The sequence below is a fragment of the Diadema antillarum genome, unplaced genomic scaffold (genome assembly GCF_040938485.1).
Source record: "Diadema antillarum isolate AM-2024a unplaced genomic scaffold, OU_Dant_1.0 scf00000018, whole genome shotgun sequence".
Taxonomy (NCBI): Eukaryota; Metazoa; Echinodermata; class Echinoidea; order Diadematoida; family Diadematidae; genus Diadema; species Diadema antillarum.
In genome coordinates, this window is record NW_027270907.1 from 731,251 (window position 1) to 803,339 (window position 72,089).

Here is a 72,089-nt window from a genome sequence, read left to right on the forward strand (position 1 = left end):
ATTCTGAAGCAAATAATTTTCACACAACAATAGATATATAATGTACCCTTAAATGAATCCCACAAGGATTGTAACAATTCTCCCCCATCATTCCCACTGATTCCCACTGATCAGTTGCTAGCCATCCCCTTTAAACCTTTTAAAACACAAATCTATTTGGTCATCTGTGAATCAAACTTAATTTTGATCAGTTCAAAAAGTATATGAGAGGAGGCAGGTTGAAATGTGCGATTTAGAATTGATTAATCGCTGAATTGTCTGTTGTTATCATAATAAATGATAGCCATGAATTAACGCCATTCTTATCAGCCGCCTGTACCATTACCCTCCATCTGCCTTTCTCAGCGGTATTTAATCGTTTCTGAAGAACTGTCACGCTCTTTGACAGAAACCACCATCAAAGTGTCCTTCCCGGTAATGTTAATGAAGATCTGATCGATGAGAGCCCGGCTTAGTCATGATCCACCGACATTAGTTGACACGTTAAAATTTCGCAATTAAAGATTACTCATTCGAAATGTGTTTCTGCTTTGAGTGATGGACCTCACACACACACACACCGTCATTATTGGTCTCTATATGTATAAATATTATATTTATACATATTATATTCATACACATGACGTATATTGGGAAAGTATGCATATATACATATACATATATATATATATATATATATATATATATATATATATATATACATATATATAATATATATACAGACTTTCCCAATGTGTGTGTGTGTGTGTATGTGTGTGTGTATACAAACTTATTCATTGTGTGGACGAAACATGACTCAAAACGGACTATTCACTGGAAATAAAACTGATGGTACTCATGCATTTTAAATCAAATTTACATCAACGAACATTTACTGGTTAAATGACTTCGCGAGGGGAAAAGGGCCTACCGCCGACTGCAACCGTCATTTTATAAATCATATTAATTTTAGATGAAAGGACTCCACCGTCAGATAAAACACGCAGCATTAACCTCCTCTGACGTGAGAGCTATAGATGGGATGCCTATAAAACGGCAAAGTGTTTGCACACTGAGACGAACTGAACATTAATAGTCACGCAACGAAACGCTCAATTATTCAGTTCAAAGCACACTCCTCGAACCCCCCCCCACCCCCCCAAAAAACAAAAACATGTCGAGTCCTTGTATTTACCTAAATGTACTCGAAAGTTGTCAGTCCCTGCCAGTTGAAATTGGCATCTCCATTCAAATTGACGGTTACAGCTCGTTATTCCGAAGGTCCGTTATTCCGAAGGCTCTTTCGTCCGAAGATTCGTTATTCCGAAGGTTCATTATTCCGAATTTCATATTTGGATTAACGAACTTCTAGGTATAGGGAATTTGTGTCATTCGGATTAACGACCCTTAGGAATAACAAACCTTCGGAATAGCGAACCTTCGAAATAACGAATAGCACCCCAAATGGATTTACTTGTTATATAGAATGTACCGTTGCTTGGCAACGGTTGAACGTTCAAGCATTTTGTTGAGCACATTCCAGGGACTATAGATTCCTTGAGTCGCTGACTTGTGAAAAGAAAAGATTTCTTTGTTGTTGTTTCTGTTTTGTTATACCTTTAACTGCATTGCAACAAAATTTCAAAAGTGATTTCGAACGTCTGCTCATTTATGTAAGTGCGCGCGCAAACACACGTATCTGAATATATCACCGACAATTTGTTTGTCTGTCTGTTTGTTTGTTTGTTTGTTTATTTGTTTCATTTTCCATCTAAGAAAATGGCTGGATAGCCCACTTTCAGCTGCAATGGCTGGTCTTCCATTTGTCCATGGGGTCCAGTTGGATGTAAGGTGGCACCACTTCACCGGCTTAAACACCCTTCTCTTTGCGATGAATGAATGAAGCGGAATCTTTTACGTGCATGAGTTGTGACTCACACGGGACCTCCATTTTTTGTCATAATGCGAGGGACAGAGCGTCTTGCCTCTTGCTAGAAGGAACGGTATGATTACACATAACGTTGCTCAGTGGGACCCGGGAATCGAACCGGGGACCAGGATCATAAGGTTCGCGTGCTACCGACTGAGCTATCTCACGGTAAACATTAGAGTCCTTTTACATCTGTTTTTTTTTTTTTCACGCCGAGCCACCGATCTAGCATAATTTGGGATGATGAACATGCAAGAATGAAGTGGCATATTCAAGTTTTACACTAATTGTACGTTAAATATGGAAACTTTGATCCAGGAATATTTCTTCGTTTCTCTGCTGAACCCGCCATACATGTATTTTCTTTTGTTTGTTTTTGTTTCAATTTCTCACTGTGCACTTTTTCAAGAACGCAAAGTTGGCAGAGTGACATGATATTTTCCTTTTGATATGTATTATCAACGTTAACATTATTTTGTGGATGATTAAGGAGATAAGAGAATGATGGTTCATAAACATTTGCGCTGGCTTTACAAAAGAACCATTTACCTATTCAACTAGGTCATTGAAAAAAAGTAGTCCTGTTCAATAATGCATTTTACAATGAACAGAATGGGCGGTATAGATTGCTCTTACCATGGTGGTCATCTATTATAGTTAGCGTTTCGACAGGGGGTTTCGGTATCTTCTGTGGTACCTGTAAAACCGTACTGATAAAATCCTACTTCATTTGCTAGAAGCGACTGCAAACGCCTTCGAATACACACCATATTACTGTGCATCTTCTTTGATTATAATCATGCAATCTAATTCAAAAAGCCATAATAAACCGTCTGTCAAAAACACATAATACACCGGATGCAATCTCTCTGAATGCTTAACATGAATTTCCATCTCATTTTAGCTGAGAAGTATATCTTTGAAATTATGCGCTTTCAAAACGGTCATTTTTAATTTCAATTTCAGTTTATTTCTGCAACCCATTTCCCCTTTTTTGTTCCCTAACACACAAACACACACACACACACACACACACACACACACACACACACACACACACACACACACACGGACACACACAAAAAGTATATACTTTTGTTTTTGTTTTAGTAACGCATGGAATAACTGTGGAAGGTGTGCCGATAGGTGCGCCGAACAATGTTATAGAAGGCATACATGCTGCTTGATTTTGTGCTTCTCGCTGTCTAAGGCTCGAAAGAGCATCTACATTATCTCACAACTCATTTCGTATTCATTGAATTGGTAGCGTGATTTCTCCGCCATTATAAGATGTACATCATTATACGCATTGTAACCACGGACCTATCTCTTACTTCCGTCACTTAGGTAGGGTAGACTGCATAAGCATAAATAAAGAATGCGGACACAAAATAGGTTAATGGATTATACGCGCAAGGGCAATGTTCATTAATGCAACGGTTGTTCAAGATCAGCGGTCGATTCGTATTATGTTATAGGGCGTTATGTCATGGCATTGGACGAGCAAGCGCTTAGCACGTAGGTGATTAATTTGATAGTTTCCGATCCTCTTGGTTTTTTTTTATATCATAGATGTTTGATTGAAAGTTTACCAGTTAGCCACCCCCTGTTTATTTCATGACTCGAGATAGATCACGCATAGATTTCTCCCGATGTCCTCTGACAGGTAAATTGCCTTTCGGGAGATCGGAAATAAAATTCAGCCATCGATATCTATCAAAAAAGAGCAAGATATTAAATTGACCAGTCAGGATTGCACATATTTGCACTTCAAATTGATAGCGGTGTCTGACTGACAGCAATGATAAGCCATAGATAGCTTGACGTAAGTATATCCGGACCCGGGTTCTATATCACATCGGTTATTAAACATTAAAAGAAAAAAAAATCGTCCTGCTAAATATCCACCAATCACTCTTTGAGATAATCATAATAAGCAAAACGTGGACGGCGTCCGTCTACTCTCTATCGGTAAATCTTGTCACTGCTTACCCTGTCTGATCTGACTATCTTTTTTTTCTTTGTCGGTCTAATTTGGCGCCAGAACCATGATAATGTCTGATTATTACACCAGTGCTTGCCCCCCCCCTCTGTCCGTTCGACCCTTCTCCTCCTTTCATACTGTGTGAATCACAAACACGCACACACTTGAAGTCAGGCATTAATAAAAGTTGAAATCATGATTGACAGCATGAATCTCATCATTCACAAGAACAAAACACAGAGAGGGATCCAGCCAGGAATTCAGTAAAGGGGAGCGCCTTTACAAAATTAAAGGGGGCGCACGCCCCCCCCCCCCATTTTTTCGTTTTATTTCTTGCGTTTTAACAACACACAAAAAACAAATAAATAAAGAGGGGGCGGGCGCCCGATGCCCCCCCCCCCCCCCCCCGGATCCGCCACTGAAATGTAACAACCAAAGCTAGCACAAGGACAACAGCCGGTTGCATTCTCTTTTTTTTTTTTCTGTATGTCTGTGTCAAAGGTCTTGTGGTGAAAAACGTATTGGGTGACGTAATTGCAGCTGACGTCCTTTACTTTGAACGTACACTTTCTGCGGCGCCACTGGACGTATACTCGTCGCCAAATGAAACTCGCAACCCAGTGGACTAAGAAGCATAAACTTGATATCACAAGTTGTCAGGTCAAACTTACATGTACCTGGTCATGGCGGCAAGTGCATTGTCTTGGACTTTTGTTCTTTTGTTTGCTACCAGCCTTTACTCTGCTGCTCGAGGTGGTAAGATCATCTGATACGGGCAAACCCTAATGCGAATAATTATTGTGAAATCGATCCAATATTGGCATACTGCTGACTTGGTGAAATATTTCTTCTATTCGCATTGACCACTACTTCGTTCTGATGAGAATTCTAAAACGCGATGTCATTTTCAAGATCTTGCTATTTTGGCAGGCTGATTTCAAGCCATCATCATCAAATCTGACAAAAGCTATCAGCACTTCAGAAAGATCATTTCAGATGATTGTTTGATAGATTTTGAAAAAAAAAAAGTGATTCTAGGGCTTTTAATCAAACGGACATTGCAAGTTCTGAAAGATGTTACAGAAAACAGTCCGATAGATGCAGCTGGTAGACATATTTGTTACAGAATATTGATATAACAAGGTTTGATCTGGCGATAATGGGCATTGACGGGAGCAGCAATGTTTGGACACTTCTTCCCATATGTCAGTTGTTTTTACAGGGATTATAGTGTAGAGCTTCAGTGTGCTCAAATAGATTCTTGCTCTTATTTTGTAATACCCTGGTGGAACATGCAACATTACGTTTTGTTCAAGATGAATAACACAATTTGTTTGCCTCAAAGACATGTCATTTCTTTTCATTTCTTGAACAGAGAGTGAATCGCACCAGCATTTCTCATCGCCACAAAAGAAGCTGCTGGACAGTCTTCTCGAGAACTATGGCGAGCCCTCCCTTCGCCCGGTCAGAAACCAATCCGACGTGGTCGAAATCGATCTGAGACTCAACTTCAAGCGCATGGTGTCATTCGTGAGTCAGTTTTTCTCATATACCATCAGTATGTAAAAGATTTTCTACCTATACCCATCTTCAGCCGCGTATTTCAACGTATTATAAAGTGCATATCACCAAGTTATCATTCATCAAAATGTTTTTGTTTTTATATCCATGAAGCAATTCAGCAACGACGATAGCTTTACCTGATTGAGGCAAACTTTTCTTAAAACTTCAAGTCTCCAGAAATAGATGTTCTCCAGACTTCATGCGGATGACAGTAATAATTCCTTTCATATAGATAGATTATAGATTCATTGTGTTTTGCCGCTCAAAGCATGTAGTTCATCAAAAATATGTTGTGCTTACGAAGATTGTCCTCTGCGTTCGTTATTTTCTGCAAATGTTGCTGTAAAGTGTTCGCTCTTTTAGAGTAGGCCTATACATTCCATGTAACAGTGCTCTTTATCTTTACTTTACACATTTTCTTGTGTGGGCGTATGCATTTAATGACATAGTGCATTTTAACTTTGTACATAATTTGGCTATAGCTTTTGTATCATTTTATCTAAATGCAAACAAATAACGAGCTTAGCGTCATTGGGAATTTCCGTTAAAACTAAGATAACATGGAAATAATTTTATCAATCAATAAATCAATGTGACTTTCAGTCAAGTTACTATTGATTTCGGCGTAGCTCGACTCTATATGTTACCCACACATCCACAATTTAAGTTCAAACACGTGTTCTGAATCGACAGATTTCTCGAAACTCCGTGTTATGTCATGTTGTATGGAAATTACAATTATGAACACTGATGGGCATTTTTAGCAGAAACAGAACATCAATTTCACCTGTGATTACCAGTGATGATTAATGAGCAACTAATCTTACAATGATGACCTAAATCAACTTCAAATGTAGGAAACATGCCCGTCATCTAGGTATTTCAGAAATGCATATTCATTTTGATTTTGCCAACTTTTTGGAAATATTTATGGACGACAATGATAAGAACTGATATGCAAAAAAAAAAAAACATGATGGACTGTAAAGGCAGACTTTAAGGCATGTTATAAAGAAAGAAAGAAAGAAAGTGAGGATAAGGTTCCTAATTCACTAAGCAATCTGGAATAATCTTGCAAAGTATGATATTAGTTGAAACGATGATTATTCATAATTCAGTTCAAGAAGATATATCTTTCGTTCTATACTATATGTCAAGGTGTAGGTCTATTTATCATTTTCTTTCTTTCTTTCTTTCTTTTTAATTTCACGTCCCAATATGACAAGGCACAGAATGATCAACAGCTGACGGTCATTGCAAATCTAGAATTGGTGAGTAGCTAATCATTAAATTTTGCGTATTGTAGAGTGGTTATACCTGCTAAAGTTATAACACTTTTTATGTAAAAAGCTTGCTTCCTATCTATTTGACATAACGCAAACAGGATATCTATTTGTTGTTGTTCTTGTTGTTGTTTATCTGCTGCAGTCAACGTTTAGCTATCAGACTTTGGATGCAACAAAATATAACAGAATCGTATTCTCATCTGTATAGAGTATGATACTGTGCAACATTTAGCTTTAAAGTAGAAGTTTAGCGTGCAGCATGTCACAACATAGCCTAATTGAAATAATGTATCTTTTCTTTTTTAATGTTTCAAATAATGTTTGAAAGCAACATGAAAAATGATATTTTGTCAAACATTCCTTTCATTTTGTCTGAATTTCCACAGATATAAACATGATTGATGCTGATTTCAAAAGTATCAGTTTCATTTCATGTTTTAATCATGTATTGAAAATCTCAAATACCATTTGATATGGAGCAGTTCTATGTGGACATTTTCATGCATTTCACAGCATCATTATCGGTTATACAGAGCCAATTCCCATCGAAACCTTAAATGAATGCATGTTGTCATTGCTGTTTTATTCTCTGCAGAATTGGAAAGACGAATATTTGTCTTGGGAACCAGCGCTTCATGGTGACGTCAACATTCTCCATGTTCCCGTAAAGAAGATTTGGAAATTAGACTTGACACTGTATTCGTCGTGAGTATCAAATGTTAATTAGGCATTGTATATTTAAGTGGTTATGCACATAAGTAGCAGTCATTACACTGAATTTAGAAGTAAGCAGGTGCTGAAATTAAGAGCCTTAAAAAGGTATAAAGCACTTACGGAATATATCTCCCTACCGTTTTCTCATGTACGAATAGACTACCTCTATCGCGCCCTTTCCAAATTGAACCTTTGCTTGAAATTAATTCCCTAGGATAGACAAGACGGTTGTGAATATGGACCACCAGATCGCATCTGTCAAGCCGAACGGGATGGTCACGTGGTTCTCTAGCTCCACCTTCGTGTCGTCGTGTCTTGTTCGCGTGCGCTACTTTCCGTTCGACAAACAGTACTGCCGCCTCATCATCGCTTCGTGGGCATTCGACAACTCTTCGGTACGTTGTCTAGTCCTCGTTCATGTTTTTTTTTAATAGCAAATGCATGCACCCATACACTGAATCATTGATTAAAATACTAAATGGCATTTTGCCATTCTTTTGTTACCTACGTAAAACAAAAGGCGTTCGGAAATGATGGAGAGAAATTGGCCCAACTGAAGAAAACCTTTTTATGTGAGCATGCACGTGAATAATGATTATGCATGCGAGTGTGTGTATGTGCGTTTGTGTGTGTGTGTGTGTGTTCGTGGATTACTTTGACATCTAAAAATGACTGTAAATACTATTAAATTGCAATTGGTTTTGGGTATTGGCTGGGAGTGTAATCACTGTCAATGCACAAAGAGCATGCATTGACATGGATTACAGCATAAATCATTTTCGTCTTTAAATTATCATTGTATTTTTTGATAGCCCCATGTGCAAAATGCACTCCGTCTCCATCGCCGAAATGTAGTGATTCCTATGAAAGCACGGATACAGCTGTGAATTTATGTTCATCTGTATCTTGCAACAGCATAGGCCTATTGTTTAGTTTTTAGTTTGAATAGAATACAACTCTGTCGGAATCCGAAGGCACATATCTCATTTTATTTCTCTCCCTCTCTCATATTATTCTTTGTAAACAATGAGCAATATTAAAAATATCATATATCATATTGCTGTTATAATTATATTACATAATTTAATCAACAATATTATTATTTTCAAGTAGGAATCAACGTATTTTTCTAGCATTCGACTTAAATTCAAATTTTCATAGATTAATCGCCAGGCAGTATTTATTCTATTTTGCATCCAATTAGTGTCATTCTGTGTTGTCATACATGATGCATTTTTTTACAGCGAGAAATATGAAAATGAATTGAAATGAAATAAGAAATGAAGTTCTCTCTTCTTCATTTTTTTTTGGTGTCTTACCACACTTATTACAGATTCGTCTGAAAGCATCCGGATATGGCGGTCTGACCGCTGGGTTCATAGAGAACGGGGTGTGGGACCTCACGAGCGCTGAGCAAGAAATGCAGAGGATCAAATGGGACTGCTGCGAGCATGGCTATGAAGAGATTCACTACCTCCTCATCTTTTCAGTAAGACACGAGATATTCCTCTTGTGGTTAATCAAAGAGAACTATCCCTGTGATTTCAGCGATCAAAGCAAAAAACAAAAACAAAACAAAACAAACAAATAAACAAACATACAAACATACAAACAAATGAACAAACGAACAACTCCCGAAACGTGCAAAACAAGATGTTATTCAGTTTTCCAGCCGCGTATCCTCTCTTTCTAACGTCACAACATGGGGCATGGGGCACTAAGACGTGATCATCGAAAGCAATCTCCTTCAGCAAATATTATCGACCTATAGTATAAACACATAGATATCCTCTTAAGTAAATTTCACTGTTTAAAGTTGAGTAGAATGTATTGTGCAATTGAATTTTTCTTAACAATGGGAAGAATCGACGCAGTTTGACCAAAAAGAAAACACCCCCCCCCCCCCAAAAAAAAAAAAGCGAGTGATAAATGACATCGAATATTTTATTAAACTTTTGCCGGAAAATACTTTATAACGCTTAAATAATAATAATGATAATAATGATATTGATGATAATAATAATAATGATAATATTGATAATAATAATAATAACAAAAATAATGATAACAAATTGTACATTTTTTTTTCGTGACAGCGCCAGTCCCGTTATTACGTCATCACAGTGATCGTGCCCAGCGCCACCCTGTCAATGGTTTCACTCCTCGTCTTCTTCATGCCCCCCTACTCGGAGGAAAAAGTCTCCCTGGCTTCCAGTAATCTCCTAGCAATGCTCCTCTTCCAGGAGCTGGTGTCCACGTCCATGCCGCCCATAGGAACGGAGTTTCCTCTGATAGGTGAATAATGCACTAATTAAGTTTCTTCATCAATAGCCATCTGGATGCACATGGGGAAGGGTTAATTGTTTGGGGGGGGGGGGAACCTGTAAAATTGGTCTCATTTATTTTTTTCCCTCCCTGTGAGGCTTGTTGACCTTATTTTTTTGTTCTTATGTTTTTCCTCACCTTTTGTGTGCTGTTATTGCCGATTTGAAACATGAAAATCCACATCATTGTACAAACTGTCAAAAGCCCCTGATACAGAAAGGGTGAAATTAATAGTGAACCAAGTTATATCCATGTCTGTGTCGTTCCTTTTTCAATATTGGATGCAAGCAACCAGGTTTAAATGTCTTGCCCATCAGTGGATCTGTAATTGATCTGTCTGATGTATCAACACGTATGCGGGCAATTCTTATGATAGCATAGGTCATTATGCCTTACATCGCTCTATCTTCCACAAGCATGTGCAATAGCGTAAGAAAAGTAATCTTACGTGACCGAAAAAATGAAAACGGAAATATAGGAAATGTGAATGTGTGTTGTTATTGGTGTTTTAAATGTAAAGCGAATGGCAACGTTCACTGGAGAATGAAATTATCCACTGCTTTAATTTCAAAGGGAGTTTCTTCGTAGCCTCGATCGTCATCAACACCATTTCCATATTCACATCCATCCTGACCATGTACATCCACAAGAAGCACAGCAAACCCGTGCCCATGTGGCTGAAGAGGCTGGCTCTGCTCCAAACCAGCTCGAAGCAGTATGAACCATCCACCACCGGAAACTGGGTTGTGCGACGCTTGTCCGGTCTCAACTGGGCCGCGGGTTCGATATCGGGCGCTGTAACCACTCAACAGACGAAGGTGCAGAGGAAGGGTTCAAATCTCCTCTCGTATATTTATCACGAACCGACCCCACCCATAGGCAGAATAGACGAGAAAGAAGAGGCGAAACTCGGAGAAACTGCAGTTACTGACAGAGCAGCGGTCAAAAACAGAAAGGGGCACGACAAAACAGAATACAGCAAGGATTGGCAGGCAGTGGCTCTGAAATTGAATCGTCTGGTGGCGTTCCTGCTTACTGCAGGGATGGTTGTCACAGCGTCTGTCATTGTGTTTCTCTACATAAATCAAAGGGAAGAAGACTTTCCTGCTCGCACCTAGGTATCACGCACCGTTTGCGATTGCGTTCTCAATATGCAGATGACACGCCAGGTTGGGCTGCAGCCCAATACACGCTATTTTAACTCTCTCTATCTCTATAAAAAACACAAAAAGTCCCCCCAAAATTCTGAGAAAATGGTAAAAACACAAAACAAAACAAAACTAAACTAAACAAAACAAAACAAAATAAATCAAAACAAAACAAAATACCCTCCCAAAAAATGACTTTTTAAGGCTGAATTCCACAAAGATTTTCTCATGAAGGTGTGTTTGTGTGGAGGGGGGGGGGTGGGGATATCTAAATAGGCCTATGTAGGTCTAATCCGTATTTTCGAAGATGATACCAATACTTTGAATTTGTAACTCTTTTTTTTTGCGAATACGAGAGAGAAGAAGAAGAAGAAGAACAAAAAAAAAAAAAAGGTTAGATCCATCCTGATCGAGTTAAGCCAGTCGTACCTATACCTACCCATGTCTTTCAAAAGAGAATGGTGTATGTATTTAAAGCTTTCTATGCTTTAAAAAATGAATGAACCTAGTATCCTTTAAATATTGTTGAAAAATTCTTGAATTAGTTAATGTACATTGAATTTTTCAATATGCCTTCGAGCACTGCAAGGAAGAATGTTTTCGTCGTACAAGTACAATTATGGGTCTAGGGCAATCACCCACGATTATAGTACAGCATTATCACAGCAGGCCTGTTCTTTTGGGTGCACGTCACGAGACCGACACCCACGAGTCATATAGCCCGCGAGTCATACAGCTCACAAGTCATACAGCTCATAAGTCATACAGCCCATGAGTTATACAGCTCACGAGTCATACAGCCCATTAGGTCGACACTGAGCTAACAAGGCCCAAGAGACCGACACATTAAGCCCCGTGTTGTATCTGTCGAACTCGTGGGCTGTTTCTACCTACTGTCGAACTCATGGGCTTTATTTGCCAAGTGTCGAACTCGTGGGCTGTATGACTCGTGGGCTGTATGACTCGTGGACCTGTTTTCACTTCGAACTCGTGAGCTGTATGACTCGTGGGTGTCGGTCTAGTAGGATGACCCCGTTCTTTTGATGTCACTACGGTAGATTACGGAAAATAGATTTAAAGCGTAATTGCAAAACGAATTAACTTCATTCGACTTGTAGATATGAAATATTTACGAATAAATTTGCCAAGAAACAAGCAATATCATAAGAAAATATGGGATATTTTATAATCATAACTTCAAGAATGTTTACTGTTATGGGAAAAGTTAGTAAGGTATTATCGAAAATGTTTTATTTTGCTCTATCTGATTATGTACTTACTTTAAAATGTTTAAAAATGCGCTTTGCTCGTTTGCAATCAAACACCGTTCAATATGACTAGTTATGAACAACACAGATTACTGTTAGCAACTTATTACACAAGTGTTGATAGTGCAGTGAAATTCAAAAATGTATTCTACTTGTACATACTATACAATTGTATTCTACATTAGATATAAATATCATATTATCATATATTTTTGTGTGTATTGAGTATGTCTTTATTGTTTTCTTCCACTTTCTATATTTACGCAGAGCAATCGTAACAGGTACAGACAGTGGGGTTTGATTTTAGTGCTCAATCATGCAGTTTGGAATGATCTTTAAAATGAGAGAGAGAGAAAGAGAGAGAGAGAGGGAGAGAGAGAGAGAGAGAGAGAGAGGGGGGGGGGGGATAGAGGGGGGGGGGGGAGAGATAAATCGTCAGGGCGCCTGTGTTGAATATCCTGAATCCCAGTGTGCAAGGAAAGGGGAATCTGATGTGAAGACTAAATATGATATTTTGACATGTAGGCAAATATGCAGTGCAAACATTATCTTCAGCTGTACGCCTTATATCACTAGTGTAAAGATGAAACGCTGTATAATTCCGGTTTTGACGTTTGTCATAAGCAATTCTTATCGTTTGTTTGCAATGTATAAGTAGAAATTGAATCAATTTCCACTGTGTCATTCTCTGTCAATGCGAATAAATATTTTGTGACATGTCTTGTAACACCTCTTTTACACAATGTTTGTGATGTTGAAGTTGCTTTCGCAATATTGATACACAGCATAAATGTCGGTTGTCTGTCTAAAATGAACGTCGAAAAATTAACGGCAAACTTTCAGGAAAGCTGACTCTGACGTCAATCAACACGTGCTTAATAGTAACTGCTCCTGAAACAGACCGGAAAATATCAGTGTGCAAAGATAGTCTCATTAAAAAAAAAAAGCAAGAAAAGAAAAAGCAAGGAAGAAGAGATAATAATGAGTGGCTGTCTTCATGCCTTGAGTAGCTCGTACACTGATAAAATTTGCCGAAGTAATCTCCATTTCGTATTAGACTTCACTATCACGGCGATCAAGTAATAGTATCAAGCAAACACAGTGGGGATATACAGTTTTAGTCAGATGAATGATAAATTAGATATAAAATTTTAAAGTTGTAGATGTTTTCGTGAAAGTACTAAGCATTGGTCACAATCCCGTTCATATGCCAACTACATGAGGCGAAGATATGTCATTGGACCTCTGACTATATGATATATAGTTATATATATTATAGTTTTACTGTCAAGTCCACACAATGAATGCAAGGCGGTCACAGTGAATTGAAATGAACAAATCGTCCGGAGCTTTATTAGGAATGTACTTAATAATCAGTTTCCAACCGGAATAATGATAATTGTTCAAAACATTACAGCGAAATTAACCATAACAATTGAATGTTAGATCGGATCGTTTCAACAAAAGATAACTCAAAGACAGATTATGTGATACCTGGCCAGGGTTTTACCCTAACAGAACCAACGTCGGGGCCCAACTCATCTGCGACGTGACGGGGAGGCGACACCAGACGCTATCATATCACGTGGAGAACGCGTCGATGCACGGGGACGTCGTCGAATCAGCAGGCGACGCTATCTCACTCAGGTCAGCTTGCAGCTCCGCGACTACGCCGGGCAGAAGGGCGTTGGCCGCCAGGTGCGCGTTGCCACTCAGTCTCGACGCCCTGGATCGACCTCGGCGTGGCTCCCACTAGTTGCCGTGTAGCAATCACATGAATCACGGGTGGGCGTTGGCTCCAGACCGCCTAGTGGTTCGTCTGGCCAAGTAAACGAAAACCTATCGACGCCGTCGTCGTCGAAGGGAAACGGGCTAGAAGCAGGTTGACATCTCCTGGATTACCCTGCTGTTTAGCACTTTAACTCAGTCCGCAGGATACTTGTCACAGGGCAATGACGGGACGTTGAGAAAGTTATAACGGTCCTCTCTAACCGGAGTCTAATTGTCGACTGACACGACCAATGCATTTTTAACATGAGCAATATTACATACATGGAAAATTCCGTCAGGCACGCCCAGCTTAAAGGGTGTGTACAGTTCTGGTCAAGGTGAAGATTTAGCTTTTAACGTTTTGTGAGATATTCAGAAACCACTCTATGAGATATCAAAAAGCATGCGATTCTAAGGGGTATCAAAAGTTTATTCGGTGAAAATCAGTTTTGAAATGGCTGAGATATCCAAAAACAAGGTAAAACAAAGAGATACTAATAAAGTTGGGGCATGTCACCTTTTATTATTAGCACTTTTTTGGATATCTCAGCCATTTGAAAACCAATTTTCATCAAATAAACGTTGAATCCTTCTTAGAATTACATGCTCTTTCATATTTATTAGAGGCTTTTCATTATCTCACTTAGGAATGTTCAAAACATGAATCCCTATCTCAACCAGTACTGTACAGTCCCTTTAATATATTCACAACATTAAACTCGACCTGGGCGAAATGTGTGGGGCTGCGGTTCAAAACAAATGACTCAACATTAAGATTACGTAACCGGCGGTGTTTACAAACATTCGCGATCGAGCACGTGTGATCGCATACACATGATCATAAAACATGAAACCACATTCTAACGTGATTAGATGGGCAAATTCGTAACAATATATATATATATATATATATATATATATATATATATATATATATATATATATATCACTGTATCAAATATCATATATATATATATATATATCATATATATATATATGTATATATATCATATATATATATATATATATATTATATAAAAAAAATCTTCACGTGATTGTTTTGGATATAGAATATTGAAGAAAGAGAAGATATTATATGAAACCGACTGTCGTCATAGTGATTTGTGTACAAACTAACCCTGATGGAAAAATGCACATCGATATGTACATCTACAGTGTCAAGGGAGTGTGCGTGTGTGCGCGTGTGTGCAATAAAGTATTTCTTCTGTAGCATGCTACAGTAGATGAAGTAGATGTCAGTGATGAAGTAGATGTCAGTGATTTTAATATACCTTTAAAGTTTTTTGGCCAAATTACAGATTCAAAAAAGATACAATCCAGGAAGATTTATTCACATTTCGTGTCTCTTTTAAAGCAGTCTTACTGTTTAGAAATTAGAGATGGACACCAAAAATTTGTTTTCGCTGATAAAAGTATGAGAGATATTTTTATAAGGCCCAGAAGTTCAACTCTAATTGGAGACTTAAGAGAATTTCAATATAAGTTATTACACGGGGCGATTTATACTAAGGAACAGCTCCTAAAATTTGGTTTTGTGGCTGATAATTTATGTTCCTTTTGTGGAAAAAGCTCTGAAACTTACTCGCATTTATTTTGGAACTGTGAAAAAGTTAAATCTTTATGGCATGATTTCATTGAGTACTTTCAGTTAGAAGAGTTACGTAATTTAGCTTGGCGGGATATACATATTGGTTTAGAAGGAACTTCTCACAGAATCAAACTGTACAACACTCTTATTCTTATAGTTAAACATATGTTATATAAAGCGAGGTCACAGTTAATAACACCGACATTGGTAGAATTAAAAAAAGGCATTAATGATATGTCGAAAGGAAGAGAATGATATTGCCATAAGAAGAAATAAACCGGGTTTGCATTTGCTGAAATGGGAATGTTTAAAAAATTTGTAAAGGATTAGTTTATTTATGCACCCGTACTTCTCCCTTTTGTGTGTGTTTGATTACTGACTTCTTTTCTTTAGATATTTTTGAGTTCAGAGATAAGTATTGTGTATATAAAATATATATGCAGGTATGTGGATATGTATATTGTGTGTATGATAATGTGTATGTGCATGCATGTATTGTGTGTATGCAGCATATATCCTAAGCATAATTAGCATAATTATTATGTTCTGAATGCGAGCAGAAATAATTGTGTGTTGTGGTGAGTGAATGTGTGTGCAGGGGGTGTGGAAGTGTGTTTAAGTGGATGTGTGTGTGTGTGTGTGTGTGTGTGTGTGTGTGTGTGTGTGTGTGTGTGTGTGTGTGTGTGTTAAGCGGATGTGTGTGCAGGGTGGGTGTGTAAATGGGTGGGTGGATGAAAGGTGGATGAGATGAGAGGTGGATGAGAGGGAGTGTGTCTGTCTCGGGTAAGGAGGTGGATGTGGTGTAGAGGGTGGGGAGGTGGTTTAGAGATGAGAAGGACGTGTTTTTTTTTTTTTTTTTTGGGGGGGGGGGTTAAAGTTTAAAGTTATGAGTAGTTGAGGGTTGGGTATGGTGGAAAGGTGGGAATGAAGGTGGTTTATGTTGTTGTTGTTGTCATCGTTCTTTTGATATAATAGAAATTTCATTTCCTGTTTTTTTGAGTGTTTGGCTAAATTGCTCACAATTGCATATATGAATTCTGCTTGTTTGTTTTGTAGTTAAAAAGGAATGATCGGATAATTCATTCTATTTCCTCTCTTCTGTTTGATATCTGCCTTAAAATGAATTGAATGATTATTCTTGTTTTATGGATTATGGATTATGTCTCATAACTGTAGGAATATCTACATGATTTATGACAGATGTTATGTAGAATGTGTGTAATTTTTCTTTGAATTGTTATATTCTCAAAGGAAATGGAATTAATAAAAAGATCACTGAAAACAAAAAATGCTAAATAGTCACATTCATTGAACATTGATATATTACAGTATTATGGTTAATTGCTCACTTTGCTGCGCATCAGTCAAGCTCTGACAAAGTGCAGAGTGATGTATGAAAGTTGATAATGCAGTGTGCAGATTGACAGCTCCGTTTTGAACAGCGCACTGCTATATTATTCATGAAGAGATACAAGCTTTCTCGATAGTATCACGGTATAGGGCAACAGGGTTTATAGACATAGATAGGGGGAGAGAAAAAAACATAGACATGATGGGTATAAACTTGTAAATATGTACACAATTATGTATAGGCTACATATAATATATAACATCATGTATTATGCACAGAGAGAGACGGGGGTGGGGGGGGGGGGGTGGGGGCACTGACGCGATGCATGTTGTCAAGCACCAACACCAGGCAACATTACTATACGCGTTTTGATCTTACCATCACTTTATCCATGTTTACACTGTGCGACTATGTGAAAACGTTCGAATTTAACAGTGTGAAAATGATTGCACACTGTGGTGTGGTTTTTCACAGTGATTTCTCGGATCATATCTTCTGCTTCATACTGTGAATTGATGACTCACAATGTGTTCACAATGTCAAAACTGTCGATTTAACAATGTAAAGAGATTTCGCACTGCGTTCACATTGTGTTTCACACTGTGGGACACTGTGAGAGCAAAAACTCCAGTCTATGAAGCTGCTGTAAATCACGTCTTAATACTAATGATTATGTTAATAGTTTGTGACTTGTCCGATTAGATCATTCCCTGAATAATCACAAAATAGCTTAGAAGTAATCTAAAAAGCTTTTAAAGATGATTATATCTAGTGGAGCTGAAAAAGCCGTCTTTGAAGGACAATCTGCCATAACACCACAGAACTAGTTTAATTGTTGCCTTTAAACACGTTTAATGAAAATCCAATTCGTCGCAGTGATAAGAAGGACACAATTTTCTCTGCATCGTGATTACAGACAAAATACTAAACCTCAGCCTGTGTCCCATATCTACATGTACATGATGTAATTTAAGTCATTTACGATGATTAAAATAAATAAGGAAAATGAAAAAAAAAACAACAACTTGTCGGTCAAGCCTGATCGCCTAATGGAGGATAATGTCGACTCTTATCAAGTCAGCTCTTAAACACGAATTGATTAAGGAATTGAGCCAGAACTGTTAATTTACGACGGATATTGGGGGAGGGGTATGTAATGAAAGTGGAAAGAATCGAACTTTACCTGAGCAACCTTCCGAAAAATAATGAACATCAATTACTCGGAATGGAGGAATGCTAACCTCGACCTCTCAAGCAGGACTATTAATCAAGGAAAGCTAGAAGCAGAAAAATTGCACAGTCCTTGGATATCAAATTGGATGCGATATATATATAAGGATGATTAGGGGTGCTGTTGGGCTGTAGCAACGAGGACATCGCACAGTTAGTCAGATTCCGATCAAGGCAATGAGAAGAATTAAAAGAAAAAGAAGTCCCCTTGTCTATAGAATTAACGTGCGTGGATACGGAGAAAGGATGATTCGTTTCGCTCACACAGTCCATCGCCTTGATGGCTACTGATGGAACTCTGATTTATCATTGTTCATAGGGATACTTCTTTGTAGCGAGGGTTACCAAAAAACAATAGTTCCGTTTTGTTTTGCCCGATATTTAGGATAAATGTGGGCCCATCTTAAATGAGATACTATTTTGTGTTTATTCAAATGCATAGTATTCTGTCATTGAATAAGAAGACACGTAATATGTAAATAGAGATATCACGATATATATATATATATATATATATATATATATATATATATATATATATATATATATATATATATAGAGAGAGAGAGAGAGAGAGAGAGAGAGAGAGGTGAATCAATCAAGCAGTCGATGGTACTCTGGCGTTTACATAATTATAGCTATCAAAAATGAAACTGCACATGACACAAATTTTACATCTTTGATCGTTTACACTCTAAGAAAAATTGGTTTCACCTTGCACCTTTACCAGTGTCACACTGGAAACGCCTTTACAGGTCGACACTGGTTTGAAAGGTGCAAAAATGCACCCGCAAAGGTGTTCCAGTGTGACACAGGTAAATTATTATTATTAATATTATTAATATTAGTATTATTATTATTATGATTATGATTATGATTATGATGATGATGATGATTATTATTATTATTATTATTATTATTATTATCATCATCATTATTATCATCATTATCATTATTGTTATCATCATTTATTTGGCATTTGCAGGACAATAGTGAATGAATGATCAAACAACAGATAAACAACCAAAGCAAGCGAAATATAAGGGTACAATATTTCAGACTTATACCCTGGTGAGCTGCCCTAAGTTGCCGGGTTGGGAAAAAAGCGATCAAAATCACTATGGCCCTTGAGCCTCTCCAACCAACTTAAGGAAGCACATCAGAGAATACCCATTCAATTCAATTCAATTCAATTCAATTCAATTCAATTCAATTCAATTCAATTCCAAATTATCTTATTTCCATATAAAGTAATACAACATACAAGGTTGAGCCTATTTTTCTGTATAGATCCAAAGTGTACACATTCACGGGCAATTTGTTAACGCGCAGTATTTATTATGTCGCTGGGTTTTTTTTCAGAGTGGCAATGTGCAGAGCATCTCAATAACACGCCAACAAAACGTTGTGTCGAATTTTTACTCGACTCGAAACTGTCCCATGACAAAGAAATCATGCCTATGCCCAACCTCCGAATCTTAGCCGAGAAGGTCCACTCTCCTACTCCCTCCCCCACTGGTTGATTAGGCCATATTAATTCCATTGTCGATTTCATACCCCCTGCACGAAGAGGCCGTTGAGAGTCCCCCCCCCCCCCCCCCCCAAAAAAAAAAAAAAAAAAAAAAAAACACCACAAACACAAACAAACAAACAAAAACAAAAACAAAACAAAACAAAACAAAAAAAAATCGTTATAGAAAACTTGGTTACAAATATTACAATCATAAACAGAATAGGTGTCCATGCATGCAGATTCCTTTTTATGCACTATCATCATCAAATTCTCATTCATTTGTTCATTCATTCATTTATTTTTCCATTAGTATTTTACTAAAATTGAATACATGAATTTCATCTTAATACATAATAAAGGATAAGTTAAAAAAAATATTGTGTGTATGCGGAAATGCTGGAAATGGGGAGAAATGCTAAAAAGCAGTGCTTGTAGGGTGCATTCCCCCCACATGTGATACAACAAATTATATGATTAATAGACTGATATAAATAAAAAGTGGAAAAACAAAAGAAACTAAGATATGATGGAGACCTATCTAACCTAACCAACCCGAAACAAATACCCTGGACAAATCCCTACACTAAGTCGCTGTCATGCAGGAAGAGAGAGGAAAGAGAGAAATTTGTAACACAATATTATGTAAAATGATTAGGGAATATATTCTTGATCTAGGCCATTAATAATTTGGGTGATGATTTGCTTTCTCATAATTGTCTTCATTTTATTATTGGTATCATAAATCATTTTATTAACTTTTTTTCCAGAGTGCTGTCATTCTGATCGAAATGAAGAATGCGGACTTTCTGGGTTTTTTTTTTGTTTTTTGTTTTTTGTTTTGGTGTGTTTTTGTTTTGTTTTGTTGTTATTGTTGTTGTTGTTGATGTTGTTGTTGTTGTTTTGTGAACAAGTTCTACAGCGTCCACCCCTGCTTCTTTCATCTTTCATTCTCGAGTATTAAAGAGACTGGTACTATGTAGTTTATTCACGAATGAAGTACAAAAAGTTGAGTGCCGTGCACGTACATTGTCGAGATGAAAATGTTTGGGCAGCGCGCGCTGAGGCGAAAATAAGCGCGCGCTAATCAACAGTGTGGTGCGGTACCGTCACCGGCACCACACAGACTGCATTCAAAGATCGTATACTTCACTGCACTGCACTGCACTGTGTATGATCGACAAAATCACGAGAGTTCTGTCTGGCAAGCAAATTGACGGAAATTCATGATTTCTTTGTCAAAACATTAGTCCCTTAGACACACTGATATACGTTACAATGTCAGATAAACTAGACTGCAAATACGGAACTAAGTGTTATCGTACTAGGGAGGATCATTTGCAGAAGTACCGACATCCAGATCCCGGAATGAGAGAAACGTCCGATGATGATCAAGTGAGTCCAGAATATTGACTTTATTTGCTGAAATCCCGGTCCCTCGGCTGAAATTTGACAGTAAAAACGGGTATAACGGTAAAATACATGTTATCATATCGTAGTAAACTTCTTCAACAAAGGACCGATATATCCATGAAATAGGAACTAAGGAGAAAACCAAGTACAGTAGGGCGAGGGTAAATTTGCGTTTTCATTTCTTCGCACTAAGTTTTACTCCAACTAACAGTTAGACTAGAATAGAGCTAACTTATCTGTTAGTGTTACTAACTTAGTATCTGACGATAGTGCGCATACGAAGATTCGGTTCAGTACGTGAGACAATGAAACAAAAAAGTGATTTTGGAAGCTACTCGCACTGGCAATCAATGCCTTGTTGGAGTGAGAGACAAGCAAGTGGTGAATCGACGTAATCCGGAGATACAGTAGATAAATAATCCACCACTCGATAGAAAGTACTAACATGGATGTGAGTATGTGGGACCGTTTAAAAACATTACAATACTCGACGGTGCACGGTCGGTGGTGCGGTATACCGTATAGTGCGCCGACTGAGCTGAAATACACGAGCAGGTTGGAAAATATTGTGAAACATGCTAAATTAGTTGACTAACAATAAAATATTGAGTGAGAAGACTTTGTGCAGAATACAGTTGCAGCACTAAAGTCACCCAAACCTGGGAATATAACCATAACCTACAATGTACCTAACCTGGGGATGCTAATTCATAAGCTTTTTCCTGTCTTTCTGAACTTTGTCTCTGACTGCTTATTTCTATTTTGCATTGCGATTATTCATAGGCGGACGAAGGGCGGTCGTCAAAGCGACAGAAAGTACATGAAACTTTACAAGAAGAAGGAGACGCTCCGACCACAAACGACGGGGCTGAGCCAACGGACACGGCTAAAGGTTTGGAGGAAAAGATACAAGCATTTGAAAGTCTAATTAATTCAACTCCATTTTCAAGTTACCTGTAGTAGATGGAGTAAAGTCAGACAGACTGAATGGTACAGATTTCATCAAATTGAACCCAAGTCTAAGATAAGGAAGTTGCAGCAACCATGTGTATGCATGCCAGTCTAGAGGAGGTGATAATATCAGGAAGCCTTTCATTGACCTGTGCACAATTTTCCCTAAATATTTGCTTTTAAAAAAAAAAACAACAACAACAACAAAACACTACTATAAAATGATTGCTTTGATTGTCTGTTTGTTTGTTTTTTATAAGGACAATGATTTCTGAATGATCACTATGATTCAGTACGTATTTCATTTCTGGCCTTGGGCAGGTGGTAGCGTGGACAGCGAGGCAAGTCCGTCCACTCCTGGCCTTGACATCAAAGAGGAACTGAGGTTAAAGTTCAAGGTTGAGATGCCCCAGGATTTCTTTGATTTCTGGGAATACTGCAAGAGTGTCAACCCAGCAGAGCCATGTGGTGAGTACACTTTACTGTGGAGACTCCCTGCATCAGAGCAAAATGGAATAGTTGTGATTTTTTTTGCTGTTTGTTTATCTGATAGTTGCCTTTTGCTCAGCACTTTGAAGCTTGTCTTGCTGGAGTGTTAATCTGTGTATCCACCTTAGATACTGTTGCCATGATATCTTACAATTTTTGTGGCCTGCAGGACATTTAATCTTCTAATTTGATTGTTTATTTCCCGAGAAGTAGGATCTATGACTAATGGTTTACAATTGTATCTGTTATACAATGTAACACTCACCTGAATAATAGTAGACAATATGTAGATTCCAGTCTACAAGAACTGCATATTGTGTGACAACTTCAAAGTTTGATATGTGCTGCTTTTTTGTGCTTTGCCTTTGCTCATCCATGGGAATATTATCTTGGACAAGTACAAGAAACTAAAAATAGTTTGTGACATGTAAATTCCAATTGGAAATTTGAATGTTTTATTAGACCGGGGTTCATATCACATACATGTAGGTATGTTGACTTTGCAACAGGATGGTTTATAAATTGTCTTTGCCGTCACGTGATTACCAGGTGCCTTAGAGACAGTTGCTGGATTAAGACTAGGGGGACCTTTTGATGTTATGGCTGGAAATCTTAAGCCCGCCGAGGGTCAAAAGCCGGACTATTTCCTGCACCACCGCCACTTCTACGACCCACCAGAATTCCAAACAGTCCTCTCGGAGACGCCAAGACCCAGCATCACTTGGGCTATTACAGGTTAGAAGCTTAACCTGTTGAGGACGGACTGATTTTGCTACAACACGCATTTCCCGTAGACACTTGCCCGAGTATACTCGGGACTTGTCCTCAACAGGTTAAATTTATTCTCTCCCCACCTGGAGTCTGTTTCATGAGGTCATCACATGAATGTCTTTACATTAATGTTGGAATGGCCAAAGTTGCTCATATGTAGCTGTGTAGAGAAGTAAAATCTGTTTCATGAAGTCTCTCATAAGCGTGTCTCATGAGCAAAAAGCCTCTCATAAGACTTTCACGAAATGGACCCCTGGTGACTGTATGATACTAGTATTGTTCTGTGAGTTCATTCTCCAATGTGATGGATCTCTTTCAACAGCAGAAAACTGTGAAGAACTTGAGTAAAAATGTATCAGCAGTTGGTCAAAATGATTTCAGATTTTATGAGGTAGAAAACAAGAATTTAGAAAAAGAAAAAAAAAGGACGAAAACAAGATTTCGCTTTTCAATCATATTAGGTGTCTTTTTCGTTCAGCCTGTGAATAATGCTGTGACTCTTTTTGAAACCCGTGTAATGTTATGCCACATCAAGCCTGTATGAACAGGTTTTAGACCCTCAAAGTACTTACAAAAGTATGCTGGTGTTGAAGAATGTATGTATTGATGGTATGTCTTCTCATAGGCCCTTGATTTGAGGCTGTTCTTTCCCAGCATAATAGCTTTCCTTCAGTGAAAATAAAGAAAACAAATCTACCAAAAATCTAACACGTTGTATATATTCCAGTTTTATGACCTAGCACGTCAAAAGTGCATTGGTTATGGATTTCAAAAAAATTCAGTGTATGCCCTTCCATGTAGACATAATGCTATTACTTACATGACAAAGTAAGCTTTTTGTTGGAATCGTAGTGACAAAGAATAATAATCTATATGATCATAATACAGCAAGATACTTGAGCTACGTCAAGAATAAAAACCAAAGCAGTCAAAAATATGATAAAAACCATTCAAGGAGAAGGTTTTTGATGAACATGCATGTTTCCTTTCTTTCTTTATGTGTTTGTTTCCAGGGATGAACCACAGAAGGTTCCTGTCTTTGTAGCCGCAAACTCTGCCAAGGAAGGCTGTGTCATCTCGCCTCAGGGAGAAAATCTCTTTGGAGCTGTTAAGTGAGTTTTCCCTTTAAGTTTGTCTTCACCACCATCCTTCTATCATCCTTGTTCATAGCAGCCAACCATTTTTGAGCTGTGAGATATATCACCATGTCTGATGATAATGATCACAGGTGGTTGTGAAAATTGAATAAATCAGAAATTCATATTAATATATGTTTTTAAATTTTCTTGTTTAGGTGTTGTAATCATCAGTTCATTCCTGTAAAAAAAAAAAGAAAGTAAATGAGAGATAGTAGCAATATTATCCATTATTCTATAGTTCTGACCAAAATCTTGATTTGGATTCCGATTGGTGATAATTATCTTCAACATGACGACCATCACCACCATCATAATGACCATTAAACTCATTTCAGTGTCATTATGGTTGTTACACTTTTGTAAGTGCATACTGTTCTGTGCTCTTTCTACATATAGGCCAAATTTCCCTCTCATCATGAAAGAAATTAAACACAATTGAAGTCCATCATTCTCTCTCAAAATCTCTTGAATACCACCCCCCCCCCCCAGCCCCTCTTGACATGTACCCATACCTTGCAGGTCTCTCCTTAATTGTTAACAAATTCTTTACATATATGGCATTCTTCATTCTCTCATTTCTTCAATGATTCCGTGGATGCACTTCCTGGCAGGTCTCACATCGACAAACTCACCCGACAGACCAAGGACAAGGGACGGCTGGAGGCCCTGAAGAAGACCGAGAAGTCGCTGACGGAGTGGGCCAAGAAGTGCGGCCACCCCCTGGAAGCCCGCACAAAGGCCATGAAGGAGCGCGACAAGAACGTGGTAACCAAGACGTTCCACAAGGCGGGTATCGTCGTGCCCCTCGACAGCATGGGGGTCGGGTACAGGGAACTCCCCGAGACCGATGGTGAGCAACCCCCTGACTAAGTTTTGTTTTCAAGCATGTTGGGTTGCTCCTTGTCCAAAGACAATTCCCCTCATAGTGAGGAATACGTAACAAAATTATTCACAGCCCTATCTAAAGATGGGGAAATAAACTTATCTTAGCACAGGCCAGATTTGCCATGTTTCCTACATCTTGAGCATAAATGTTAACATGTTTGAAAGTGATGCTTTCTTTTTAGCATGTGAAATAAATATGTATTTGAATTTGAATTTGAAAAAAAAAAAACATTTTAATCTCATTGAATAAAGTAGGAAGCTGCCTTCTCTCAGCAATAGAGAACCCCCCCCCCCAAAAAAAAAAAACAACAACAACAACAAACAAACAAACACACAAAAAACCAACAACAACAACACACACAAAAAAAATCTATTTATATATCCTCTGGATATTCATGTATGGCATTATGATAATCCCAATCATTTCAAAATCTCTTTGCTGTTTTATCAGTATTCCATGTTATTGGGGATATCTTAGTATGTGTCAGAATGTGTATTTTAGGTCCCATGTAGCTCATTGTAATGAGGTTCCACTGTACACATTTTTTTATAGTAGGCAAATTTAAAGTTAACTTAAAAAAATAAAACTGTTACAAGTGATGGCTAAATGCAATGGCACATGCAGGTATTCATCATAACAGCATCATCATCAATACACTAACAGTGTGTACTACATATGTATAGGTTTAGTCATTAACTCTTATTTTCCCTTTCTGTGACAGCCACTTTGAAGAAGATCTTAAAGAAAATTGTGGAGACGGACAACGAGCAGGAGAAGGCCCGATATTCTGACAGCCTGCAGGAGATAATCACCCTCGTGCAGTTCGCCAACGACGAGTGCGACTACGGGCAGGGCTACGAGCTCGGCATCGACCTGTTCTCGTTCGGCCACAAGAGCTTCCACCCCACCGTCAGCATGCTTCTCTCTGTCGCCTACCTGTTGCTCGGAAGAGGAGAGTTTGGTGAAATCTTGGAGGCACATTTGAAGCAAAGAGAGGAGGACAAAGTGTGCACTGCCTCATAGTACAGAGATGGATTCTCTTTAAGGACCACCTATCTAACTTGAGCAGACTTCACAGCGGCTGCCATGAATCTAAAGACCAAGAAACAGCTTGCACTCTCAACAAGAAGGTGACTCCATAGTGATGTCTGAGACGTCTCCAAACAAGGTGCCAGTGTATTCGCCTGGAAGTCGCTGAGACATCCCCTCGGTCCTGGAGACATCTCCATGACGTCTCCAGTAGGTCGCCAATGGGTCTCTGCAAGGTTGCAGAGATGTCTTAAGCCCCGTTTTAAGAGAGCCTTTCAAACCAGTGTCAGTGGGCAATCTTTTTCTACCCTGCTTTTTAAAACGGTCCCTGCAAAATGTTGATTGGACGTTGTCGGAGTAACTTTTGCCAAATTCTACCGTAGCCAGCTAGGGTAATTGCTCCGACATTACCCCCAAAACCCTTCTGTAAACTGCTCTCGCAGTAACATTCGGAATGCAACTCCTGGAAATCCAGGCTAGTTTCTTTGATGCCTCTACACCCACTCTTCAACCAGTGACACTTGTGTTTTGCTGCCAGGTCACCACCTAGTCTCCAAGCCAATGAAATACCCACTTTAGTATTTGCTGTGACATGTGTAATGATCTCTGTAAACAAAACTCCTCTGTGAAACCAGATGCATCCTGATATAAGGGGAAGAAATTATCATTTTGTCAAAAAAAAAACAACTGTTCCGTCATTTTCAAAAATGATGAGGACTGCTTCCAATCACTGTATTAGCGTTCATGTGAATTCTGGGAAAATACACTGAAAAGAACGATAAAAAAAACAATAAGAGATGTGTTATCTTTTTGTCATATACAGTGCACTCCCGTTACAACGAACACGGTTCGAAATTTCGTTATAACGAAGTAAATCTTCTGGTCCCAAAATTATCACCATTAAAGTCTATGGTGCAAAATTCGCTTATAACGAACACGGTTAGAGCGAAATTTCCGTTATAACGAAGTCTTTTCCGAGCGCCACAGACTAAGAAAAACAAAAGAAATGTGCTCCGTTCTAACGAAATGCGAATTGCTTTCGAAAATACGTAGCGGAACAAGCATTTATAGCATCTCTGCATGGGTGAACGCTCCACACCACTGTGTTCGCTCCTTGTGTCACGCACAGTTTCTGTAGGGAACTTGCGTTTATTATTGTAATACAGTTATCCCATCACATTTCACATAGCTTTCCAGTGTATGATGAGTATTCAGCAAACAGAATATGATATATATACGTGGTTTCCTTGTATTCGTTATATATTGTATTTGTTCAGTTATAACAAAATTTTGTTATAACGAAAGAAAACTGCCGGTCCCGAGCATTTCGTTATAACGGGAGTGTACTGTATAGTGCTCTATGATTCCTGTGGTTGTAATTTTTGTTGGTATGTGTTTTCTCCAATAAGTTCAATCATGGCCATTGGATGTTTGCTCTTACACCAGAAGGTGAAAGATGCACAGTTTCTATTATGCTATTGTTCTAAAAATGTTCTAAAAAAGCAGTAACGCACTTTCACAGAGTGAAACAAGCTATTACAAGAGGTTATGAGCCAGTAAATGCCATGTCTGTGTATGTTTATGTGTATGTGTATGTGTATGTGTATGTGTGTTTGTTTGTTTGTTTTCTGTTTGTTTTGTTCATGATCTTTTGCCAGTAGGAATATTCCTTCTCAAGTCTTTACATAATGCCTTTGTATTTTCATGAATGATACATATTCCATGATGTGTTTGTCGACATATCTTCAGTGGTAGAGAATTTGATCATGTTATCTATACATAAAATCACTGTAGTAGAGTGCCAGACGAATGCATTATGTCGCAAATTTCAGCAACTCTTATTCTTTTGAAACAGATTGAAATGCAAAACAGTTTCTCAGCCAACAAGTTTGAGACACGAACAGAGACTGCCAGAAAGGTAATGATCAAATCTCTTGTAATTGTGTCACTTGAGGAGTTTACTATGAACAGCATGAAACAATGTGTCACGAATGGCAATCTGCTACCTCACTTTCTCTCATTTTCTCTAATTCCTTCTTATTCTTGGTTTAAAATATAAAGTGGGGGCACTGTGGCATAATGGATAAGACTCCCGACTCCCGATCGAAGGACCCGAGTTCGAATCCCACCCAGTGCTTACTCTGTCCCTCTCGACCCAGGTGTATAAATGGGTACATGGCAACGCTGGAGTAACAAACATAGCAGGGCCCTCTGGTAGAGCAGTGGTAACACTGAAGAGGCTACCCTGGGTAAATAAGACCTTATCATATATCATTAACACATGTGCAGTGAAAAAGTAACATCTAAAAACTGTGAACAGTTCAGGATGTATCCGATGAAGTGAAATGTTGGCATTCCACCTGGATGGCATTGTTTTATACAACGTAAATGAATGTGTACATGAATAATTACTTCACAAAATGTATGCCTGCTTATGTGAACACTGGGAGAGGTTTACATTTTGAAGTCATCGTGGTGTGTTGTATTATAGCAGTCTTTGAAATAAACAATTTGTTGTATATTTGGAACCCTTTGTATTTTATTGTACTGTTTTGTAGTATTTGAGGTAGTCCTTAGTAAGTATTACTTTTTTCCCCTTTTCGGATGGAAGGGATGGTTGGGATTGGACATTTCAAAGAGGGTCATCTGCCACTCCCAATTAAATACAGTAGTGTGATTCTGACAATGAAAAGTGGAATTACAAAATCTCAGATGGTTTTTGGAATACTTGTACGTTTATGCATGACAGAAAATTTGACTAATAAAAACATGAATTTATGCAAATGTATTTGTGTACATGTATATATATATATATATAGATAGATATATATATGCATGATTATGATATGTACATTATGTTACTTGTAGTTCGCGTGTTGGTACCAGTACAGAAAAAATGACGGAGTAGGGTAGTAATGCATTTCAGTCCAACAGTGCTATTTATTCAGACCATATTTTCAATGAGTACAATTGTCATAATTGTCATTGTCGACCCTGAGGAAAATATGGTCTGAATAAATAGCACTGTTGGACTGAAATGCAGTACATGTACTACCCTACTTTGTCATCTTTTCTATATACATGTGTGTACATTTATTAAGATAGATATACTCTATAGACATATATGTGTACACACGCACACACACACACACACACAAACACACACACACACACACACACACACACACACACACACACACACACATACACACACACACACACACACACACACACAGATTATGTAAAGTTAGTATGACTCTCCTGGCTGGGAAACTTGAGGAACTGAAGTAATATTCAAACGTATCAATGGATCTCTCTCGTAGACACTCCATTCTTTTATGCCAAAGTTTGCTTACTAATCATTAGTAAGTAAACTTGGAAATAAAGGGGGAAATATAATTGATCTCGTGCCCAAAATACACGGTATATACACGGCTTGGTAAACAGGCATGGTCACAGTAACAATCTGAACATGTGCAAGTACATGTCATTGCATACCTTCTCTTGAAGTTGGCTTGTAAGTAAGGTAGTTGAAAACACTGGATAGGTCTTCATGAAAACTATGCCACAGTGTATACTCGATCATGTATAAACTATGTTTGGTGCAAATTTGAATACAGCGATGAATGTGTATCATTTTCAACCAAAATATCAAAAGCCATTCATGCAGCACTTCATTTCGTGTAAATTACATTGTATCACCTTGTGCTACTGTGCATATTGTGCATATTGGTGATTTTATGCACCATATAAATGATTATGCCTTATCAATATCATTATTCTCTGTTGATTTCCCTTAACTATTCTAAGCAAATAATAAACAATAATAATGATAATAATGATAATGATAATAATAATAATAATAACAATAATAATAATAATAATAATTATTATTATTATTATTATTAGTATTAATAATAATACTAACACTAATAATACTACTAATAATAATGATAATAATAATAATAATAATTATTATTATAATTATTATAATTATTATTATTAATATTATTATTATTATTAATCTACTTTGCATATCTCAAACCCTTACGGGTTACAAGAGTTGCACCACCCAAAGTCGGATTCAGCATTCTCGAAATAGGGTGAAACCATGAATTCTCTTCTTTTTTAGCTCACCTGAGCCAAAGGCTCAAGTGAGCTATTGCGATCGCCCTTCGTCCGGCGTCCGTCGTGCGTCGTCCGTCGTCCGTCGTGCGTCGTCCGTCGTGCGTAAACTTTTTACATTTTCATCTTCTTCTTGAAAACCCCAAGACCGATTTTCATCAAACTTGGCAGGTAGCATCCCTAGGGGGTTAGGAACTCACTTTGTTAAAATGGACACCATGCCCCACCCAGGAGGCCCCCAAGGGGGCCCAAACCCCCCCCCCCAAAAAAAAAAAAATATTAAGGAATCTGTAAAAATCTTCTTCTCTAGAACCAGAAGTGATAGAGCTAAGTTAATACTATGAGTTAGTACATTGATGACTATAGTTTCAAGTTTGTTCATGGCAGAATAAGGGGTGCCCCCCTTGGGACCCAGGGGAGGGGGTGGGGAGGGGTCCTAATGGGGCCTAAATTGTACATTTTCATCTTCTTCTTGAGAACCCCATGACCCATTTTCACCAAACTTGGCAGGTAGCATCCTTAGGGGGTTAGGATCTAATTTTGTTAAAATGGGCACCATGCCCCACCCAGGGGGCCCCCAGGGGGGCCCAACCCCCCCCCCCAAAAAAATGAAGGAATCTTTAAAAATCTTCTCTAAGATAAGCTAAGATAATACTATGAGTGAGTACATTAATGACTGTAGTTTCAAGTTTGTTCATGGCAGATCCAGGGGTGCCCCTCTTGGGGGTGGGGGGGGGGGGTTGGGAAGGTCCAAATGGGGGCCTGAATTGTACATTTTCATCTTCTTCCTGAAAACCTCATGATGGATTTTCGTCAAACTTGGCAGGTAGCACCCCTAGGGGGTCAGGATCTCAATTTATCAAAGTGGGCACCATGCCCCACCCAGTGGGCCCCAGGGGGCCCAACCCCCCCCCCCCCCCCCAAAAAAAATGAAGGAATCTTTAAAAATCTTCTCTAAGATAAGCTAAGATAATACTATGAGTGAGTACATTAATGACTGTAGTTTCAAGTTTGTTCATAGCAGATCCAGGGGTGCCCCTCTTGGGGGCGGGGGGGGGGGGGGGTTGGGAAGGTCAAAATGGGGGCCTGAATTGTACATTTTCATCTTCTTCCTGAAACCCTCATGATGGATATTCGTCAAACTTGGCAGGTAGCATCCCTAGGGGGTCAGGATCTCAATTTATCAAAGTGGGCACCATGCCCCACCCAGTGGGCCCCAGGGGGCCCCAATGCCCCCAAATTAAGGAATCTTTAAAAATTTTGGCCCTTATTGTACATTTTCATGTTGTACTTGAGAATGCCTGGTCAAATTTTAGTAAAGCTGTGAATAATTTAGATTAGTGACTGCGTGAAAGGTGAACTTGCGATGCTCAGGTGAGCGCTAGACCCGCGGGTCTCTTGTTTCTTTTTTGTACCAATGTTAAGGAACATGGGAACTTCAATTTTTGACGGCCATCTTGAATATATCACCCAGAGTCAGATTCAGCAGCCTTAAAATCATTGAAACCGTATTTTTCTCTTCAATTTTCACCATTGAATAGGAAGTATGGACGAATATCAAAGTTTGGTAATTTTTTTTTAATCAGAATTTATCAGTTTAAGGTGATCAAACATTAAACATTTCTTCCTGAGAGGATCCCCTGACACCACCCCCTTTCCTTAAGGTTGATCTAATGCTAGGTGCGTTGAGTTCAGAGCTGATTTCAGTAAAGATCATACTACATGGATTATGGGTTTGTCAGTACTGTGTTTGAGGTGCAGTTTTTCGATTGTTTGTCTGTTTGTTTGTTTGTTTGTTTTTTCGGCTACGTACGCTGCAAGGCGGGTTGCGGTCTGACAGCAAGCCCACGAGCACCGCCGAAGCGCTCTGTTCGGCCCCTGTCACACTTTGCCGGATAGGCCCACCGTACAAGAAAAGTTGTCTAAATCGTCATTTCAGTGGACAAAGTGTAAAGTGTCCGTTTTAGAGGAGTGTATAGGATACACATTGCAGGGACCTAACTAAACAAACAACTTACCTGGGTCGATCGTGTAGGGGGCAAACGCATGAGAAACGAATAGGACCGCATGTCCACGAGACAAAACGCACGAGGAACAAAGTGGGCGACGTATGAGACAAGTACAACGAAGTATGAGACGTACATTGAACGACAGAGAACCGTGCGTATGCGTTTTATGTCCTGTACATAGCCGTTTCATCCGTTCCATTTCTTTAGCAACGGAGTTTAATGTCTACAGGAGGCCTAGCGGATGGAAACGCGTGAAAAACGACAAAGTAGAGAAGAGGAGAAACACGTACAACTGTCGGACAGTCAAGGATCAGATCGCGCTATCGGTTTTCGGCGAAAAAAAAAAACTTGGTGCATGCACAAAGTTTTCTTGCCCCTCTGACTGAAATCCACCGAAGGTAAACGTCTGACCAAAGGATAAAAAGGACATGAAACACATTATTTAACGGATATCAACGAATGCAACAAATCGACATCCGTTTCAAATGCGTTTGCCTATTAAACCCGACAAAGTGTCACAGGCGGAGTATGAAGCAGCTGGATTGAACCGCTAGCTGACGCCGAGAACTGACGCCGAGCAGTGTGAAAGTGCGCCACAGGCGGTGAAAGTAAATATAATCGTCGGCTCAGAACCAGAAGGGTTTTGTCTCAATTTTGGTGTTATTGAGTTATTACTTTTATGTTGTAGAGATCGATCTTCATTTTCATTTAAAATGATTAAAATCAAAACCACATGGGGGCTATTTTACCCTATATGTGTACTTGGAATACTGCCTACAAATCTACCCATTTTCATTACATAAACTTTTTATTTCATGACAATTGATCGTTTCGCTTTTATTTACGCTGAAATCATAAAACACGATCAACGCCCTTCTGGCTCTCAGCTGACGATAGACATGCTTCCGTATTATAGATCAGGGAAATCTCATCTAATTAGACCCCCCCCCCCCCCAAAAAAAAAAAAAATGGTAAAAATGTCCTAAAAGATAAGTTCGCACTGTATGAAAATTGTTCAGACAGTGACAGGGATTAAAACTTCAGATTATATAGCAAAAACTAAAGACCACCATCACCACAAAAACAACAAATTTGCCAACTTCAGAACCATGAGGTCTTTAATAATTGTCAATACTGCGCGACGCGAAAAACTGATCTCAAATACAACCTTTTAATGATCTCTTGAGAACTCCTGGACCTCAGCCAACCCCTGCCCCAACATGACGTAAGGGAAACAAAAAACAACAACAAACAAAAATGCAATATATAAGAAAAGAACAAGCCTGACAAGGGAGTGAATGTCAAGTGTGGGGGAAGTGAGGAAACGGCCACGGATTTTCCTGAGGTAACAACATCCTGCTGCTCCAGGATACAGAAACGGAAACAAACCGCACACCAAAATGACATTGTTTTGACATCAGGAAGGAAATTCCAGAGGTAACTGACAATTAGAATGATTCGACCTTCATATATCTGGAATTTAGTGTGTGAGTGCCCATATTTGGCATTTTTGTTTACGATCGTATACTACTTGCTCTTCTTGGTCCTCTCTATAAACCCAATAACGTACAAACGTCCAGAGAAAAATACAATTTTTTCTACCCGCCTACAAACTAATCACCGGATACCGAGTACTTTTAAATACAAGCGTACTCCCAATACACGCCTACAGTATGCTCCTCCTTACCCGCAATAAGATACACAATACAAAATGAATATATTGAGGGATAGCCCGCATGACGACTGCTATAGAGGCGGCCGTTTTACGTGTCACGAAACGTAAAAGGATTAGTTAAAAAAAAACATACCACATCATTAATGATTGTAGATTTTCAAGTAACCTTTTTTTTTTTCCTCCATGGGATTCTCAGCTTAAGGCATCCACCTAAATGTGTTTGCGCCCTGGATTAAAAAAAAAAATACAAGCAAGAAAATATCTCAAAAAGTTAAAAAAAACTGAAAATCTCTGGGCCCTGACTCGAAATTCAACTAAACATAATGCAGGGCTCCACACTAACTTTTATTTTTGGTGGCCCAAAGGCAAACATCCGACCTTTTTTTGGTGGCCCGATGAGGCCATCAAATTCTTCATTTCTGAAATTTTGGTGGCCCGACGTGCGTTTTTGATGGCCCCGGACCACCGTGCCACCGTTAGTGTTGAGCCCTGCATAATGTATATTCATTATACAACGTTTATCTTGTTTATGATATTATAACTATGAACGATTTGTTTTGGCGTTGTCGCAAGCTAGAATGATTCACAGAAGCAAGTTTCACTATACTATGCGCTGGTATAAGTACCGCCTGCGATGGCATGGCATGCATCTATGCATGATCTTTCTGCCTACTATACCTTCGCTATACATCGTAAAAATGCATGCTTAAAACGTGGAGCTACACACCTTGCATCTCCATGATTAAAACGACAGAACAACACTTTAGTTTTGCCTTCAATACAATCGTACCGCAATCAAATAATATTCAAATCATACCCAACAACTGCTGGTATGGACAACACATTCCTCCTTCTATAGAGCATGCTGGTTTTCAGCAGTCAGTGTTGAAATTTAGTATAATAATTGCTTACCAACCAACACGCATAATTGGAATAAGCAATATTCTGTCTGACATACAAAGAGATCGAGATGTATCATGAATTTCCGGCCATTTATCTATCGTATAACTCCAACTTAATTAGAACCTGATCTCATGCCTAAACATCTCATCTGCCGGTTAGCCCTGAAATTAAGTGTTGAATTGCTATTGCTGTCGTCTATAATGTCTCGATAGCAAAAGAACAACAGTTCAAAATGCTTTTGAATGCAGGTGAATCAAATCTCAGGCCCAGGCTTTGACAGCTATACAGTGCTAACAATTATTATAATGACATATTTACTCAAGCTTGATACAGCGTTTCTATACGTGTTAGGACATAGACCTAAGTTATGAATAAGTCCAAAATGTGAGAAAATAAAATGAAACGTATGGATTTCATATTAACCAATTTAATTACATGAATTACATATTCAGGTGCTGAGTGTTCATATCGTCAAGATAGCATCAATGTTCACTATATTTGTCTTGAAAATGTTTGTATTAAGATAAAAATGGTTAGTAAGAACAACGCCAAGATTTCTAACTGAGATGAATGTGGAGAAATTAAACCGGAATAAAATTTGATAAACAAGGGTAGACATTATATTAAATAACACCATGTCATCACTGATGAAGTGTTTGGTATAACACGGGACACGCACCAGAAAGATGTAGCACTTGCTGTGCTTGTTTGATGTGAAACGTCCTGTGCATCAAGACGTGGTGAATTTTGATATACAAAATCGAAATAATGTTCACACCACAAACGTCATTACAAATATATCATTATCATCCGTGCTTTACTTATGAATGATTTCAAATTGATGTGTACGAGTGTGTGCACGCACGCGTGCGTGTCACACTTGCAAAACCATCAGCTCTGCATGGTCAAAACGACACACACTGCAAAAACATCGGTGTTAGATTTAACGCCATGGGTGTTAAATCTAACATTGATCAAGTGTCAATAGAGAACCACACCCACAGGTGTAGAAAGTATGTTGTGATGGTGGGTGTTGAAATTGTTTACCTGGCACTTCGTGATGTTAATTTGACATTGTAGATGGTGATATTTTGACACTGCGCTGGTTTTAATTCAACAATGACACCGCATGGTGTTGATGTGATATTGCTGGTGTTAATGTCAATGGTATAACACCCGTCCTTCTTCAATAGGAGACAACACCAACTAATGTTACTGCATGTCGTGTAAATGTGTTTACATTTTTTTTATTTAAAAAATCAAGCACTTTCTCGGAAAATTCTTGATTGTCTTGTTGAGGTTCAGAATCAACAAGAACAGTAACAACGAAACTATTAAAAAAAAAAACAATTTATATTTTGAAATGACACCCAGAGGTGTTAATCTAACACCATAAATAAGCACTGACAATTTAACACTATCTCGGTGTTTCGTATTTAACACCGGACCCGGACTTTTTGCAGTGCACGACCCGGAAAAGTATGGCGGCGCCAGCGGGTTGACGGTTTAAGAACAATTGGATGTAATCATGACCAATCGTGGACGATTCGCTAGCAAACATGATCATGACCAGTCGTATATGGAACAGCGATTATGATGTCATCATCTAGGTGACGCTCATTCACCACTGCTGCCTCAAGTTGAATTACTCCTCCCACGTATCGAAAACTGTTGGACAGAGTCCAAGCTACTTTGATACAACTATAACATGTTCGGAGGACAGTATCGGAGAATAATCATAATCGGCGTTTGGAATCCTTATACACCCCGAGAAGATATGCACTGCGCTCAGTTGCGCTTTGAGAGGTCATTCATCGTATTCTAGGATGTTAATATAAGATCGAATGTGTTCAAGACTCGATTCCAGGCCTGCCGCATTGGATGGTTGTTCGTAGCTAATAGGGCGCATAATCTCAATTACTGTAGCCACATTGGAAAAAGTCCCAGTTTGAAAGTGAGGAACCCTTTCACTAGATATCGCAGCAGACTATACGCTCTACCAATAACAGAGAAATCCATCGAAATAACAATGAAAAGAGTAGTGTCAGTATTCATGCTCTGCTACGTTTGTCAGCTGCTGAAGTCGTCCTGTGGACAGGGTTCAACGCCAATGGACAACTTTAAAAGACAGATCGACGCCACGTTTAGCTCGAACTCCGAAATTGACGTCGTGTTTCTGCTCGACGCCTCGGGGAGCATGAGGCCGGAGTATTACAGTCGAGCGGTGGAATTCTTTCGCCTGACATCGACTCATTTCAGCTCGTCTAACAACGCCACTCGCATTTCTGTTATATCTTACTCGCATTGCAACAACATGGAAACCTACATAGATTATATCTCGCCTTCCAGTGGAAGGAACAAGTGTAACCTGGCCCGAAACTTGGATAGGGTAGCCGATACGCCAGGAACAACCTGTACGGGCGGTGCTTTGCTCACTGCTCGGACGGTTTTACGAGCTGGGCGACCAAACGCTCAGGGGTAAGTACCACAATCCTCTGCGTGCCACGTTATTGTTATCCCACGAGACCGACACCCACGAATCAAACATCCCAAGCGTTCGACATTGAAAAAAAAAAGGTCCATTACTCATACAGCCCACAAGTCATACAGTCTATGAGCTCGACACTAGGCAAATAGGGCTATTATTGAATTCGACACTATGGCTCGAATTCACGAAGGTGGTACAAATGAAACCATGGTTTAAACCATGGACAAAAACCATGGAGCGCCAAGTGTCGCACGGAATATTTCGTTACAAAATTGGTCATTTATTTTCGTCGACAAATTGACCGTTTCGTTAACGAAATTATCATTTCGTAGACGAAATGTTCATTTAGTTGCAAAATGTTGTCATTTCGTTATAAAATAATCATTTCAGCGACGAAATGACCGATTTCGTAACGAAATATTCCATGCGACACTTGGTGCTCCATGGTTTTTGTCCATGGTTTAAACCATGGTTTCATTTGTACCACCTTCGTGAATTCGGGCCTATAGGTAAGAACACCCCACGATCGAGCTCGACGTTACAACACGAGGCTTAAAGGAATGACATATAGTTTTGGTTGAGATAGGACTTCAGGTTTCCAACCATTTTTATGAGATAATGAGAAACATATTATGAAAAATGAAAGAGCATGTAAGTTTAAGAGGAATTCGAAGTTTATTTGATGAAAATCGGTTTTGAAATAGCTGAGACGTTAATTCACAACGATGAGCGATCATGATATAAAAGGTGGAACCCACCTTTCATTAGGATCGCTTTGTTTAACGTTGTTTTTGGATATATCAGCCATTTCAAAACCGGTTTTCATCATATTAACTTTGAATTCCTCTTAGAACTGTGTGCTCCTAAACATTTCATAAAATGTCGGTCCACATCGATAACAAACGTTGAAATACGTGAAGTAGGCCTGTAGTCTCAATGGTACTGATTTTCATGATACCCTTACTCTATAGACTACGAAGAATTCAATCAACATTCTATCACTGCTTTGCAGAAACAAGAAATAATGCACATGTTTGTTCGGTTCCATCTGATGAGCGGTTGTAAAATTTGATGCGGATTCGTTTTGTGATTATACGCCATTGTGTTCCCAATACTGGGCTGAGGTGCTGTATACAGGATGGTGTGAGCGCCATCGAAGTTGTCGTTTCCTGATAAGAGCAATGAATACGTTAATTGCTCGGTGTAAGTTATTGGTGTGAACATCATTATTGTAAACTTGCAATGATGTGGGAATAGCTTCCTGCTGCAAGTACACGGATGTTGTTCCTTTTGTACCCTTTCCTGTATCCCGTCCTGTACTAGAGTCATCATTCTTCTATCCGATGGCGTGTCCACCGTGGGCGATCGACCAGGTCCGATCGCCAGGACAATCAGGGGAGAAGGCGTGGTCATTTTCTCAATTGGCGTGGGAACGATCGTGAGCTACTTCGAGCTGTTTAGCATCGCGACATCCGTGGACTACGTGTTCTGGCTCAACGATTTCGGGGACATGTCCTCGTATGGCTCTGCCCTCGGGCAAGGTATCATTTCTATCATAACCCTAGCTAGTTTGTAAAATTAAAGCATTAGGTTTGATTTTTTTTTTATTTCCTCTCTAGATGAGAATTTTCATAGGTACTTTAAGTGTCACAAATAGGGTTGTATCTTTATGGTGAATTTATCATGTTGAGCGTGGCCGTACACGTACAGTATAATATATATATATATATATATATATATATATATATATTTTTTTTTTTTTTTTTTTGAGGAGGGGGGGGGGGAAAGCAAGAACCATGTTGTGTATTGAGGGGGATGTAAGCGAAAGTGCGGGAGGGGTATCCCCTCCCCCTTCCTACACACACACACACACACACACACAAGAGGGAGCTTTTGGATTTTATATTCAACGATCGGGCACACAGTTTTAGGGGAATAATTAAGAAAATTTTAAATAAAATAGTGAGAAACGTAAATATTCTGGACAATAGAATAATCAACTCGTGGTATTTCTGTAGCTTGAATCGTTTGCAGTCCTTAATGCATATAAAGCGAGAAAAAAAAATAGAGAGGAAGAGTGACTTGCAAAGAGATAGAATAGATAATATTTTATAAATAGATAATAAACATAAATAGCTACGAAATTCAACGGTCTAATGCACACTTTTGGTTAAATTTTAAGAAAACTGTCAACAATGAATAAGAGAAGTAGGTGTTAGGGACAAAAAGGGTCTTGTACCGCGTGTGTGTCGATTTTCGGGTGACACGACATTGTTTTGCTCCTGTGACATATTGCCCCGGTTGTATTTTCTCCTCATACAAAGGGTTAGGGTTGTGAAAGGGCTTTAGGTTTAGTTTGAGATGAGGATGAGGATTAGGATTAGGGTTATGTTTGAGGGTAGAATCAATGCTAGGCCTTGCGGGCAGATATTTGTTGGGAGCAATATTGTTGCAGGAGCAAAGATTAATGTGCTCTAAACCTTCGTAAAGACAATGATTAGTTGTATCATGCATGTTTGTGTGATCACCTCGTTTGTTTATTGTCGCAAAAATTTGAAGAGGTATATTTATCTCTGACAGTTGACCAGTTTTGTAGCTTGTCGCGTGTGAGAATGTAGTTGGTAATACTCAAAGAAGTTTCCATTCATTCATCAATTTTAGTTTTGCTTTGTTCGAAGATGTCAATAACGACGTCCTCTACGAAACGATGGCAAGAGCGCAGTGTTACCAGAACGGCAGCAGCACCCAATGTCGCGGTGTGGGGAACTGTTGCGGTCAGAATGCTGCGTGTTCATGCGCTACGGAGAGCGGCTCAATCGCATGCACCTGCGAACCTGGATACACCGGGGACGGCTTTGACTGCAATGGTAAGAAAAATGTGCGAATAATGTTTACTACGTCATCAGACTTGGGACGGTATACATCTATTTGCTTGAAAGTGCACGAGATCTCTAAACATTCACTTGATGGAAATTATAAAGTTCTTACCAGACTGAAATTCTTTATTCCTAAAAGAATTTCGTTGGTTGTTTGAGAGACAAAGAGAGAGAGAGAGAGAGAGAGAGAGGGAGGGAGAGGAGGAGAGGGGTGGGTTGTTTTTGCTAGTCTTATAAGAATATTATGCATTTTTTATGTATTATATACACTCGCGCTCGCGCGCACACACACACACACACACACCATATTATATAATGTGCTCTATAATGTTTGAGCGTGTGTTCGTAAGTACAATAATCTAATATGTATGTATGAGTTAGGCTTACATAGGTCTTATCATACGTAGGGTTTTTTTATATAATATTGTGACAGTGCACCTCAAAACGAACATAAAGTCGCACACACTGATTTTGCGTGAGGACTGAAAACAAGTGAAATGGGTCAACCTAGCCGAACTTGACTTTTTCATATTTTCTGAAAGAGCGGGTCTTCTTTTACATTATGCTAAAATTTGGTATCATAAAACGGGCAGGAAAGTGTGTTTTTTTAGCAGTTTATCTCGAACATTTGTGGTAGAATAGTGTGATTAGGTGTGTCTTTAGAATCCCTTTTTCATTTCTGAAAAACCTTGTCCACACTCTTCACTTTCAACTCTAATAACTTTTGAAAGAATAGTGCTACTGCTTGGTAAAGATTAAGCGCTTGAATAGACACTGTACTTCAGAGCCTCTTTTCTCAGTTCACACTTTTCCTGAGTTTGTGCTTTCTTTCCAATATTTAGATAGGTTAGGAAAGTCAATTTGATTTGAGTAATGCATCACTTTAAAGCTTAAAGTCTGTTCTTTTAGAATATGGTCTTAACTAAAAATTCATGTCTGGCGACTTTTTGTTTGTTTTGAGGTGCAGGGTCACATATATAACAACTCCATTGGCTTGCAAAACATCCGTTTCATCATTTTTTTAATCTTCACTCCTTATATATATATTGCTTACACAACATGCAAAATACCCATGTTTTTTATCGTTAAGGCACACACACACAAACAAACAAACAAACAAACAAAATATAGGCGCAAAAGTAACGCACATGCGCGGTAAACACGATAACAATTGGTGGCGCTCTCTTTAGCTTGCCCGCAGGGTACGTACAAGTCGTCGTATGGCAACCATCCGTGTACCCCGTGCCCACCCCTCTCCTCAACAGTCTCCACAGCCAGCACGGACAGCATGGACTGCGAGTGTGACCCGGGTTACGTAGAGAACACCGGTATTAACGGAAGCAGCTGCCAACGTGAGTTTCCTTCTATCATTATTTTGGTCTAATTTGTTCAAAATTTGATTTTGTACATGGAATGACTTTTCTGGTTCCATGACACTTGCTCCTGCAACAGTATAACTGATCCCATGAAATATCTGCCCGCGAAGCCCAACATGTAAATCCTACCCTTAAACACAGCCCTAACCCTAATCTAATCCTCGTGTCAAACTAAACCTGAAACCCTATTACAACCTTTACCCTATCCTAAGTCCTTGGAGAAAATAAGACCAGAGCAATTGTCGCAGGAGCAAATGTCCTGCCCCTGACCCTTGCTGTTAGAACCGAAGACATCGAGATGCAAAAGTATCACAATGTTACTGTTCAAGAGCCTTTCATAATCTTAATTATGCATGATAATGTCTTATTGGTGAAAATATACCTGATTATAAAAAGAAAGATATTTAGGCTTACTAATATTACATAGCCTGTTAGTCTGCTGTGAAATCAGTCAAAGTGTCTAGTAATATGTGCATGGGTATTGCACACACAATGTGTGTGATAGATAGTAGATTCCGCACATGACCACAAAGAAAAAAAAAAGAATACGAGGGAAATACTCAGATGGTGACATATCTGCTTTGTATGAATCGAAGATTTGTAAGATAATATTCTATTTTTCTTCTTATTAACGTTTTCTGCTCAGTTGTTGAGTGCCCAGCGTTCAATATTACCGTCATCGACACATCCATAATGATGATACCTCCCGACTGCCAGAACACATTCGGCAGCGTCTGCTCGTTTCAGTGCAAACAGGGATACCGGATCGTGGGTGGAGACACGAGTTCCCGTTGCCTGGTAACCGGGAAATGGTCGGCCACGCCCCCTACGTGTCAGAGTGAGTACACCGTTGGAATATTGTTTCTTCACGATGGTTCTTGTATTCTACCTAACTGAAATTGACCTATCATTATGTCACATTGTCACAAGGAAATATCATTGATTATTTAGAGCAAGTAAGGAAAATTAAACCATCGAAGGGACAATTGCGTTTTACTCGATATAGTATATGTTTCTTGAAACAAAGAAGTAACCCTTCTACATATGCCACTTGCCAAAACTTGTTACAGATCTATGAGATAGTTGAATCTTCATATATATATATATATATATATATATATATATATACATACATAATATGATATATCATACATGTATTATATTAATACCGTAGACCAGCGTTAGACTCGAGTCCCCACCGGGTCGACACCTTAACAAACGAGTGCATTCACAGTCAGATGGTGGCATGCTTTGTCGATGAATGCCTAATTTGTAAGGTAATATATATTTATATTCATATTTATGTATATATTTTTCTGTCTGATCGAATGTTTTCTGCTCAGTTGTTGAGTGCTCAGCGTTCGATATTGTCGCCAACGACACGTCCATAATGATGATACCTCCCGACTGCCAGAACACATTCGACAGCGTCTGCACGTTTCAGTGCAAACAGGGATACCGGATCGTGGGTGGAGACACGAGTTCCCGTTGCCTGGAAACTGGGAAATGGTCGGCCACGCCCCCTACGTGTGACAGTGAGTGTACAGCTGAAAATGTTAACTTTCTTCATGATGGTTGTGGTACTATCTAGGTGGAATTGACTTATCATTATGTCACATTGTAACAACAAGATACTGATCATTTAAAGCCAGCAAAGACAGTGAAACCCTCGACGAAAGGCCATCATATTTTACTTAAGTTACATATAGGATAATTATGTTTCTTGAAATTAAAACAAAAAATCTGTAAGTCTTCCAAATATCCCACTTGTCAACACTTGCTACAGACAGATGGATTATAATTTTACATTTGAATGTTACCATGGTTCCGTACCGTCAAGTAGTGATAGAATCAAATTCGGCAGGCGCTTACTCAATTTTGTTTGTGTAAGAAATATTCACACTGTAAACTAAATAAAAGCGCATTATTAATCTGAATTTCGACTTCAAGTTAGAAGAATTACCATTTCTTGGAGTATCCTCATCGTCTTTAGCGAAAATTTGGGTAATGTTGCAGTCTTTTCAAAACCTGATGTTAGTGTGACATCAAAAACAGAAATGCATCATTCCTTTGATTCATGCTCATCTCTGTAACTGTTCTTATGTGGCCAAACTCGAACAGAAATTACTTGCAGCGTTTTGCCCAAGTCGGAGAACGGTGAAAGTGACTGCGACACTAATGATAACAGCATCGGGACCTTGTGTACCCTGAGATGTGACGAAGGGTACCAGCTGGAGACTTCAGGAGTCAATACTACCACCTGTCGGGAGACGGTCCCTTCTGCCACTGCCGAATGGGACGACCCGCTTGGTGCTTGCCAAAGTGAGGAGTGATAATTTCGCTCTTTGTTGGAAGTACGGTAGTATTAAAGTTGTGTAAAACGTTGTATTGTTTCTTTCATTCTCCCAAAAAGCCAAACGTGTGGACAGTTCATTAAAATCATACCACTTTTCTCTTGTATATTGTAGGGTTCAAAGCTAAAGGACACTTTTGATCATATCAAAATTCTGGAGAAGTGTAGCTTGAAAATCTTACGCTTTATACACTTGAGTGGTGATCATTGCACTTGGTTCGAGCCTATCGCAGGACTATTGTCCAATAGTCATGTGTTTTGTCTATTATAGATAATCTTTCTACTTAGGAGTACAAATGGATAAAAGCTCAGTGTGAGCATAGAAAAAAAGGATACGTTTTGGAATGTTGATCTGGCCAATGAGTGTAGACAAGGTGTTGAAACATCGTTGCATATTCATTGGCTGAGTGTCTAGTGATGCTTGCTTGTACTTGCATTTTCAGTAGACTTTGCAAGCCTCTAAGGCATGATTTTCCCTGTACACTGATGCGATACATATCTTACCTACCTCTCCCCTCCCCCCTCTCTCTCCTTTCTCAGAGATATTCTGCCAAGGGCTCACAGTTACATCTCCAATGACGATTAGACCAGTGGTCTGCCAGAGCTCTCCCAAGTACGGCCAAGTTTGTTCCTATGGTTGTCAGACCGGTTACACACTGAACGGCACTGGAGAGGCCTTCATCAACACAACGTGTCTTGCGGATGGAACTTGGTCCAGCATTCCTCCGATGTCCTGTGAAGGTAATGCTTTCACGATAATATGACAGATTGATTGATTGAATGGTTGGTTGATTGATTGGTTGATTGATTGATTGATTGATAGATAGATAAATTGACTGATTAACTGACTGGCTGGCTGATTGATTGATGGATTTATTGATTGATTGATTGATTGATTGATTGATTGATTAATTGATTGATTGATTGATTGATTGACTGATCAATAGAATTCTTCATCTGCTCCTCCTTGTTGCTCTTAATGAGAGTCAAGGTATTCAAATCTATTACTAATTTTACCTTCTGTTTTATGAATTATATTTTCTTGATAGCATGTGCAATTGAATTAATGAACATTGTTTTATATGTGAGCATGTTTTCCTGTGCATAGTCATGAGAAATTTTGCAATCCAAAGACTGCAATTCACGCGTTCAATAAACCATTCCAATTAGCAGGGATGAGCAGAGAGTATTCTAAAATCCCGGACACTAATTCTATGTGCCCATGTGCAATTTGTGCTTTGTCAGTTGTAAGCTATATACTTCCAATTGCACACACAAAAAAATCTTATGGCCCACTGAGAGATTCATATCATTTTCCTATGCATAGATAACTTGCCTCCTGAAGTGAGGTGCCCTAGCAGTATCAATGACACCACCGATGACTTAATGCCGACACGAGAAGTAAACTGGACGGTACCAATGCCGACTGACAATAGCGGCATAAGGCCGGATCTTGTCGGGAGCCACAACCCGCCGCACCACTTCCATATCGGGCTCACTGTGGTAACATACGTTGCGACTGACATGGCGGGGCTCACCGCCCAGTGCAACTTCACAGTGGAAATCACAGGTAATGCTCGAGTCTTAATCACTCACAGTGTGTATTCGCAAACATCTATTATTGAGGGTGCACCAGTTAATCCTTTGTTTTCTACAGATTGTAACGAAAACTCATTCGATGGGATTGCTGTTGTATTTTGTGAGGCAATAAATGCATAATCAGTTGTGAAATCCTCAAGTTGTATTACGTCACTGAGTTTAGTTCTCGCAGATTTTCATTGAAACAAAAATGTCCATAATACACAACGACTGATCCGTCTCAAAACAATAGAGTTGATTTGCATTCCGAATTCTTAGTTGTTACGAATCTTTATTCAGGATTGAAATATTTCCAAAGTCTTTTATTGATTTGTCTAAACTAAGAACAGCCGAGGTGAATAAGATACAATGCTTTATACAACAAGGTGAAGACGAAAAATGTAAGCATGTAATCATGGTAATAGTACCCCTTAGCGATACCATGTGATTAGCAGTCGGACAATCTGGTAGGAAGAATATTTTTACATGTTGTATAAATTGCTGTAATATGTGTCACAACTAATGACATTGCCGTCGTTGTTCTGGTCCCCATTTCATAAAAAGTTGATGTGAAACAACTCTTGCTGGAATGGCAATTATAATTGTAACGACAAGAATCCAGCGTTCTGATTGGCTGTTGCTGTTGGAAGTTGCCATTCCAGCAAGAGTTGCCATCTTAATATCTTTCATGAAATGGGACCCTGTAGTTTCGTATTCATATCATATTAAGGGATAATCAAACTTTGTAATCTTTCTCGTAACCATGGTAACCATGGTAACACAGATGAAGAAAAACCCAGAGTATTGACGTGTCCAGATGACATCACCAAAAATACTGCGTTGCCCACTGTCAACGTCACTTGGAATGACCCAGTGTTTGAAGACAATTCCGGTAACATGATCATCACCCCTCCTGAAGACGTTTCCGGCTCAGCGTTTCCGATTGGCGACCATGAGATCATATACACAGCGATTGATCCGTCCCAAAACGAGGAGACGTGCGAGTTTACCGTGAGCGTCAGGGGTAAATAGAACTCATAGGAGTTTATCAACTATTTGCAGAATTCTATATCTTTACAGTTGAATTGAAAAAAGATGACGCATTCAACGGACGAAGCATATATATATATATATATATATATATATATATATATATATATGGTTACATACGTAAAGAGATATTATACTTGTTTATATCGTGTAATCAATTTATCATTATTCTTGTGCGGTTGACAGCCCTGTAACATGTAATTATCTTCGCTGGACATGCCAATCTGTAAGTGGTATGTAATATTATCAAATAGATTGGATTTAGGCTGCATAAGATTTCAGTACCGTGGAAAAACAACTACTGATGATATTAAACTTGACAACAGAATTGCTGTATGCGAGAGCAAACGAAACTCTATAGAAATGGCATCACAAAATCCGAGGAATTCATGAGAGTTAAAAAATCACAAGACTGTAGCCATGAGTGGACTCTTCTCATAGTTATATACACTGAAATGAGAGAAAAAAACCCTGCCATGTGTACTTAAACATTGGCAATAGGCCTACTTATTACGGAATACCAGTCGTTTGTGAAAAACCTTCGCTTTGCCTCTTGTTTTTCGCAACCTCAGATTATTCATGCCAGCCCTTTCCGCCACCACTCAACGGGGCCATAGCCTGCACGCAGCAACTCGGAGGACAAATTTGCAAGATGTTTTGCAGCAGGAAGTACAGATTTGTGGAGTTACCGGAACAGTATTACAACTGTAGCCAGGGGAGTTGGCTGGCCGGATCAACCGGTGTGCCAGCTCAGATGCCGTGGCCAGACTGTTCACGTAAGATATTTCTAGTACCAATTCAGCTGAAAAAAAAATACAAAAAATACTTCCTTATTTTGTGTGAGTGTGTGTGTGTGTGTGTGTGTGTGTGTGTACCAAGCATGATTTTCAGAAAGAGCACTATTTGAATACCAGACAATCGGAATATAATCTTATCAATTAAAATACCATTGCACTTTACAGAGAAACGGATGTTGACTGTAGTTCAGTGCGATCTTGTAGTAACACAGTTACCATACTTTTTTTGGTAATCCACGACTGTCTTGCATATCAGTACTATTAATGTTACAGTATTGCATTTTCCTTAGACTAGTTCAAAACATTAGCCAATTCATTTGATATTTAAAAGTGAATTTAAAGTGACACTTTAATCTAGTGTGAACAAAAAAAAAAAGCTTTGCAGTGGAATAAAAGTAGATAAAGATTGTTAAAGTAGATGCACAAATATTGGGTTCAAAATTCATGAGTCAAAATCATTATTATAAATTAGTATTGCTGTAACAAAGTAGCATAATTTGAAAAAAAATATCCTTCCTGTGTGCTTTTTTTTACAGAAATAGAATTCATAACATCATAACATAAGCGAATAGCATCTCATTTTGTCCGATTGATATCAACTGACATAGAAAAAAAACAACAACAAATGTACAGCAAAAACAGGATGGAGGTCATGTTATACGTAAACCAAACAAATCCACTCCAGCTCTCCACAGCTGCCCCTCCAAGCCCCGGTTGTGCTCTATTGTTTGTCCCGTTTTCTTTACCCTCTCTTTTTTCCCTTTTCCCCCAAAACATCTTTATTTATTGACGCATTCAAATTAATGCAAATATATTATTACAAAACAGAAAATCACAATTTTTGACGCAAATAAAAGCATTGTTCTACCCAGGAGGTACTACCTTTCTTGCCTAGATAATGCTTTATTAAATACTGAAATTAAACTTAATATTTCAACACCTTGCATTCCAATCATGAAGAAAATTGACCAGAGAAGAGAGAGAGAGAGAGAGAGAGAGAGAGAGAGAAAGAAACACATACAAATATGCACACATACACACAATAATGACCATCATGAACAGAAAACCCTAGGATAACATCTGTAGGCATGCCATGTTCAGATGTTAAATGAGGTATGTTATCAAATCTAAAATAACGTTTGTTAACTCTCGTTAACGTGACTATGGGACCAGCATCCCTTGTTTGATTTCAAGTTTGATACAGAAGATATGAAAATAAATGAAGACATTATTCTATATTTTTATTATTTCTTTCGAATAGATGAAAACATACTATACATACTATAATATTACTGTATTACCGAACAATGTACAATGTATTTTTTTTTCGAGTACCATTCACCTGTTTCAAATAGCTGTAAGATTTTATTTTCACCTACCAATATGCATTTTAGATTTTTATTGAATTCTCATCCACTTAACCCTAAACAGGCCGGGCTTCTTTAACTATGCTAAATTGTGATCCCCCCCCCCCCCCCCCCGAGATCTCGGCCATCAGTGGCGCGCGCAATCGCGACGAAATTTGGCACGGACAACACCCACGTCGTAATCTACAAGATTGCGCCTTACAATTTTTGAAAAAAAAAATCAATTTTAAGTAATTAATTACGCAAATTAAGCCCAACATCTTAATATACACTATCAAAGTCTAATTAAAAGCATTGAGAGTCTGTTTTTGGTTTGTATATCTGTTTTAACATATTCAACAATAAATTGTACATCATGAAAACTTCCAAAAGTCATTTAAATTCTTGTGCATTTCTTTGTTTTTTTACTTTTGTTTTGATTTTCTTTCTCTTTTTTTCATGGAAATTGTCATGGACCACTTTTCTACCATAATTAGAAGAAAAAGTGATGGATAGTAAAAATAATCAGTTTTTTATTAGTTTAATGACAGAGCTGTTTTCAATATGGGAAATGTACACAAAATCACAAAATTACGCCCCATTTTGGGGTGGCATGCCGTTATGAAAATGGGCGTGGCTTTATAACGGTACTCGCGGACGTTGCAAATTTGGTCTCAAAAGTTGCGCGAGACCTGAAAGTAAAAAGTCGAGAAGCCTCATGACGAGATTTTCTTGCGTTGCAGAATTATTGCGCGAAACGTCGGGGTGGGGGCGGATTCAGCACCCTGGTGCTGGCCGGCCTTATTAGGCCGGCCTTGTTAGGGTTAATAGAATAATATTCAATCAAGCCTACAAATACAAATAGTACTATTATGTGTATGGCATTTTTTATTACCAAGGCAATTCGATGTTTGACTACTCAAAATGAAAAAAAAAACAAGCAAAAGTGTGATGTGATGTAATAAGAAATTCCCAAAATCTATTACAACGATATCAGAAAGGAATCACGATCATTTTTAATGGGTTTTAACGGACTGCAAGGAAGTTAAAACAATTTACTCTTGAAGGACACAGTAGCGATGTTGCCGGGCAGATTATCGTATACTGAGAGTTGTAAACTGAGAGTTATCAATATGCCAGTGCATTACAGTTGCATTACAGTTGCCGAACGCTGTCTTACATTAGTCAAAGTACAGATAGGGCAACAAAGTTTGTTTTCATGCCAAAGTTAGCACCCCCCCCCCCCCCCCACCCATTTCCATTTCGGATACCGCGCTTCTCGTCTCTTTTTCTCTCTTTCTCTCTTATCACAATACAGGCGTAAGAGTGATCGCAGACGGGGATTCAGGGGAGCGACGAAGCGGGCTCGGGCTGTCCTGCTGGGACTCGCTCTTCGGACATGCATAGTAATAAGGTCATTAGCATCTCCACCTTCGCGTTGCTGCCTGGTCGGCTCCGTTTACACAGGAGGTCAGAATCATCGACTTTTATAGTGTGCGTTTACACAGGAGGTCAGAATCATCGACTTTTATAGTGTGCGTTTCAACCCGGGGCAACTTTATCCTATCATTCCTTGGTAGTCGCTGTCAGGCAACCATGATATCATCCCACTACCGATCTCGAACTGCCTGGTCTTTGTGTTATACATTGTTCCGAATGGATTAAAGCACGATACATACGAACTAACTCGTAAAGTAGCGGCCCGTCAGTGTTGTGCCATCTGGATTATTGTTCGGCCGTGTACATTCATGTTTCACTATTATAGGTGTATATATGTTATATGCTAGTCTGGGGGTAGCGGGCATGCTCTAGTAGGGTCTGGATTGGTTGCGTATGAATTTAGGGGATTATAAAGGAGCTGCTCCGTTGAGCTCCTTGGATGATTGGAGATAATGATGTCCGTACTTCTCGGTGACTCTGTTATCCTATGGCGGCGGACCCTGGGGGTCCGTTTGGCCGTATTTTGAAAAAATTAAGCCGCTATAGGATAACATCTGCTTTAAAGTACAGTTTGAATCGTTCATAATTATATTCCTCTCGAGGTAAAGGGGGCTTTGTTCTGGTAACATACTTTTGGATGCAATTCTATTTACCGGCGAGTAGCGAAGCAGGCTGACCTTAGTACCACGAGGATGGATTGTTATCTAAGCCCTCCGTAAATATGCGAGTCTTGGGGCAGTCGCGCTGGTCGGTGACTGCTTCAAGGCGCGGACGCAAGGGATCGGAGTTGGTATATGTGCCCTCGTGAAGCACTTGTTAATGCGACCAGAACAGGTGTTTGGGTTTTATTTCCTGCCAATTTCGCTATCGGTGCGGCGGGGCAGATGGACTTTTACGGGTGGCTTTGCTTTCGCTTGATATACCAGTTGAGTAACATTGGTTTACTATATGAATTTAGGGCCCTTGTCACAGAGGCTATAAACCCCCTTCATCTCGGGATGCATAATGCTGTGAAGTGTATTACTATTGTACGTGTTTGGAATGGTGTAAGAAGTTCTCACTATATCAAAATGTATATGCAAGATCGAACTCGTTATTATGGATAAGCACGTTGTCATTCGATTGTATGGATTATATAACTTATGGCTTCCACGATTAAACCACCATAACCGCAGATTTGGTCTTCCATGTCTTTTTATTGTGTCGTACCAAGGAGTAATGGGTTTTAACGGACTGCAAGGAAGTTAAAACAATTTACTCTTGAAGGACACAGTAGCGATGTTGCCGGGCAGATATAGGGCAGGGGGGATTACGCAACAGGTGACCCCTGCTCTTGCTGCCCCTCTCGTTTGCGGGGGTAAGCGCACGCGGTGAAGAAATTGCTTAGGTAGCGTCATTCGATGGTGGTTTGTCGTGGAAGCAGGAAGTAATTGAGGCGGCTCCTAATATTGGATTTCGTGCATTGTCTTACACATTGAACTTCGAAACCCACCTCCTCCCCGTCCGCCTCCTGCAAATCTTGGATTGGTATTTCATTTCTTATGGGTGTTTCGATAATTGATAACAAAGTACATAGGGGGCAAGCTTACCTACTATTTCCATACGGTCGTCGTAATGGACGTTTCGGTTTGATGGAAACGGATGTGCCGATTAATGATAACATGTCAGGGAGGCATGGGTTGTAAGGTAACAGTGGGATAGTGTGGCCATTCTCAAGAGCGTAGCTTGGTTGCACCGCGCAGGTGGACCGCAGGGGAATTTTCCGGCGACATTTTCCCTTCATAATAAGGGTGGTTGAGAAAGCTGAAGGGTTTTTTGCTGGTTTTTCGCCCCTGCTTGGGGGTTGCCACACTTTGCGGCCGTATTTTGAAAAAATTAAGCCGCTATAGGATAACATCTGCTTTAAAGTACAGTTTGAATCGTTCATAATTATATTCCTCTCGAGGTAAAGGGGGCTTTGTTCTGGTAACATACTTTTGGATGCAATTCTATTTACCGGCGAGTAGCGAAGCAGGCTGACCTTAGTACCACGAGGATGGATTGTTATCTAAGCCCTCCGTAAATATGCGAGTCTTGGGGCAGTCGCGCTGGTCGGTGACTGCTTCAAGGCGCGGACGCAAGGGATCGGAGTTGGTATATGTGCCCTCGTGAAGCACTTGTTAATGCGACCAGAACAGGTGTTTGGGTTTTATTTCCTGCCAATTTCGCTATCGGTGCGGCGGGGCAGATGGACTTTTACGGGTGGCTTTGCTTTCGCTTGATATACCAGTTGAGTAACATTGGTTTACTATATGAATTTAGGGCCCTTGTCACAGAGGCTATAAACCCCCTTCATCTCGGGATGCATAATGCTGTGAAGTGTATTACTATTGTACGTGTTTGGAATGGTGTAAGAAGTTCTCACTATATCAAAATGTATATGCAAGATCGAACTCGTTATTATGGATAAGCACGTTGTCATTCGATTGTATGGATTATATAACTTATGGCTTCCACGATTAAACCACCATAACCGCAGATTTGGTCTTCCATGTCTTTTTATTGTGTCGTACCAAGGAGTAATCCTTCCTTAAATACTTTTTACGAAAAACTGACACTTCTTAAAAGTGAAATGATTTAGGCCTTTAGTATGAAACCACGTGAGAACCAGACTACTTCTTTACTAATTTAAAGTGCTGCGCTTTTCTGTTTTTACCAGAACCGCAAGCTACGACAGCGGAAGTTCGACTGTCGGTCCAGTTTTACCGGGGCAAATGTAGGCCGACGTCTTTGGATCAAATTACGGACAAATTCGGGGAATACTTCCATGGTTTGTTGTCGGAACTTGGAACAACTAACACGTTCTGTGGTCCTCACGCCGTCTGCGATTTTGGGGATCTCAATATCACATGTGGTCAACACAATCGACGCAGACGACAGGCGAACACTGATGACATATTAACATTGACCTTCACGCCATCAGTGACGTCAAACACAAATTACGCAGACGTGGAAAAGGTACTTCAGCAGGTTTAATGAAGTAAATATTTGCTCGGATGAGATCAAACGTTATATCGATGTACATTGTAACGGCTAAGAAGGGGTGTCGTTAAGGGGGTATCTTACTGAACGGTGGATGTTTGCGAACGTAGCGAATTTTAGGTTTCGTCATTGTTCGTAAACAGTTGCAATAAAATTGTCAAATAGTTTTCATTGTCGCAAACAATTTTTTTTTTGTCGCAAAGGAATTTTGAATGTGCTCAATAGTTATATACCACAAGTTGTGGCAAGAAAAACTGTTCGCGACAATGGAAACTGTTTGCGAATCTGATTGCAACTGTTAACGAACTTGATTGCATGCGCGCTCCCGATGTAAAGAGATTTTTTGGCTCAATTCGGAGAAAAAAAAATCTGAAAAATTATTGAAATGGTGGGTCTTTTAGTATTTTTCCCGAAATATTCGTAATTACGAGTAGTTTTCAAATCTTTCCGGAACAATCATGAAATATGGTCCCAAACATGATGGGTTGGCCTTCTTTTTGAAGGACATTTCGCCGCTAGCGATGCACGTACAGTACGTCACACTGCTTATAAGTATACGCTATTCACAGGCTTCCCTTCCAAAAATTCGTGATAGGGGGTCAAAATCCTAACCCATTTCCATCCTTAAAGGGGGTATCTATCGGAATATGGAACACGCATAGGCCTACAATGTGTGTGGTTAACCGCCTGGGGGTGGGGGCGAGACTTCATGACAACACTCTTGATTCAGCCATCATGATGTTTTCAGGACGCACTGTGTTGGGTTTAATGCATTTCGTAAATGACGTATCTAAGCCATCAGTATCACCATGGAGCTACTAACAAATAGCTCCATGGTATGACATAGCTTTTGCTCAAATTGTGAACTGAAACAGTCCTGACGTTGACATTTTAACGAAATATCATAGCAAATCTATTCGGCAACAGGCAGCATACGCTTATAACAGTGCGCTATATCTTTTCTTGAACGGACAAGTGCAGTTAACAGTGCGCAAGAAAATAACAGCAATCTTTCTGTCAGCCAAGGGAGGACAAAGATTGTAAGGTTTCCATTTCATTTCCCTTGACTATAATAGGTGTGCATTTACGTTTTTCAAAGGATAGATACAGAGAGCCTGGGGAGGAATAATCATTGTAGAAAAACTCTCAGCCGAAGTGGGTTCGACCTGATGATCGGTGTTCAGTTAACTGTAGCTGATTACCGAATGTTAGAGAATATAGACGAAGCCATAACACATTGCTTGCTAACCTCTGTTTATCTAGGGTTCACCCACAGCGCTGCCGATCTTGGATACTCGCGTAACTTTGGACTCCCTCGTAACGTTGATACAAGACTTGGTGACATCCGGGAACTTAACTGTTACCGTGGACGACGTCCCGTTATTGCCCGCCGCAGAAACATTCACCGTCGGCGAATATTTTTCAGCTACTTGTGATCCCGGCTTGGTTTCATCGAATGATTTGTGCTGTAAGACCAGAATCGTCTTCTATTACTTTTACATGGGTATGGTTTGTCCAAAGAGGTTAACACCATAGGGTTCCAACTTGCTATAGTTCTTCAAACAGCTGTCAGTTTTCTGTGGACGGACAACAGAATTTCTACGGTGCATTTGTGCCTTTCAGTGATGACCGGGGTTCGATCGTGCCACTATCTTTCTGATCAATGTGAAGATTCTGTTTAAAAACTAACCTGTATCGCGTATATTCTGCTTGTTTAAGCGTTAATGAAAGAAAACTTCACCTATGATGATAAAGCATATAAAACAACTGGTAATCCCGTTCAGAAATATGTGTAAAAGTGTAAAGCTGAACTGGTATAATGTGACAGCGTTGGAAATTGTACCTTCCTGGAAAGGCGATTGTATTGCGATTATTCCGACCAATGAATCTGACATAGTATAATTTTCTTTGATTATGGAATGGTTTTATATGGTTTAGTTTTCTTTGATTCTTTATAATTTGATATGTCAGATTCGTGTCCAGACATGTCACATGACAGTTATATTGATTTTTATTTCACCACCAATTTATATTCTTGCATACCCATTTCTTTACCATAATCTACCGCTCGTCTTTTATAAGTAAGCATGGTACATAGGGATGGCAAAAAAGATGAACATCATAAAGACATATCTTCCTTAAAGAGTGGCTAGTCATTATGCCATGAGACGTGAATCCATTGTCTTCCTATCTGTGGGGCAGATCCAGTTTGACACATGCTTGATACATTTCTGAGTGGCGGCATTGAACATGGGATCAAAGGGGAATAAGACTGTTGTGACTCCATATCTTGAACATCCTTGTTCTGTAGATATTAAGCTTTATAACAACAATGACCTTCATAATTTTGATTGCAAAGATAGATTTAAAAAAAAAACAACACCCGACCGTCTGAATACTAAAAATGAATCATCTCTGTTCTCCTGTCCCCTTTCGTTTGTGTGTGTTGTGTGTGTGTTTGTTTGTACATACGTATATATATATATATATTATGTGTGTGTGTGTGTGTGTGTGTGTGTGTGTGTGTGTGTGTGTGTGTGTGTTTATACAGTGCCATGCACACCGGGAACGAGACACAACCAGACATCTGATACCTGCGAGAGATGTCCCGAGGGAACTTATCAAGACGAGTACGGCTGGACAGAGTGTCTCAGCTGCCCCGAGGGAACTTCAACGGCCGCAGCGGGAAGCAGAACGGCTAAAAAGTGCAAAGGTGGGGAAGAACCAGGAGTTGATTGAACCAACATGATATTCATTCACATTGAGGGAGAGAGATTTGCGGTAACACGCTGTGTATGTAGTCCTTGCATGGACCATTGCTTGTCAGGAGAAGAGCCCAGAAAGAGGAGAGTTTGGGAAAGTAGCGACATAGGGAGAGTGTAAGGAAGGAAAATCTTCTAAAAGCACATAATCGTGTCATATTAGTGTAAAAACCAAAGATTTAAACTGGAAACAAGTCCTGTAGAAGTGTACACACGGGGCGGGGGGTCACTCTGTAGATTTTTTTTTTAAAAATCAATTTATTGTTTTCCACGAATAGTGACGATAATCATAAGAATAATGCTGAGTGTCCAAACAAAGAAAAGTCAAAAGAACACCCATTGCCTGAAACCAAGTCGCACGAAGACTATCTCGAGGCTCTCCTCACTCAAGCTGGCGTTGTAACAGCTAGCTAGAACATTCGACAGGATGAGTCGTTGGGTTTCGAGGATAATAACAATACGTTCAGACGGTGATCCTTAACTTCAAGGATAAGGTAACTTCGAGGATTACATGCTCATAATCAAGTCTTGGGCGCCAAGTGTCGCATGGTCTCGTTCGTCACGAAAGAGACCATGCGACATTTGGCGCTCCATAATTAACTACGGGCTTGTCCTCGAAGTTACCTTATCCTCGAAGTTAAGGATCACCGTCTGAACGTAACTAATATCATAATAAAAACAATTATCAATCCAATTGCTGTTTCGAGTTTCGATATCAAAAAACAAACGAAAAGCAACTACCCATTTCCTTTAAACCCCATGCAATCACAATGCATGGTGACGAAGACCAGAAAAAATCGATAAAGGAAGCCAAGAAAAAAAATGTTTACAGTAATTCGCCATGGCACAAATAGTAATTTGCACGACCAAAACACTGTCTCATCACTTAACTCACAGCATGATGATTGCTATGAAATAGGAATAATAGTAGGCCAGTTCGCAAAGTACCAATTCATTTGTATTTTTTCTTGTATAATAACGATCTATTCAATGTCCTTTGCCTCATTTGATATAAGTCAATACTTCAAATCCTGTTTTTATTTTGATGTGCACTTCGTACTATCATGGTCAGTCTGTCTGAGAAATGAAATCTTTTTTTCCCTCTCCAATATCTCCCCCACATTATATCCCGCAGCCATGTGTCAACCAGGTACCTTTTCGAAGACGGGAATCAAATCGTGCACCGCGTGTCCCAAGGGTTCTTACCAGCCGCATCCCGGCAGCACGTCTTGCATGGCCTGTCCGGAGGGTCTAACCACCTGGACAATCGGCGCCTCTTCCGCGGATCACTGTACAGGTAGTTTTTTGTTTTTGTCTCAGGTTCGACTTGACAACTAATACTCCTTTCACGCTGATCACTCGGGTGATCATCCAGTAAATCCATGGGGGAATGAAACGGGAAGCACGAGCGAACAATTTATTTCACACATTTACTAGCGAATGAGCTCCCGATTGAATTGTTCTCGTACTCTGCTCTTCTGCAGTGCAAGAACACATCATGGCACATGAACGAAAACGTCCCGCAAGACTTTGTTTGTATGCTGACCCTCACTTTTCACCCTGAAGATTACCCGCAATATCTTTCTTATTGTACAGCGTCATACGGGAGTTTTACCAACCATTGACCACGGAGGGTAATTTTTCTGCAAAAGTCACATAGGTTTTTTACCCGGGAGTTTACCAGCGATGCCAATCATACTACGCGGGACGTTAGTTCGCGAGAGATATCGGGTGAACTTTACAAGCACGAAAGGGTATACAACCTCCATCAGAGCTAACGAATAGGAGGGGACTTTTAAGGGAATTCCTGAATAGGCCGAAGTTTAGAGAAGAGAAGGGATTGTAACAGTTCTTAGAGGTTTAGAGCTATAATAAAAAAAAAATACCAAACTTAATTTACCTAAGAATTTGTATTTCATGCTCATAAAAATCAAGAATTATATGGTAGGCAAGTGATTGTGACTGTCGAATAAGATATTATGTTGAAACACATTTGTTACATAATTTATGTATGTTATATTTATTTACATGATTATTAAACTTATACCATTTTTGTTATTGAACCTTAGACTAAACGAGACCACAACTTATATAGCAGGGACTTTACCTATACATGTATACGGTTACAAATATTTGCATAAAGTTCTTTCAGCATTGTGATGATGTGGTTAGGTTTTGTTCATCAACATTTATGATATAGGACCCTACCTACGTCACAGGATAATCCAATACAACATTTAGGCTATTATCACGTTGATATTATTTATGTGTGTGTGTGTGCTTGTGTTTGTGGGTTTGCCTGTGTCTATGTGTGACTGTGCTTGTGTGTGTCAGACATTGAATGAATGATTGATTGATTGATTTTATTTCTGCGTTTGTGTTTCATACATAAGTGCACTGTAACACTAACTCAAAATCAATTGAACGAACTAATTGAATACAATATTGTTTTGAATGACAACCAAGGCTCTATTTCATGTCCCCTCATTCAGAACTCAATACGTGCTCAGTGGATAGTCGGGGCCTGTTCATCACTTTCGACGGATATGCTTTCAGGAAGAGGGGACACTTTCGCTACATTCTCACCAGGGACTGCAGCGGCGTGGGCAGTTTCGAAGTGCACGTCGAGCACCGTCGAGAAAGCCACGTCGCGACTTATCAACCGGTCGTCTACGTCGACCATGTCGAAGTTAAAATAGATGCAGACGGTACTGTTTACGTCTTCGGTGAGCATGTGACCCTGCCGTATCTTCACAACAATCCCCAGAATGTACAGATAAACTCAGGGGGACCTTCGGAAATTTCAGTTGCAACGAACAAAGGAATATTCATCGAGTGGTCCTCTGAAAAGGGGGTTAGCGTGCATCTTTCTTCGCAACACAGTTCGAAGGCGTGCGGCTTGTGCGGGAATATGAACGGGAATCCCGAGGACGATACGTTGACCAGACAGCTTGTAATGAGTAAAACAGTGAGGGAATTTCTTCAGAGCTGGAAGACTGGTGGCCTCAAGTAGATTTTCTCCCCCGCTTTGGGTAATAATACAACACTAATAAAGGTTCGAAACTGACCAGAAATATTTGTAATATAAATGAAAACTTAGCAAAAAAAAAAGGGGGGGATTCCATCGGGATACGACCCCAAGACCTCCGGATTGCTAAACCATGCTGAGCTAAGGGAAGTCGTATACACGGTGTTCTTCCCCAACAGCCCCCTAATTCTCAGTTCTCGAACTGTCAGGAGGTTACACAAAACAAAATTACGTGAAAGATACATTAACTAGGGGGTGAGTTCGAGAGATTAGTTCAGTTCAGTTCAGTTCGATTTTATTTCTGCATTTTTTTCCAAGTAAATCAAATATTGAAAATATTTCAATTTCTGACAACAGAATAGGAAAAAAAACACATTACATTCATAGTATCATAATCACAATCTTTAAGGTATAAACATAACAATGAGATCAAAGGAATCGAGGATACACTTGTTTCAGAATAAAGAGGAAGAAAAACATGCAGGAGCCTGCCGTCTTTGAGCACATGCTTGATAGTGATGGCAGCCTCAAAATCTCAAAAAAGGAAATAAGAAACATGAAAATACATAAATGGGCAATTTCCCATTGAAATGCTTTGTGAAATTACTGAAGTGACGCAGCTTTTTGAATGAATGCAAACAAAGGGAAATGACCAGAAATAGATATTGTATTAGCAAGTAAATCAAAAATGAGAAAAGAAGATGGTTTGGATTGACGTTTCCTCGGTACTTTTGTCATTTCATTTCATTTCTTGATTGATTAAGGATCTTAAACTGAGCTGCTTTACAATAGTCATTTAATTTATCTAGTGAAAGTCACAGAAATGTAAGGCGCCTATCGACAGGCAGCAACAGTCATAGACACTGGCCTGAACATATTCTTTTATGGAGGCGTTGACATGATACCCTTGTCACTACTGGTTCTGGTTGGCATAATGATATTGAACGTAATGATCTGCAAATATTCGGGGTTTTTTTTTTTAATTGCTCAATAACACGAACAGACAAATGCATACTTTTATGTACCATTTTTGTTAATGATGGAAATAAATTGTATTAAATTGGAAAAAAGTACACGATAATGTGAGATGATGACGTATTACTGATGATTTCCAAACGCGTACACTATATAATTCTTCATGATTGTGAAGAGTATCTACAAGATTTTAGGATATAGCAGAAATTGTTTTAGTATCTTTGGTAGCTGAGAAAGATCGCCGTCTCCGTTGTATTTACTTGTCTCTTTAGTTGTTCTGTTGTTATGACGATTCTTGTCTCTTTATCGTTCTGTTTTTGACGTCAGTGTTGTCTCTTTAGTGGGCTTCCGGACTTGTAGTGAGTGGTATTGAATTTCTTCTTCATAAAGGGGCCGACATACTTCAAAGCACTGTGTTTTCAGTGCTTCCATCTATTTTTTTTTTCGTGTTTTACGTGTTGTTTTCCTTAGGGTTTTATTACAATGTTTCGCTGTAACAGTATATTGTATTATACATGTAGTGTTTCACTGTCGTTGTACAACGTTAGTTTGTTTCAAATGTGCCGCCTCCAGTATTCTTTTGGCACCAAAATATAGGAAATAAAATATGTTTTACCGAAAAAAAAAATGAGAATGAATTTGAATTGATTTGAAATGAATTGAATTGAAGCGCAGATAGTGAGCAAGCTCAACCCCTTTTTCTCTACAGAGAGAACATGTAATATGGGAAAACTGTCATCTCTCTTGTCATTTTTACTCTTCGAAACAAGGTAAAATGTAAAATACATATTTAGCATGATGTTCATTCTTTGAATAAGGGACCAGAAACGGTGATTGGGCATGACATTGTGCACGAGAAATTCTTATGAAGTTTAGCAATATACAATATGCAAGTTCCAAATGACTCGCTCGAAAGCCTTTGAAATCTAACCAAATGCTGCCTACCATATATATATATATATATATGCATATATATAAATATATATGTAATGTATATAGTATATACATACATATACATATTTATATATGTATTTATAATTGTGTGTGTATACATGTGTGCATGTGTGATTGCTTGTGTCTAAGTATTTTATGCCATTATATTCTAAAACAAGAATATAATAATCAAAGGGTGTGCTTGTCTCACATAGGCATGTACAAAAAAAAAAAAAACTAGAATGATTTTTATTCTACTTTTTAAAATCTTTTTTTAATCTTCCAGTCAAATCAGTATACACAAGGTTATTGTATGCAAATCATAGTGGAAGCATTCAAATATTTCCCTATTTATCTGCAGAAAGGAGGAATGTATATATGTATACATATATTTATACATTTATATAAATAAATAAATAAATAAATAAATATATATATATATATATATATATATATGTATATATATATATACATATATAATGTACAGTTCAAAAGTTATGAAGTCTTAAACCGCCACAAAATTTCATTTCCTATGAAAAGTAAACATTCCCTTGATCCTCATAAGTTTTGAATGGATTGTCCGATTTATCCTCAAACTTTACAAATGAGTTCTACCAAGGAGATTCTACTAATATTGCTGCATTTACTTTATATCACTGTCTATACTCTACACTGAACTATAGATTGGGGTTTCATTCTCCTGTGAAAATGGAGTTTAGGGAGGGGTGGTGGAGTATGAAGCAATCAGCGTACCGCGGAACTCATGGGGAGTGATTACCCGAGTAAACACACACACACACACACACACACACACACACACACACGCACCACACACACACACACGTACACACAAACTGGGACAGTCAACAAGTCAGCTATGACAACAGTATCACAGGTATCGAATATAACAATACACCAAAAGAACGGGTACTCACAGAATTTAACGCGTATCATGCGATTTCCTCTGATATGATAAACGACAGACATTTAGCTTGTGTTACGTTATTTTACCTCCAGTTTGATTGGTGTCTACTACATTAGCCCATCATGATGTGGGAAAGAATTACATGATTGTACATGGATCACAATAATTCTTAAATAATATTTCTTTTGAGAGGAAACAACAATTTTCTATGATCTTGAGTATTCGATAATCGACTGTATGATACAAAAATAGAGGGAATTAATGAATTAAAAGCATTTGCATATGGTTTAAGATTATCTATTGTCTAAGGGGCAGAAATGAGGGGTCCACTAACAAGTAGAGAGTGTGGACAGATCATACAATCAATACAAATACCTATACAAAAGGAAAGTATTAAGTAATTAAAAACATGACAAGCATTGCAGGACAGAAAAAAACAGCCATTCACCAGTCTTGTTTCATTTCTACAAGGCCAGTCTTGTTATTCTTCGCAAACTACGCACTCTTTGATTCTGCACTCAATATTCCACTTCATTTAGTCTATTTTTAATCTACAAAGGACAAACAACAGTAATATCAGTAAATTGATACACTATTGATGGTTGTCACTTGGTTTGGTTGGCTTGGTTTGGTTTATTTCTGCATTGCATTTTCTTTCTCCAAATAAGATAACAAATGAAATCAAAGTGATATAGAATATGCCAAAAAAAGATTGAGAGTACTGTAAAACGAGGAATTTTCGCGTGCACTTTAATTTCGCGAATTTCGCGAGCGCCAAGATTCGCGAAATTAAAATGCACGCGAAAGTTCTTGTTTACACTATATGCATTGAACGCCAGTGGCACTTCGCGAAAATTTCATGCCAAGAAAAAGGCTGTCAGCTCCAATTCGCGAAAATTTCATGCCGCAAATATATCATGTTTTACAGGTATTATAGCATACACATCAATATAATAATCGTCAATTTCATATCAACATCAGTCTGTAATAACATATCAATCAAAGCAGAAAGTTAAAGAAGAAACCCAGTAAAAATATAAGCTAGTCTGAAAAAAGGGTAACATCTTACGAGTTCAACGGTAAACATTTGAGTGAAATCGGATGAAAAACTTTGATAAGGAAGTTATGACATTTCTAAGTTTTGCTAATTATGCGCAACAGTTCTTGTACAGTGACTATGAATATGCAAATGAGTGAGCAAACCATGTCATACACTCACAATTTTTCATTGATCGTTTACATACACAAAAAAAGACAAAATTCAATGTTTCTGTCATTGAAGTCTGAAACATGACGTTATTCCTGGTTGAATAACTTCAGAATAGTGATCAGTTAGATATACGAGGATTTGAGCCTCGGGCATAATTGCGTTTGAATGAAAAACTGGAAATTTAATGTACAAATCATATGGTAAATTGTGAGGAAATAACATGCTCTCTTTGTCATTTGCATATTCATATTGACTGTTCAAGAACCCCCCCCCCCCCCCAAAAAAAAAAAACAAAAACAAAAAAAAAAACAGCGAAACTTCAAATGTCATAACCTCCTTTTTTTCATCAGATTTCGATCAAAATTATACCGTTGAACTCGTAATATCTTACTCTTTCTTATCAGACTAACCTATATTTGGACTGGATTTCCCAAGGCATACTGTGTTTATATGTGAACAAGGGAGAAATCAATACAGGGGACAGTCATCATAAGCAGAGCTTTACGCGGATGAGATCCTATCTTATATAGATACGAATATATTGCAAGCCAATAAACATACACATAAAACTCTTAATCTTAATGTTATATGCCAAACACGTTTTGCTGAAAGAAAAAAAAAAACGGATAAAAAACTTGTAACTTATAGGCGCATAATATCTAACAATGTGTGCAGATATATCAATGAATGTAACATGTTGCCCGTTATCAAAGATGCAATAATCAATCATCAACACTGACCCAATAAGGAATGGTGTCACGATTATGGGCTTTTATGTTCTTCCTTGCACTTTCATTTCCATTTCCTCTTTGCTGCTTTTGTCCCTGTAACCAACTTTCAAAACACCAGTCAATTCATAAGTAACATCGACTCCTGAATAAGGGCTAAAAACTAATCTGCTTGACACGCATTGGCATAATTATATGGGAGTGTTTACTAGGAAGTCCACTGGACACAACAGATTCATTGAGATACATGCATGATTTTTTCTTTGTTGTTTTTATGACAGTTAGGGTGCGGGAATATCACATTCAATATGGGAAGTGTGTTTCAATGTTTATTTCTTTACTTGGCTTGAAGACCAATAAGATAAGGGAAATGCTTCCTCCAGTTTTCTTTTAACTTTTGCAGTCTTTAGAGGTTCTGCTTCCCGCTGAGGCCGTTGAAGTTCCTTCGGGACAGCTAAGACATTCTGTCCAGCCGTACTCGTCTTGATAAGTTCCCTCGGGACATCTCTCGCAGGTATCAGACGTCTGGTTGTGTCTTGTTCCCGGTGTACACGGCACTTGTATACATAAAAAATAACAGTAGACGAGACATAATCTAACGGCGTTTCTGCAGATAACGGTCATTATTCTGTAAGCAGGTGTCAACATCATAATTATGAGTAATGCCAACATGGGCATCACCACACTTGGTGATTGGTGCTTTCCCTCAATACAAGGGGATATAATGATTTTAGGCTCTTCTTGAATTTCCAGCATGTGGTATACATTCGGTGCAATTATGTTTACGTATTTACATTTCCTTTTAATTTGATTTTTCAATCTATTTCGAGAATTCACAGAAGTCCATCTATGTATAATTTTGGGTCTTACAGCAAGAGTTCTCAGACGACACCATGCCCGGTGTACAAGGGGCCGAGTAATATTCACTGACGGTGAATGTTTGCACGGCGGGCGATAACGTGACGCCATCCAGAGCGATTGTAAAGTTCACGGATGTCACCTTGTCTCGTATCGACGAAACGAGAAAGCCCAGCGCTGCTCGTCCGTCAACCCTCCGCACAGTTAGCAGTGCATCCTACACACACAGACAGGGATATCCAGTAACTACGTCTTTACTACGTTCCGTTAGTTTCCATATAGCATGAGGGGATCAACTTTGCGATAAATTAGTTCTGAGTTAGCTCATACATAATAGTGTTTAAGCCACAATTACTTAAGGCAGCATATAAAACGTAAATGAAATATCATCTGCTGAGTTGGACCTGTTTGTAGAAACCACGAAATGACATAATTTATGATGCTGATTTTACTTACCCCAGATTCAAAAAAAAAATACTACATTAAGGAATCCTCACAAAGCAGCATATGTTTTGCCGAGACTTTCCTTCCAGATTATCATCGTGTGGCATGCCATTGTATGCTTTTTTTCTTGAATTATTATTATTTTTTAAGCTGAGTGGCATCACACGCTCTAATTAGACATTAAAGATATATAGGGGCCTACAATAGGATGTGCTATGGCGAGAAGACCCATTATAGTCATATATTCAGGAGAATGTAGCAGAGGTGACGAATTCATGGTGCTTTTTGGTAATTATTTTCTTTAACCCCCTCTGTGTCATGTTTATTTCCTGCGTTCATAGGTATTTCAATAGAATAGTATGGAATTTGTGCATATTTAACTCATTCACTGTCACTGGCGAAAAAAAGGTAACCAACTATTTAAGTCCTGGGGAATGTTGTCTGTAGAAATCATGATCGTTTCATCATCAAGTTGGCAGAAAATTGATTTCATTAAATCTGCGGAGAATTAGAACAAAATCGCCCCAAGAAAATGACCACTTTATGTTAGAAATAGGAACCAAAATCTTCTGAAACATGTTGCTAACTTAACATTCAGTTATGAATTTAACAATATATGATAGGCTTTGGAAACTTAGTCTGCAATCGAAAAGCAGTTACCGATGAAAGACAAAGAGACAATTTTATTTTGGCTAATAAAACACTGACAATTGAATAACAAAACAAACATACACCACCATTAAGCCACAGAAATTTGGTATCAAACTATTTTGACACCTCCATTCATTCCTGAAATACAGAGAAATCCAATGAAATTAGATAGTTTCATATCTTTAGAACATGCCCTGGATAAAAAAAAAAGAATGTTCGCGTAATGGTATTAGATATAAACTGTTGGTGCTAAAATTTGCAAATTCACATTAGACATAAAACAGCTCCGGACAGAAAGAATTTGCCTGTCAAAGATGATTACAACAACAACAACAACAAAACATGTCTATCTATCGAAAAAAATCCTAATCTGGGGCCCGTTTCATAAAACTTGTTATCAGTGACAACTGCCACATTTTTATGACAAACTTGCTCTCAGCCACTCAGATGCAAGGATTTCACTAGTTTGTCACATCTATGACAACTTGTCACTGATGACAAGTTTTATGAAACATTCCCCTGGTATATTCATTAAGATCGCCTTGTGGCCCACAAACATTTTACGTAAGAAATCTTACCTTGTCCAAGTCTGCCTGATAAGTATTTGACGTCACGGAATGCGTCAAAGTCAGTCTTATCACGTCATCTGTGCCCGCCTGCCGTCTGCCACGATTTCTTCTCGCCTTTTTCGAAAGGGGTTGACGTCCGCAGGTGATATCGAGACTCTCAAAATCGCAGACGGCATGGGGACCACAAATGTTTGCGATTCCAAGTTCAGACGCCAAAGAGTCGAAGTACCCCTTAAACTTGTTCTTCATGATAATCTTCGATTGGTTTTGACATCCGCCCCGGTAAAATCCGAGTGTCAGAAGTACTTTCATCTGAGTGGGTAGCGGTTCTAATAGAGATGAGAAATGTCAATCCAAAACGCATTGCATGACATTTTGTCATAGTTATTATACCACTCATGTGGTATATTTACGAAGTGTTTTTATTTTCATACTTTCTTGGAAATATATTGATTACATTCTTTCCATCAATGTAAACTTGTATCATCAAAGCCATCAAAACTTGCAACGGTTACCAATCTACTACGCCTGAAACACATGCAATTTGAGCCAACAAGGCCGATTCAGGTTTTATATGTTTTCTGACGATGGTATCTAAATTCAGTTTACACATGTGGTGATGTACAAACATCTTCAAAGATTTTGATGACACGATCTTTTTTTTTTCTGTCTCAAATTGGATTTCTCCGTGTAATACACCCAAGAGGAATATGAAGAGGTGCATGAAAAAAAAAATCAGAAGTAGCTCTGATACTGTGAAATAATCATGTCGCTTCAAATAAATAGTGATGAGAGGATAAAGTGAACTTAAGATCCCCTTTTTCTGCTCCTAAGTGTTTTTGCTTTTGATTAGTAGTTTGTTTTCAGATTTAGCATCTTTACCTGAAATTGCATATGACATCAAGTTGCTACGCACAAATCTAGTAACGATTGTTGATTGAAAGAGGGAATACTAATAAACATGTTTATAAAACAGTAAAATGAATAAACAAGTGATCACATATTTTAGATATCATGACGTGCCTCTTTGACATCATCACGGTTTCATTACCTGGTGTTCGAGAAATTACTCTAAAATGATACATCTCTTAGAGCATATTCCGCTTTATTTGTGATAATTTTCATTCATGTTTTTCCATAAAACAAGGCTTGGTTTTCCATTTTATATATTATTGCATGTTGTCTCGTGATAGTTTATTGGTACGACTGTCCTTTTGTTCATGGTTTCCCAGGCGTGTAAGGAACATTTGATATGAAATATGAAGCATACTTGGAAATCATTTTCAGTGATAATCTAGATATCGATAGTGCCGTGTAACAAGATTAACCGAAGCATACATACACTTGCACTGGAAAGGGGAATAATTATGCATGGCAAAGGGAAATATATCATTTTATATCCCTCATGTAAAGCTTCTTGCCATAGGATTGTACAGAGCACGAAAATGGTGTAGTTTTACTAGCTAGCTACGAGCAGCTGGATGCGGTGCAATTGGTTACTAGCCAGCGGGATATAGTACTTTTGGGAATCCACGATTTGCACCCAATCGTGATCGTGTGATCGATATCTACATTTCTCACTTAAGAATGTACGCAGTGCGCGTAGTAGCGATACTTTTGAGCGACAGTCCTGTGGCTTGTAGCTAGCTAGCTAGCGAGCGCTACTTTTGAAGAGAGCGCGGAGCGCTCGGTGGTGTGCGACAGCATTACAGAAATCTGTGGTGCGATGGCGCAATGGCGTGGGTGTGTAACGTTAGTGGACGTGTGATCAATGCATTCAGCTCAATTGACAAAGTGACTGCTTCATGTAACGGAAGAATGATCGCGGGAGGACACCATATCAGGTACGAATTAGGAATAAACTAATACCGATTTTGAAGATGATTTTGGTAACGAAGCCGCTTTAGGCCTACTTCTAACGTAGTCCTGGACCTCCTCGATCTTTCGGAGTTTTGCACGCTGTACTGTAGTGTAGCTCTGTGTAGGAATCAACAACAGCGCAGCGGTGTCGTTCGCTACGCGCTGCACGCACTGCTGCAGCTGCACTGCTACGGCCTAACGTTAGATTTATCGTTCACAAAACCTGCGCACTTTTCCAAAAGGAAACCGTCATTACTCTAGTAAAATGCTCGAGAGGGATATAAAACAAATATCGACTGCTTTCTTTCGGGACATGGTAAAACTATTTGACCTCGGTGATGTCTCAACAGTGCCATGTCCCTCGACTTCGTCTCGGGACATAGCACTGTTGAGACATCACCTCGGTGCAAATAGTTTTACCATCTCCCTCTGCAGCAGTCGATATTTGTATAATATGGTCCTCCGTTATAGACAGAAAATGGTGTCAAAAGAAGATTTTTGCCCCAATTCCAATATGAATTATTATCTTTGATCGCTACAAATCTTCTCTTCATAAAATTTGCACATTATGTTGCCACTAAAATCTATTAACAGTATTACATCAAGGTGGGTGTCAAAATAATGTGAAAAAAAAAAATGTGGGGGCGCCGGCGGCGGTAGGTATTTTCTCTGTGTCTTGTAAACAGCCCCATAATGCCTTGCCTGAACAGTCTGGCCACGGCATCTTCGCAGGTCTACCGGTTGATTCAGCCAGCCAGTTCCCATCGGTACAGTTGTAATACCTCTCTGGTTCCTCTAAGAATAGGAAGTTCCTGTTGCAGAACATCCTGCAAATCCGACCTCTGGGTTGCTGGGTGCAGGCTACGGCCCCGTGGAGAGGTGGTGGATAATCTTGGCAGGTTGACTCTTGGATTTTCAAAGAAAGCAACAGACAGATGAGATGCAGTCAATTGCAGAAATGTCAAATTCCACCCACACATGAATGCAAATATTTTCTTTCTGATACTTTTGATTTCTCACAAATCATATTCCGTGCTCTTAAAACGAAATTGTTTCCTTATCAACACTTGATCGCACAAAAACGAAAATGCGTGCGCTATAGTAGAATTGCTTGCTGTTTATGTAGAATTATGAATGATCAATTGCAACGACACGACTGGCATCGTCTGATTTGAATCGCGATTTTACGAATACGAGTGTCAAGAGTTTGAAATTGACCGAAAAAACCCTGTATAATAAGTAAAAGTATTTTAGAAGTCGGAGACATTTTCTTAGCAGTGATAAGTACAACACACATGATATCGACAATGTTGACGGTGATAAGATTTTCTTCTTTTAAAAGAAATATCATCTAAGCAAACTTACGTTGACAGCTGGTCCCTGCATAACCTGGGTCACATAAGCATTCCGAGCTGTTCGTGCTAGCCGTGGAAGCTGTTGAGGAGTGGGCTGGACACGGGGTACACAGGTGGTTGCCATACGACGACTTGTATGTCCCCTGCGGGCAAGCTACATAAAGAGAACGTCATCATTACATGTATCATACTTTCCACATTATGCGCGTGCTTGTGTGCTCTAAACGAAGTGCGATATGATATATAAACTGAAAGAGTCACATGTATATCAGTTGTATCAAATACAAAAAACAACAACTAACTCTCTACCTTCCGTCATGTCCGTAATGGAATAAGTGAGATGATCTAGCTTCGTATCAAAGCGATGTAGTATAATATTGTCACAATTGTTAGCTAAGTTTGATTCTGATTTGTATCTTTAGGATTCAAAATTGGTCTTGGACGCATTTCAGGACACTAATGTATATTCACAGTTGCAAGCTTTACAATGGAAATTATATTGACATATTGTTCTTACCACTGCAGTTAAAGCCATCCCCGGTGTATCCAGGTTCGCAGGTGCATGCGATTGAGCCGCTCTCGGTAGCACACGAACACGCAGCATGCTGTCCACAGCAGTTCCCCAAACCGCGACATTGGGTGCTGCCGTTCTCGTAACACTGCACGTGTTCCACCTGTTCGTTGAGGGTCGTTGCTATTATTGACATCTTCGAACAAAAACAAAAGCGCAAGTTGATGAAAAGGTTAATCACTCGACAAACTCCGTAAGTATAGATCAACTATTATTCTCCTATGCGACACGCTACAAACTGGCCAACAGCACGCTCTCTACCTGTTCGTAAAGGGCGTTGTTATAATCATTACCAACTTTTGGAGAAAAAACCCAAATACACAAAAAACAAAAACATTGTCATGGAAATCCGTGATTCAGAAGGATTTTTCTTGCAGCCAGGACATGTGTAGATATCATATCCACACACCTTTCAAATCTCCAACATTTAACCTTCGGCAGTAAATGAGATACATGTATTTAGATATAAACATTTCGAAGTTTCATCAATAATAATTATCACGAAAAACTGTTGGGCTAAAGAGTATTGATTTCAGTCCTCGGCTAATCACAAAGGTAGGGTTCTATAAAGAGGAGGGGGGAGCCGTTGAGAGTATGGGGGGTAAGGGTTGGGGTGGGGTGGGACGGGGCTACTTTTAGTCTTTTACTTTCCCCCCCCCCCCAAAAAAAAAAAAAACAACAACAAAAAACAAAAAACAAAAGAATCATATAATATATTTATATATATATATATTAGAATAAAATAAAACAAAACAAAACAAACCAAAACTCTCCCTGGAGGGTTCGTGTGAATAAAGCAGAAATTTTTATCGACAAGCAACAAGTCTCAAACCATTTTTACACATAGACTGCACACGTCAGAGTATACCTAAACTGTAATGATTGAAGTGGATTCCTTTCGTCACTCATAGTGAAAAAGGCACACTGTTCTTCATGATTCATATGAATGAAATAAAAAGTTAAAAGAAAGATTATCAAAATGTTTTGTTTTGGATCAAAACTGCAACCCCTTCCCCTGTAAACTGGATTTCGGTCAGTTCGAAGTACAACTCAACAATAATTTGGTTGCAAAACACATAATCCATTCCTTTATCGTTTGTCCTTGAACAAGGAAGTTAAGATGATTTTGCTTCTTATTTTTTTGCCCAAGGCAGTCAGAAGTTTGTGAGGCGCTAGTGTCATCACCATGTTTAAGTGCTTTGTTGCAAATCCTTTGTTACCCGTTTTTTCCTACGTCTACATTACAGTTTCAGTATTAGTGTTAGACAGGAAGACCCTACATCGATATCAATAACTTCATGACTAAGTACGATAACACTGTTTCATGAAAATGATATGTGATAATACAGATTTCGATATATTTAATAACATCATGCTTGATTTTATGAAACATACCTCTTCGGTTTTCGCAACTTGTATTCTTAACAACTTAAGTCAACATGACCATAGAAGTGGTACGTGTTCCACTACAACAAGTGTCATCTCTCCTGTATTGATCATTCAAGCAAATTATCATAGGCGTCATGGAGAGTGTTGGGCAAAAAAAAATCACGAAACTCTCAGTTACGTTTGAACCCATCATGGAGAAAATGTGAAAGTATTGAACGAGGAAGCAGCAAAGCAAAGTAACCAAGATGAAACAGGCACGCGCACCTTGCCTCTGCGCAGAACCGAGCGTAGAGATGTCCCCGAGCTCGTTTATCCAAACACGTGGTCCTCGGATGTAGCGATGCTCCGCAGCTCGTCATGATTGGCAGACGTGGTCAGCCCAATGGAGAAAAATGACAACGCCTTCACCCTTGAGGTCTTCGGCAATGGGACCGGGTCGCTTGCCCACC

General features: G+C 39.0%; 3 protein-coding genes across 3 annotated transcripts; all 3 read left to right on the plus strand.

Annotated features, from left to right (window-relative positions):
- The first annotated feature begins 7,692 nt into the window (after window positions 1–7,692).
- Window positions 7,693–10,899, plus strand: LOC139727787 (neuronal acetylcholine receptor subunit alpha-10-like). The gene is made up of 4 exons (XM_071638763.1): window positions 7,693–7,851; window positions 8,790–8,945; window positions 9,553–9,751; window positions 10,355–10,899. Exons 1-4 carry the CDS (start codon window positions 7,693–7,695, stop codon window positions 10,897–10,899), a joined length of 1,059 nt encoding a protein of 352 aa, XP_071494864.1.
- An 11,416-nt stretch (window positions 10,900–22,315) lies between these two features.
- Window positions 22,316–26,991, plus strand: LOC139727799 (histone PARylation factor 1-like). The gene is given in 6 exon segments (XM_071638774.1): window positions 22,316–22,499; window positions 23,070–23,213; window positions 23,216–23,255; window positions 24,305–24,403; window positions 25,042–25,280; window positions 26,038–26,991. Coding segments are annotated over 6 exon segments (1,008 nt in total). The 3' UTR covers window positions 26,340–26,991.
- A 10,095-nt stretch (window positions 26,992–37,086) lies between these two features.
- LOC139727806 (sushi, von Willebrand factor type A, EGF and pentraxin domain-containing protein 1-like) lies at window positions 37,087–50,328 on the plus strand. Its single transcript, XM_071638788.1, has 12 exons — window positions 37,087–37,535; window positions 38,869–39,086; window positions 40,224–40,412; window positions 41,687–41,773; window positions 42,444–42,635; window positions 43,141–43,332; window positions 43,919–44,119; window positions 44,691–44,891; window positions 45,478–45,720; window positions 46,513–46,752; window positions 47,351–47,554; window positions 50,240–50,328. The coding sequence occupies exons 1-12, from the start codon at window positions 37,087–37,089 to the stop codon at window positions 50,326–50,328; spliced, it is 2,505 nt and encodes an 834-aa protein (XP_071494889.1).
- Window positions 50,329–72,089: the final 21,761 nt, after the last annotated feature.

Bases quoted from the DNA above. Each gene is read 5' to 3' on its own strand.
- LOC139727806 (XM_071638788.1), top strand. From the start codon at position 37,087: ATGAAAAGAGTAGTGTCAGTATTCATGCTCTGCTACGTTTGTCAGCTG. The intron at 39,087-40,223 runs GTATCATTTCTA...CTTTGTTCGAAG, and splicing joins TGGCTCTGCCCTCGGGCAAG to ATGTCAATAACGACGTCCTC. The intron at 47,555-50,239 runs GTAAGATATTTC...ATCACAATACAG, and splicing joins GCCGTGGCCAGACTGTTCAC to GCGTAAGAGTGATCGCAGAC.
- LOC139727787 (XM_071638763.1), top strand. From the start codon at position 7,693: ATGGACCACCAGATCGCATCTGTCAAGCCGAACGGGATGGTCACGTGG. The intron at 8,946-9,552 runs GTAAGACACGAG...TTTTCGTGACAG, and splicing joins ACTACCTCCTCATCTTTTCA to CGCCAGTCCCGTTATTACGT. The intron at 9,752-10,354 runs GTGAATAATGCA...TTAATTTCAAAG, and splicing joins AACGGAGTTTCCTCTGATAG to GGAGTTTCTTCGTAGCCTCG.